The 72,089-nt window shown below is 41.0% G+C and overlaps 2 long non-coding RNA genes across 2 annotated transcripts; both read right to left on the bottom strand.

The window, feature by feature from the left end:
• Window positions 1-26,568: 26,568 nt before the first annotated feature.
• On the bottom strand, window positions 26,569-32,977 carry LOC143207975 (uncharacterized). Its single transcript, XR_013008795.1, has 3 exons — window positions 32,894-32,977; window positions 26,929-27,019; window positions 26,569-26,854 (listed from the first exon to the last, which is right to left on the bottom strand). It is a non-coding gene; the product is annotated as an uncharacterized LOC143207975 (long non-coding RNA).
• A 14,698-nt stretch (window positions 32,978-47,675) lies between these two features.
• Window positions 47,676-48,224, bottom strand: LOC143208089 (uncharacterized). The gene is made up of 2 exons (XR_013008837.1): window positions 48,034-48,224; window positions 47,676-47,978 (listed from the first exon to the last, which is right to left on the bottom strand). It is a non-coding gene; the product is annotated as an uncharacterized LOC143208089 (long non-coding RNA).
• Window positions 48,225-72,089: the final 23,865 nt, after the last annotated feature.

Below are 72,089 nucleotides of genomic sequence, written 5' to 3'. Positions count from 1 at the left end.
TGTTTGCGAATTCCGTCCCGTTATCGGTGAGGAGCACATCCGGTGTCCCCCACCGCGAAAAAATGAGGCTTTCGAGGGCCTCCGCAATTTTAGGACCGGTCGCTCTTCGGAGTGGGGCGCACTCAATCCACTTGGTAAATAGGTCCTGCATCACGAGGAGGTATGCATGACCGGACTTGCTAGGAGGGAATGGTCCCATGATATCGGCAGCGACTACTGACCAGGGCATGTCGATACGGCGCCGACCCATCAGCCCTGAAGGGAGCGACTGCTCCACCTTCGTCAGCTGGCAAGTGGTACAGCGTCTTACGTATTCCACCGTTGTTCGGTACATGCCCGGCCAGTAGTATCTGATCGCGACGCGGTGGTATGTCTTCTCGATACCTAAGTGTCCGGCTTGGGGACCATCATGTGCCTCCTGCAAGATCTCGGTCCTGCGCTCCTCGGGGACCACCAATTTCCACTCGTCCCCATCTCGACCTAAGGTCTCCGCGATCAGGGGGTCGGTTCTCCGGCAAAATAATTCCCCATTCCGAATCGACCAGTCCTTAAATTTCTGAGGGTTCCCCTCTACCTCCGCGAACTTGCTCTCGTACCACCTCGCACGCACGGCAGCCGCAATCTCTACTTCTCCCTCGATGACCTCCCTACCCTCATACGCTCGCGAGAGTGCATCCGGCACTCGGTTGAGGGCCCCCTGCCGATATACGACTTCGAAGTCGTACTCGAGGAGTTGTAAAGCCCATCGCGCCAACCTCCCCGAGGGGTTTTGTAATTTGCGCAGCCACCGTAAGCTATTGTGATCCGTGATCACCGTGAATTTATACCCCTCCAGATACGGCCTAAATTTCTGTACCGCCCAGACTATCGCTAAGCATTCCAACTCCGTGGCCGAATACTTTCTTTCCGGCAGCGTAAGAGCGCGACTCGCGAATGCAATTACTTTCTCAGTACCGTCGACCTCCTGTGTCAGCACAGCGCCTAACCCGACAGTACTCGCGTCGGTTTGTACCGTAAATGGTACTTCGAAGTCCGGACAGGATAGTGTGGGTGCGGTAGCTATCATTTCGCGGAGGGTTTCGAAGGCGGATTGCTGTCCGTCCTCCCAAACCCACTCGCAATCCTTCCGAAGCAGTTGGTTTAACGGCTCCGCAAGTGTAGCGAATCCCGGGATGAACCTCCTATACCAGGAAGCCATCCCTAAGAAACGCCGCACTTGCTTCACGTTCTTCGGGGCTGGGTATGACACAATCGGTTGGATTTTATCCGGATCGACCGTTAAGCCTTCTCTGCTGACAACAAAACCCAGATAACGTACCTCAGCGCGGCAAAACTCGCATTTTTCTGGGTTAATTATCAAACCGGCAGCTTTTATTCGGTCTAACACGCGTTTCAACCAGACTAGGTGTTCCTCGAACGTTTTTGTGACGATGATTACGTCATCTAAATAAGAAAACGCGTGGGGTTCCATTTCAGGCCCAATCAGACGGTCTAGTAATCGTTGAAATGTAGCCGGGGCTCCTGTCAGCCCATACGGCATTCTACGGAAATGAAAAAGACCTTTACCCGGCACCGTAAACGCGGTTATCTCGCGACTGTTCGATTCTAACGGGATCTGAAAGTAGGCCTGACTGAGATCGAGGGTCGAGATGTATTTTGCGGATCGCAGTTTATCCAATATCTGAGTCATGAGCGGTAAGGGGTACGCGTCTTTCCTCGAGACCTCGTTCACCTTTCTAAAGTCCAAACAGAAACGATATTTCCCGTTGGGCTTCTTAACCATGACTATTGGGCTTGACCAGCCACTCTGTGACGGCTCTATTATGCCGTCCGCCAGTAAGGTGTCAACTTCGGCGTAAATTGCCTCCTGAATCTTCGGAGAGACGGCATAATAGCGCTGTTTAATGGGTGGGTGACCGTCCACGTCTATTCGGTGGCTGATCAAGTCGGTCAATCCCTTGATCTTTTTAAACTCCGGCAGCTCGGTCTCGAGGAATTTCGTTAACTGATCTTGTTCCGCATCACTCAAGATCTGTAACCCACAACATACGGCGGCTGGCGAAGCGTCATCGAAGGGAAATTTCTCATCCGGGTGAGACGCAAAATACCAGATTGCCTTATGAAACTCTGCAACAATCCCGAAGAGTGCAATCGAATCCGTACCCAACAGGAGAGGGGTCACGAGACGTTCCAAAACGCGCGCCGAGATCTGCTGTTCCTTTTTTCCAATTTTCAATACGAAACGGGCCCGCTCGACGGCTCGATCGATTGTCCCCGTGGCCAGGAGGAAGTAACACGGCTTTTCTGTATCTTCTATGGATACTACGCCGTCGTCAACCTGCTCTAATACTTCCCTACTAACGAAAGTGATCGACGACCCCGAATCCACTAGGGCGCGAACCGGCAGCGTTCCTATCAGTGTTTCGACAGTTAATAGTGGCGGTCTCTTTTCTCCGAATGGTAATACTCGGGCCGATACTAATTCCGGCGGAGTCCCTCTGGCCCCTTCGAGTAACTCCTCCCCCCGTTTCCCGCTGACCTTTCGCATTTCCGGCAGTTCTGTCTGGTTATGCCCGGCGCTCCACACCCGTAGCAATGTATTTGCGGGGCTTCCCGGCAATCCCGCGACCTATGTCCTATCTTCCGACAGTTCCAGCACTCGAACGACGAATCCCCGGTGGCGCGTTGTCTGTCGCGCGTCGGTCCCGTTCGCCGCTCGGTGTTCGCGGTTTCTTCCGGTTTTCCGGGTGGGGATCTATACGATTGGTCCCTCGACTCTGACCGGTAGCCCGATTCCCTTCGCCCGGCAGCTGAAAAATTTTTCGCGCACGGCGCTAAAGAGTCCCGTTTACCCGGTCCGAGACGGGATTTTCCGTATTCGGGTTTGGGTGATCGGTTACTCGTTTCGCCACTTCCGGCAGCTATCGCGTTTGCGTATTCGAATTGCACGTTCCTCCCTCTCCCCGGTTGTTTATGAGAGGCGTGGCGGTTGGGGTCATACGCGAATATCGGATGGGCCATCTCTGATGGCTTCGGATTACGTTTTAATTTCTGACTATCGGATTCGCGTTCAGCCACTATTAACGCCTTCTCCAGCTGAGGGAATCTGGTGATATTGGCTAACGAAATCGCGTTTCTAATGATCGGCTTCGCTCCCCAGTATGTCCGATTCACCTTCTTATCCTCCGGCCACGGTGGTACTAATCTATCGAACATCCCTCCCATGCTCGTGAGGTAGTCGCGAACGGGTTCATGTTCCCCTTGCGAACGATCTTTAATGTTTCGCGTTAAGGTGTCCTGGTATTCCGGGTCGCCGAAATAATCCCAGAACTCGTGTACGAACTCGGTCCACGTATCTATTTCCGCGGCCCTCCTCTTGTACCAGTGTAATGCCGTACTCTCCAAACAGACGGTCAGGCAGCGGAGCAAATATCTATCCGGGATGTTGCTGTTTCTCCGGTGATCCTCGAGGCGTTCGAGGAAGGCTGCAGAGTCTTCCCCGGGCGCCCCGGAAAATTTTGTACGCCACCGCCGCATGACCTCCGTTAACGGAGTCCCCCGGCAATACATTTCCCCGCTGATACCCGGGGAGGGTTGCGTCGAGGTTCTAGGGAAAGTTTCCGGCCTCCGTTCTTCGGTATTCCGCGGAGGGGAATACGAGGGTTGTGGTGTTTTTCTATCGAAGAGCGGTACCGGTAGATTGAAGTTGCGCGGTGGCGACCTCCCCTCCTCGGCCCGCTCCAAGTCCGAGGCTATTGCGTCCGGATTATCATCCCCGTCCGCGCCATCTTCGTTCTGGGAAAAGTATTCGTATTCGTCCCCCTCCGGTCGGCCCGGTTCCAACATGGTTTCCCGGCAGCGCAAAACCCTTGACCGTTCGACTTCCTAATCTCGTCCTAATCTGCCCCGGCAATAAACACGGCGTGTTTATAGTGTCGGTCGTACTCGGGCGAGATAATCCCTCTCGAAGGTCTCGCTTCCCAACACGCGAACAAAAGGAACCCAGTCTCGACCGCGTCTCGCTAACAACACGCGCTTCAAAAAAAATTCTCGAATTCCGATAGTACTACACCGGGTGGCCTAAATGCTTTCCTATCCCGGCAGCGTGAATATATTTTCTCGACAAATCGCAACTTCTCCAGCAATTCTCACAAAATCGTACCGATGTAACTCGCAAAAGTCTCTCGTAAATCCAAAATTGGTGATCGTTCAACGATCTCGCTAATGAACGTTTCTGCCCGGCAGCTTTCCAAACCGGCAGCAAAATATCGTTCCGCAAATAATTTTATCACCCTTAGGTGATCGCAAAGGGCCGCTCCTTCCGGCAGCTAATAGCCCGTATCGCAAAAGAATTTTAATTTTGTGAGCGTAGTATTATTCTAACGATGACAACAAAACGACACGTGACGTTACTCTCTACGACGGCACAGCTCCTTAACACGCCCCGTCCATCACCACAGTTTATATCGGGTCCCTCCGTACCAGAGGAACCACACACAAGAAAAAATATACACAGGATTCAGCAATAATTTGAAAATGTTCACATAATATGGGGTCTCCCCGGTGCTATTACTGGGGCTCGAACGCGTCTGAGCCGTAGAAATTAACGAGGAATAGAATAAAAAAAAATTTTATAGTTTACCCGATCACTAAGTAAATATTACCAAAAAATTAACTAAACTACACGGAATAAATTAGATATCACAACAAATAAAACAAAGAATATTTACAATTTATCATATTTACAATTTAAACACGAACGTACGAAAAAAAATTACCGTAATAAATAGAGACAAGAACCAGAAGGAATAAATAACGAGAATAAATAGAGGACAATAAATATCAAAATTGAATAAATAATCGACTGACCGATACACGAGTAGCACGGGGAAGACCGAATTAATCAAAATGTCAGATAATAAATGAAGTCAAGATTGTTCATTTCCACACCGAACATCATGGAATCTACTAGAACTTCTCACCGAAGTCGCATGCCCAATCTCCTCTTACAGAGAACAGTTTACCATTCTCCTTGAGCAGAATTGCGCATGAGACAACTGATCGCGTTTCTAGTTATTCTCAGCTCGATGTGCGTTCCACAGCAAAATTACACAGCAAAAGAAAATATTTCAAATATCACATAATACATGGATTCAATTAAATAATCAACTGCAACAATACACAATCAAAACCGGCAGCTGTAGTTGAAATCAATTTCGGAAATTTACATCCGAAATTAAATTCAACCACCACCACAACAAATCAAATAAATTCCAGTGAGGACAAGGTAACATAAGAAATGTGCTCGCTTCGTTGGCTCTGCGAAGGTCGTAAACGTTTCACGGTCGGAACGGGTGTTTGTCTTTCGACGCCTGTACGGCCTCGCTCGCGTACCGACTTTGTTCGTTCGACGAGAAGCAAATTGAAAAAGTCGAATATTACGTGAGAGCCCCGCGTCGTTCCGCGTATCTCTTTTCGAAACAGCCCTTTTACAAGTCGCTCTTTCAGCGAGAGGTCCCTGTTCGGGCGCCAAATTTGTCACGTCGTTTCTCGTTTCTCACGAAACGATAGCGACACCGAGTATTTACAGGCGTTTCCGCCGGGCCACGTTCGGCCGCGCGAAACGTGGTCCACTCGGGACAAAAAATTGTACGCAGGCTCGTCGTCTCTCAAGATATCTTACGTGAAGCTCGGGCGCCAGGCACCGAAGGTGCCACGCGAAATCCGCTAATAATCACCGCGAGAGAGAGAGAGAGACCGACATACGAGCCTGCGACAATCGAAATTACGCGAAGATGTTCACGAATGGTCGCAGGATTCTACGCGGGTCGAACACGAGGCATTCCCCGCGGCGGGAAGGTTTCTCACGCAATAAACACTCTCGTACTATCTTGGTTAACACAATTTATTGTTTCGATGTTATAATGACGCAGCCGGCCGCGACCGGCAGCGTTTTGAGGTTAACCGGCGCGTAACAGGTGTTCGGCAACGAGAGCTCGTTGTACGCGCGCTTCGACCTTTCCTGGTCCGTTTCTGTTCGCTACGAATCCGGCAGCAACGTGATTTTATTGTCGGCGCTCACGATTTTCGCGTTCTACGCCCGAATTCGGATGGAATACGCGTTATCATTAGCTTCTCGTCGGCGGAACAAGTCGCGGAAATACGACGAGAGCACGTGGCGGCGTCGCACCGTGGGACGACTCGAGGTTCGAATTTAAACGATCAAGATACGCGGATCCTCGAAAAGAAATGGCGCCTAGCACTCGAAAACCTCCTTCACCTCGTATAGCGAGGTCAACTATACTCGGATCCTCGCTAACCGACCTCTGGCACTAGCACCCGCGAAATTCCTCGCGCTCTTGATCCCCGACGGATTCTCGCCGTTCGCGGATTACTTTGAACCCGTCTCGAACACCGGCAGCTACGAATTCCCGTCGGTGCTTCTACAACGCGATCGCGGACACGACACACTACCGAGCCAACGCGAGAAGAATCACTTTAACGAAAAGAGAACTGGCAAAAGCTTACCCAGGGTAACGGTTGATGCTCGCTTCCTCGTCCCTCGTTTCCGGCAGCTTTTCTTAGCACGATTTACAATACTAATCGATTATACAATGGTTCAGATTCTACGCACGACTACTCTATATTCGAGCCAACGAAGAAGTGATCCTTCGCGGCGTCTCTCGGGAACGCGGAAGAGAAGCGTCCCCCCCTTGCCGCTCTAATCCCCCCGCACGCAGTTCGACCTATCGCGGATAGATTTTCGGACAGGGCCTAGCCCTGCGTGACGGTCCCTGGCGCTCGGCGATTCGGTGGCTCTCCGGCAGCGACGCGTGTGTATTGGCTGCTTCCCGCAGAGGTGATCGACGGGAGCCAATCCGGCAGCGATCCGGTAGCGATCCGGTATCTTTCCGGATGAGGCGGCGGCAAGACAGCTGAGATTCCTTGCTTGGCATCGTCCGTCCTTGTCGGCGCCTCCAGGTTGATTCTCCTGTGCCACGTCGATTCCTCTTTCTTTGCGGTGTTGCAATTGTCGCCGGCGCCGGTCTCTGTGCCTTCCTCGGCGGGAGAGGTGCTTCGGGTCCCCCCTCGGGGCCCGACTACGGTCCTGCAGATACGCGTCACGCAATTGGCGCGACGCTCAAAAATATTAGAACTCGCCCATGGGTCTCGTTCGCACCCAGGGCGAGCGCTCGCCACGGCGCCTCTCGTGTATTAGGCTGCCAGAGGGTGACCCGGTCTTCCGATAAACGCATCGGGTGACGTTGGCAAAACTGCCACGTCACATGACATAGGATTATATTATATATAATATACATACATTTACATTGTCTATAATATACATACATTCATATTATATATTTGTATATAATATAAATTTTTGAATAACATACAATTGTCAGCCGTAGGCGACACAAAGTACTAAATAAATAACATACAATTGTCAGCCGTAGGCGACACGCAGTACTATATAAATAATAAAAAAAATTGTATTGTCAGCCGTAGACGACACAAAGTACTAAATAACATACAATTGTCAGCCGTAGGCGACACAAAGTACTAAATAAAATATTGTATTGTCAGCCAAGGGCGACACTCAGTTTTGAAACAAATACAATTGTCAGCCAGGGGCGACACCTTTTGAATAATAAATAGTATACAATTTTCCGACAATACGAAAATGAAGGTAAAACGTCAATCACGAAAAGCCATCAATAAAAAACGAAAATATGATTATCTCTCCCTTAATAATAATGTTGTCAATGAGAGCGAAAAAGAAGAAAAACGGAATGCACAAATAAGACAGGCCGTGCAAAAATTACGGTCTAAAAGTACATATAATAAAAATAATGAATATGAGAAAAATAGAATGCGAAACAGAAAAAAATATCGTGATAATATTGATTGGAAGAAAAAATACATTAAATCTACTCGCAAAAAAATGCAACGGAAACGACTGAATGACGATTTTCGTAAAAAAGAAAATGAAATGAGGCTAAATCGAAAGAAACGAACAAGAGAAAATGACGATTATCGTAACAAAGAGAATGAAACAAATTTAAATCGAATTAAACGTAAACGAGAAATTCCAGAATTTAAACAATTGGAAAATAGAAAAACACTAAGTAGGATGAAGATATTGAGACAAAGAATAAATTATATTGCTGAAACAGGTGTGTTTCGTCGTCGTTCGGCTTCCTCGCGTTCGGGCTCCTTGGTGTTGAACAGCTCGCCGACCCAGGGTCCTAAACGACAAGTGGAGTGACGACGCGAGGAACGGAGTCGGTACGGGTGAAATAACTGAGACAAATAAAGAAGAGAAATAAATTATACTCGCTGCCTTTCGGACGCGTAAGCTACGGTGCCTCAGGATACGGTGCCTCAGGATACAGTGCGCGATGGTGATGCTACGGTGCCCGTGACTTTAGAACGTGTGACCGTGAGAGTGCTACCTTAACCTGTATGTGGCGTAGGACGCAGGCAGGATGAACAGGAGTAGAGTTAGATCACGACTGTCGTCGTGATCTCCCTACCTAGGCCGGGTTGTCGTGGTCCTTCGATGTCCGTGACGCACGGGTCATCGAAGTTCCTCCGGACAGTCGTTCAGGGAGTTCGGTCAAGGTGACGCACCTTGTCTGGCTCGACTGGCCTCGTGGGCGACTCGCCTCACGAGGGTGACTTTCTAGGCGGTTCTTAGGCGACGTCGAAGGGTGACGCACCACTTCTAGTTCGGCCGATTTCGTGGACGACGCGTCTCACGAAATGTACCGGTGACGCACCGGGTATGTTCGAGGTGGAGTACAACTCGCACCAGCGGAGCGACAGGGTAACTGGACAGGAGGTTCTCCGACGAGGTCAGAGGGTGACGCACCGCTTCTTGTTCGTCGGCTCTCGGAGGCGACGCGCCTAACGAAAGTGACCGGTGACGCACCGGGTGTTCGAGGTGGAGCACAGCTCGCACCAGCGGAAGTACAGGATAACTGAACAGGAGGTTCTCCAACGAAGTCAAAGGGGTGACGCACCACTTCTTGTTCGCTGGCTCTCGGAGGCGACGCGCCTAACGAAAGTGACCGGTGACGCACCGGGTGTTCGAGGTGGAGCACGGCTCGCACCAGCGGACGGACAGGACAACAGGATTTCTTCGACGAAGCCGAAGGGGTGACACACCACTTCTTGTTCGTCGACTCTCGGAGGCGACGCGCCTAGCGAAAGAGACCGGTGACGCACCGGGTGTTCGAGGTAGAGCACGGCTCGTACCAGCGGAACCAGGATGCCGATAACGGCGGAGACGTGGACAACGGTTACAGGTAGAATACTCAGAGCACTGGAATATCGCACGAGGTGATTCCCGGATGGCTACTGGTAGATTCAGGTGATTCTAGTCTGTTCGCGACGGCTTTTATAGGAACGGTTCGGTGGTAAGGGATGGTGGTGCGGTGCGGTATTTTGATGGTGACGTATACCTTCTTCTGAACAGCATTTTGGAAGTTTGATTTGGATTCCCGTTGGAATACGGGCGTGGGTGCGGGGTACGTGCGGTACAGGCGGTGTTGTTGTTATGACAGGAGGCTGGTGCTACGTTACTAGATTCGCGTCGTCGTGTATAACCGGTGGAGGTGTGACAGGGGTTTGTTCGTAACAGGCCTACGTTATGTAGGTCTGTTACATTGCAAAAGAAATTGCCAAAAATTCTGCAAGAAATAAAATACTACGGCATAATGATGCATATAAGTCCCGAGAACTTGCCAAAAATTCTGCAAGAAATAAAATACTACGGGATAATGATGCATATAAGTCCCGAGAACTTGCTGAAAATATTGCACGAATTAAGATGTTGCGGAGGAATCGTGTGCATAAGAAAAATGAATTACAACAAAATATTAACCACATGAGAATAATGAGGAAACATAAAAAATACAAATATAAAGAAAGACTTAATAATATTCACAGAATACGAAAATTAAGACAAAGCTTGAGATATAAATATCAAGAATCATTAAAAAAAACAATATGTCAACAAGAAAAGAGAGACATTGATGTATTAAAGTTTCGAGATTCTTTATATAACTGTTTATTGAATCAAAAAGATGATAATACCACTGCGAAATTGAAATGGCAATTTATCAAATGTCGTATGGAAACGCCTTCGTTCATATGTTGCTGTTGTGAAGGTCTTTTTTTTAAATCTGCCGTTGTAAAATTAAATGTATTCAGAATCGATAAAGCAAATGATGAAATATTATCTCAAATAAATAATTTTCCGTCAGGTTTTATTTGTGGAACTTGTAAAAATTATGCTTATAGAGGCAAGGTATATAAGTTGTCAACAAGCAATGGTCTCAAGTTTCCCACAGTTCCAAAATCAGTGAAAGAATTGACTGATCTTGAGGAAAGAATGGTATCACCGATTCTGAATTTTATGCAAATTCGCGCACTGAAACCATATGCTTTAAATCCACAATTAGGCCTCAAAGGTAGTGTTGTTAATATTCAAATCGATGTGTATTGCCTCGAAAATTTACGGAAATGGAAACAATTCAACTGAAATTGAAACGTCATAAAGATCATAAAAGTGATTATATGTTCGAATCAGTCAGACCAGGAGTAATTTGTAAAGCATTACAACATTTAGTTAAGCACCATTGTATGTGAAATATGCTATTAAAGTAGATGAAAAGTATTTCCAAAATTATGCAAGTTATGGTAGCGAAGAAATTAATTTCATAGTTGACAATAATGATGAAGTAGATGAGAAAGAAATGATTGACAATATTGAATTGGAAAATAAAAATGCAATCATTTTAGATCAAATAAATAATGATGAAGTATTACTTGTTGATAATAATGCTGCAGTAGCAGAAGGGCATTCTTCCGTTGTGAATATTATTGCACCAGGACAGGGAAAATATCCATTACCATGGCATAAAATGGATGATTTGGATGAATTGTGTTTCCCAAGAATATTTGCTGGATATTCTTTCAATTTGCAGAAATCAGTATCCTATTCGGATCGTATAAGATCCGAGGTTAGACGGTATGATCGAAGATCATGCATTCCTTTTAGGATTTTATTTATGGTTAAAAAATGTTTAGAGATATCATGTTTATCTAGTATAAATGTCTGTTTGAGACGAATAAAAATGAATACGAATAAGAATTTACGTGCTCAAGATGTTTTGAATCAGGATTTTATGAATAATTTGATTGAATTTGATGACGGATTCAAGTTACTTAAAAATATTCGTTCATCTCCAGCATATTGGCAACAAAAAAGGAAAGAGTTACTAGCAATGATCCGTCAATTGGGTAAACCCACTTTCTTTATGACAGTGTCGGCTGCAGAAAGTTACTGGCCTGAGTTATTGCAATTGCAGACATTGATGAAATATCGCGATGATGGTAAAACGTTATCTGTACAAGACGCATTCAATTTGGATTACAATACCAAAACTGATCTAATTAGAAATGATCCCGTTACATGCGCTCGATATTTCGATCATAAAGCACATAAGCTTATGTGGTTATTAAGACAAAAACAAAGTATTTTCGGAGAATATGAGGTTGTGGATAGTTATGAACGAGTGGAAATTCAGCAACGTGGAAGTCCACATGAATATATTTTTCTGTGGTTGAAAGGAGCACCTATGTACAATAGTGTTAAAGAAAGACTCGATCATGTTGATAACAAAGAATTGATTGATTTAATTGACCGATTTATCACATGTAGATATGACAAAAATAATCCATATATTACATTTCAAATGCACAAACATAATCATAGTTGTTACAAAGGACAAAAGAATAAGCGGTGTCGATTTCATATCCCTTATCCAGTAATGAGAAGAACGATGATTCTGGAACCATTAAATAAAAATGAAATAGCACCTAAATCCTATAAACTTATTGATGAATTATTAAATGAATTTTATAAGAAAAAATAGTTATGAGCTATGATGAAATTCTAGAGAAACTGAATATGACTGATGAAGAATACCTATTAGCTATTCGAAGTGGTTTAAAACAAAAACGGGTATTCTTAAAACGATCCAGCCTTGAAGTAAATATTAATGGTTATAATGCAGATATTTTACAATTATTCGAATCGAATATGGATTTACAGTTTGTACTTGACGAATATTCGGCGGTGAGTTATGTAACTAATTACATTAGTAAAATTGAAGGAGGTTTATCAAAATTATTAAGGGAAGCTGCTATCGATTGTGATAATAACAATAAGACTGTTAGAGAAAAATTTCGAAATATTACCAATGTTTTTTTAAATAGTAAATTAATGTCTGCACAAGAAGCAGCCTATCATGTTTTATCATTACCTTTATCAAAGCAAAGTAGAAAGACAGTATACATTAATACCAATCCGATATCAGAACGTGTATTAATGTTAAATGTATTAAATTTATATGGATGATATATTTGATAATTATAGTAGAAGAGATATTGATTTACATGATATGTGCCTCGCTGATTTTGCAGCGAATTACCAAAAGATCAGGAAAAAGAAACAAGAGGAAGGTGATGCTGACAATAATGACGAAAATGACGAAGTAAATGATTTCAGATTTCGGCAGCAAACAGCTATTATTAGATACAGACGATATAACTTGAAACAAGATCCATCAAATTATTATAGAGAGAGAATATTGTTATTCATGCCTTGGCTTGATGAACCAAGTGAAGTTGAAAATATTGATCATGAAATGGTTTATAAAAATAATATAAATGTTATTGAAACAAATCAAGAAAAATTTTCAATAATTAGTGATAAAGCTATGGATGATGCTTTGGAACAAGTGGAAAATGATAATCGTGAAATAGAGAACCAGAAAGCAGAACAATATGTTGCTAAGGAAAATTCGTGTACTCAACATATTGATATATTCAAACAAGGTGGTGAACAAGATAAAGCTAAAGAAAAAAATATAAAAAAAGATTCTCATAAAAGTAGATACACATGTCCGGCAAGAGTAAACGAAAATGAACTTCATGATATGCTAAAAGAATTAAATTGTAGACAAAAAGAATTTGTAATGCATACATTGAATTGTTTTAAATTGCATAAAGTTCCATTTAAAATTTTTTTAAGTGGTTCAGCTGGTGCTGGAAAAAGTAGAGTGGTTAAAACACTATATCAATTAATAACTAATTATTTTGATAAATTGCCCGGCCGAGATATGGATAAAATAATAGTATTATTATGGGGGCGCCAGGAGGCACTAAGGGAGTAAGGACGTGTGTCAGAGTGTTAAGCGATTTTTTGGAGTTTTAAGTGGGAAAACTAACGGAGAAAAATCAGAGAGCAAAGGTAGAGGAGGCGGAAGCATCAAGGGAAGGATCCAGATGTAAGAGAAAGTAAGGAGAAACAACGTTTAGACAGAAATAGGAGGAAAAACCTCTCCATAACACGTGGCAAGTAAGAAACAGTCGGTATAGTGACGTGTGACAAGCAATTAAGCAGCGAGATAATAGGTGGAGCTAGGTGAGAGGATCAAGAGGAGTAGAAATATTGACCGATAAGGCATCGATCGGTCGATAAGGTGGGTAGCCGGAAATGATTTAGGATAACTAAAAATAGCACCTGCTAATGAGCTCCACAGATAAAAACAACAACGATAAACTAAGAAAGAAAGGAAGACCAACGTTGGCGGTACAGCTAGGACGTCAAAGAGCTGGGAGCGTGGGAAGTATAGAGGAATCTTTCAAAAGAAAAAGAGAGGGGGATAGAGAGAGAGAGAAAAGGCAGAAAAGGAAATATTAGAAAACTTCCAAAAACAAAGAAAGGTAGGAAGATAACCACCTAAGAAAGAAAAAGAGGGGGAAGGAACCAAAGAAGAGAGAGATACGTGTACCGCGGCAGAAGACAAAGACAAATATATGGAAGTATTAACTGAATTAATAAAATCAATAAAGAAAGACACAATGGAAATAAAACAAGAGAACAGTGAGATAAAACAAGAATTGAAAAACCTAAAAGAAGATTGGATCCGTAGACAAGCAGAATGGGAAAAAGAAAAAAGAGAAATAGAAGAAAGAATAAAAGGCTTGGAATCGAAGGAAAAAGAACATCAAGATCTGCTGGAAAGAATAAAAAGAATAGAAAAAGGTGAAGAGGAGAGAGAAAAAAGAGCGAGAAAAAACAACATAATAATTAAAGGGGAAGACCTGAAAATAGAGGCAACCCCAAAGCAAACAGCGGAGAAGTTAATAAAGGACGAATTACAAGAGGAGGTAGAAATAGAAGATGCATTCTGGATAAAGAAGAACCAAGGATAAAACATACTGTTAGCGAAAGCAAAGAACTGGCAACAGAAAAAGATGATAATGCTGAAGAAAAATAAACTCAAAGGTAAAAAAATCTATATAGAGAACGATCTAACTAAAAGGGAGAGAGAAATTCAGAGAGAAATCTACGAAATAGCAAGAACAGAAAAAAATAAAGGAGAGAAAGTTAAAATAGGCTACAAAAAACTGCAAATCGGAGAAAAATTTTTTCACTGGAAAGAAGACGAAACAGGAGTCGAAGAAAAAAAATTCTGGAGCAGACAGCACACGAGGAATCTCTAAACAGCGGGAGAACATCGAGCCAGGACAGACAAACATGAACACGTCCACACCCGGAATGCACGTGACAATTTACAACCAAGGTGAAGTGGCTAAGGAAATCAGATCAAATGATGTAAATAAGGAGAAAACAAAAGCCAAATACGAGTATAGTACAGTTAAAATAGGATTCTGGAATATAGCTGGTCTAACAAATACAGATAAGAATTTTTGGGATTTTGTTAAGCAATGGGATTTTATTGGACTAATAGAGACATGGATAGAAGAAAAACAATGGGAAAAAATAAAAGGAATCTTACCACACGAATTTAATTGGAATTGTAAATATGCAACCAGAGAAAACAAGAAAGGTAGAGCGAGCGGAGGAATTATTACCGGCCTAAGGAAAAGTATACAAGAAGAGGAAACAAGAAAAGAATTAAAATTTGGAGAAGAGAGAAGAATAAGGATAGAAGACGAAAGATGGAGAATAATAACAGTATATAGCAAAGATATGGGAAGCACAAAGGAAGAAATACAACAGGGGATAAGGGAAATAGAGGAAGGAAAATTGATAGTGGGAGGGGATTTCAATGCGAGGACAGGCCGGGAAGGTAATATCTACCAATTCGGAGAAAAAACCAAGAGAAGGAATTCTAAAGACAAAAAGATAAATTCGGAAGGCAAACTATTATTGGAATTAACGGAGGAGAGAGGGTGGAACATACTAAATGGTAACACGGAAGGAGATGAGGCAGGAGAATTCACGTATGTCGGCCCAAGAGGAAGCACGGTGATAGACTATGTAATAGCGAACGCAGAGACGACTGAAAATATCAAGAATCTAACAGTAGAAGAAAGAATCGAGTCAGACCATATGCCCGTTATAGTAGAACTGTACAAGAAAATGGAAAGACAAAAAGAGCAAAGCGAAAAAAGCAATAGAATAAAGAGTGTCTGGACAGAAGATAGCATACGGGAGTTCCAAAAGGAACTAGAAAAAAGAAACTTTAACAAGTCACACATTGACGACATGGTCGAAGAATTAACAGATAGTATAAATAAAGCAGTGCAGAGAAAAATAATCCAGATAAAGAAATGGAGAATAGGAAGCTTTAAATGGTGGAACGCGGAATGTACAAATAAGAAAAGGGAGGCGAGAAAAGCCCTGAGAAAATGGAAGAAAGGAAATGGTGAAAAAGAAAATTACCAGGAAAAGAAAAGGGAATTCAAGAAAGTATGCGAAGAAAGAAAAAGAGAACTACAGGAGAACATGGAGAAAGAGATAAGCCAGATCAAAGACGAGAATCAAATCTGGGATTTCATAAACAAAGAAAGAAGAAAGAGAATAGGAATCACAGAAAAAATAGGAATGGAGGAATGGAAAGAATACTTTAAAGAGTTATTAGAAGGGGAAGATGACTACAACAGAAAAGAAAAGGAGGAAGAAGAAATCGAGACTAGCAGAGAGGAGGAAATAACAGAACTAGAAGTAAGGGATCAAATAAAGAAATTGAAAAAGAAAAAGGCAGCCGGAGAGGATAGAATTGAAAACGAAGCCTGGATTTTCGGAAATGCAAAAATAATAAGAAGGCTAACAGAAATTTTCAATGAGGTATGGTAAGGTAAAGGGTTTCCAGAGAGATGGAAAGAAGGGGTGATTTCACCCATTTTTAAGAAGGCTGACAGAGAGAAAATATGTAATTATCGAGGAATATCAATTCTCAACACTGCTTACAAGATATACGCAATGGTCTTAGAGAAACGACTAAAGGACAAATTAGAAATGAAGAATATAATCCCTGACACCCAAGCAGGTTTTAGAAGCGGTAGATCAACAATAGACAATATTTTTATTCTAAATTACATAGTAAACAGAGAGATACAGACCAAAGGAGGGAAATTGTATACATGCTTTATAGATTTGAGTGCAGCCTTCGATAAAATAAATAGAGAAAAATTAAAGAAAATTATGGAAAAACAAGACATCAGTAGACGGCTAAGGATAAGAATCGGAGAAATCTATGAGGAAACAAGGAACATAGTAAGAATCAACGGACAAACGACATCAAAATTCTGGACAACAAAGGGTGTAAGACAAGGTTGCCCACTGAGTCCGACTCTATTTAACTTGTACATAGCGGATCTAGAAGAGACAATGAGAAAAAATCAAGCGGGAGGTATTGTAATACGGAGAGAAAAAATTTGGACGTTAGCGTATGCTGACGATATGGCGTTACTAGCGAAAGACCCTCAAGATCTGAAAGATATGATAAAAAGAGTCGCAAAATACTTCGATGACAAAGAACTACAGCTGAATACGGATAAAACCAAAATTATGATATTCCATAAAGGGAGGGGGAAGAAGAAAAAAGAGGAATGGGAATACCAAGGACAAAAACTAGAGGTAGTGAAGGAGTTTAAATATCTAGGATACCATTTCCAGAAAAACGGAAGCAGCGAAGCACATGTAAGAGAAACAACGAAGAAAGCAAGAATAGCTATGGCACAAGTATGGGGAATAGGTCAAAGAAAGTTTAGAAACAACTATGAGAGGCGAATGAAGATGTTTAACAGTTTAGTTAAAAGTATTTTACTGTACGCTTCAGAGATATGGGGATGGATGGAGGCTGAGAAAATGGAAAAAATACAGGAGAAGTATATACGCTGGACCTTAGGACTAGATTTTAACACACCTGCATATGTAATACTAGAAGAAACAAAAACGGACAAAATAAGAATAGAAGCAGGAAGAAGAGCATTAAGATACAAGGAGAAACCCAAAAGTCAGAGTAGCAACGCAATTCTAAGAGAAAGTTGGAAAGAGATAGACAGGAAACAAGAAAAGAGGAAGTCAAAATGGGAAAAAACAAGAGACTCATATTATTTCAACAAAGGAATAGACATGGAAACAATGGAAGCGGAAAGAAGAGAAGGTAAAAAGTACGAAGAATTTCTGATACAAACCGATAGAGCGGAGCAGTTGCAATGGCAATATGACAAAATAACAGAAAGCAGATACAACAAACAGTATAGAGAAATCAGGGAGGCTCAGATGGCTGGATACCTATGCAAAGCATACGAGGGCAGAGACCAAAGAATGATTGCCAGATTCAGATGTGGGAATGAGGAACAGAACAACAAGTACTGGACTAAGGAGAAGGATAGAGTCTGCAGACTATGTAAAGAGAAGCCAGAGACCCTAATCCACATGGTAAGAGAATGTAAGGAGCTGAAAAGAGTAAACATAGGAGTGCGAGGAATTCTGAAAGGAGACAAAGAGGGCACAGAGTGGATGAGGAGAGTTTTAGAAAAAAGGAAGAATAAGATAGAAAATATTCAAATAAACATACACTGACACAAACACACATGTACCCCCCCATTTTAAGGCCGAAAGGCAAACAAAATAAATCTATTTACTACTAATAGTATTATTATGTGCTCCTTCCGGCAAGGCTGCTTTTTTAATTAATGGAGTAACAATTCATCCTGCTTTCGCTTTACCAATTAATCAATTTGGAGTTAGTTTACCACAGTTGTCAAGCGACTTAGCCAACAATATTCGTGAAAAATTATCAAAAGTACAATTACTCATAATTGATGAAATATCGATCGTAAGTTGCACAATACTAGGCTACATTGATACACGTTTAAGGCAAATAAATGGTATAAATGAATCATTTGGTGGTCTGTCTGTATTAGCAGTTGGGGATTTAAATCAATTACCACCTGTACGAGATAAACCTGTTTATCAAGTCTCGAGACGAAACGAAATGGCTCCCTTTATTGATATTAATCCACTATGGAACGAATTTGAATTTTATGAATTGACGGAAGTTATGCGACAAAAAGATGATTTGGCGTTTATAAATGCTCTAAATAATTTAGCTCTTGGAGAAATGTCTGAAGATGACATAAGATTAATTAAATAATTAAGAAATTAAAAATCAAAATGATGTTCCAGATATAGCAATAAGATTATATGCAACTAATGCTAATGTTACCGCTTACAATAATCGAAAAATATCCCAATGCAAGAGTGAGTTAATCATCTCTACTGCCGAGAATACATTTTCGAAGAATATCGATGAAAGTACAAAAAAATTTATATTACAATCTTTAAAAACACAATCAGTTCAAAACGAATTATTAACTGAGATTAAATTGAAAATTAATATAAAATATATGATAATTAATAACATTGATGTTGAAGACGGATTGGTTAATGGAGCATGCGGAATATTAAAATTTATTACTTTTCAAGAAAATACTAAAATTCCGTCTATATTGTGGTTAGATTTTCAATTGCCCAGAGTAGGAGTGAAAGTAAGAACTCGTTATCGTAATTATATGAAAAGTGCAAATATTGATCAAAATTTAACACCAATAATAAAAGTATCGAATCAAGTAAATATGTCGAGTGAGGAAAAATATCAAATCACACGTAGTCAATTTCCAGTGGTTCCTGCTGAAGCGATTACGATTCATAAAAGTCAGGGACAAACATACGAGAAAGTATGTTTGGATTTTAAAAAATCAGAAAGGCGAACTTTACAAATGTTGTATGTAGCACTGAGCAGAGTTTCAAAATTGAGCGGTTTATATATTTTGGGACAATTTAAATTGACAGTATCGAAGAAAACCAAGATCAATACTGCAAACCCGGCTAACGATGAATTGTATCGTTTGCGTAAAACCAAACAATTAAAATTATCATTCAATAATTTGGTCAATGAGAACGGATTAATAGTTATATATCAAAATATTGGTACTTTGACAAGTAAATTAATTCATATAAATAAAGATTCATGGTTTCAGCGAGGCGATATATTAATTTTTAGTGAAACATTAACGAAAACCGATGATGAGTTGAATATTTTAAATTATGATATATTATTCCGATCCGACATTGACAACAACAGCCGCGGATTAATTTGTTATGGAAAAACAGAATTATTAATAGAAAAATTATTTGTTGAACAGGAATTTAGTTCAAATGCGCATGTAGAACTGTTTACTTTTAAAATCAGAAATTATTATATAATAAGTGATTATAAATCACCAAAAGCTACTAATTATATGTTTGGTAGCGTTGTACAACGAATAATGAATAAAATTACAATTGAAAGTGAAAAGATTTTGATAGGTGATTTCAATTACAATATATTAAATTGCAAGGATAATGGTAATAATTATTTGATTAACCTTTTGAACAAGTACAATTTAAAAACTAAATTACCATCCAATAGTATAACGACCAATTTGAATACGCAAATAGATATCATTTTCTCAAATGTTGATGATATAGATTGCGGTGTTTATGAAACATATTTCAGCTATCGTAAGCCCATTTATGCAATCCTCGATAAGAAGGTTGTCAAATATAAAAAAGAAGAGAATGTAGAGAAAACAGATGTAACAATCACAAATTAAAAAAAAATGATTCCTGAAAATTTTACAAATTTTGATGATTGTATAATGATCTCGGACCAGCATATCGAGCAAAATAATCATGAATATGCAGTGCCTGCAGAATGTTTCCTCAATGATGGTTATAACTATGCTTTAGAAACAGCCGAATGTAAAGAAGTCATAAAACCTGATTGTTATTTACAAGATAAACATATTAATTTATTTCACGAAATTATGAACAGAAATCTAAACGAGCGTGGAATATACAACTTTGCTCAAGATACTGGTTACGTTCGAGCTTTTTTGAGTAATTTACAAGAGATCCCAGAACATGAGACGAATATTCAGATAATATACACTGGTGAAATTGGAAAAAAGGTAGTAGGACATTGGATTTGCACAAGATCTGATGGTAGCGGCAATGTACACATTTATGATAGTTTTAATGCTAATCATTTGAACCATGATGTAATAGATTATTTGAATGCCCTTTACCAATATAATAAGAAATATATATTTCACAGAGTACAATATCAAAACAATGCGTTTGATTGTGGAGCATTTGCAATTTATTTTGCAACATTACTCTGCTATAACAAGGAACCAAGCGAGCAACGAGCATACGATGTTGGTTTAATGCGACGCCATATAGCAAACATTTTGATAAGTAGTGTCACGGCGTTTATTTCCCTGCGAACAGAGAGGTAAACGCCTTCGAGAAATTATGGCCTTGCGACCGGGCCACGCTCGGTCGCGCGACACGTGGTCCTCTCAAGACAAAAGATCTTCGCAGATTCGAACGGAACGACAAAATTGTACACGAAGCGAACGGGCGCCAGGTACGATACCGTACCACGCGAACTCTCGAACGATTCGATCGGTTCTCAAAGTGACATCGAATCTGCGAACATCGTTTAGGCCGGTGACGGCTGCGAACATCGTTTAGGCCGGTGACGGCCGCGAACGGGTCCAGGGAACCACGTGAGGAAAGGAACGGGGCATTCCCCGCGACGAGAACGTTTCTCACGGTAAATGAAGCTACTCGGTAGATCTCGGGCAAAATATAGTCGTTTATTAAAACGAGATGGTCATACAACCCGCCGGCCGCTGCCGGCGGTAGTCAATAGAGTTGCCGGCGCGAACACGAAAGTGACGGCGGCTGTTCGGCCGATCGCGCGGAATAACTTCTATCGCGGCGAGCTCGGTCGTCACAGAACTTCGCGTGAATTTACAAGCCACGAGGGCACGAATTCGACCGAGCTCTGGTGACGTACGCGTTCCTAGTTCGAGACCGGGCGAAACGTGCGAACGGTGAACGATACGAAACGAATACGGCGCGTTATCCTCCCGAGGAACAATCCGAGGGCAACCCGAAGAATTACCGGGCGAATATCGTGGGTCCCGAATAGCTCGTGCACGAGGATTCGGCGACATACGATCCGCGGCCTCGCGAGCCTCTCAGGAGAGCGACTCCTGGTCAACGGTAAACGCGGGGAAACACGCGGTACGCCGCGGTACGAACTTTTCGCGAACTCAAATAACGTCCCCGAACCAACACGAACTGGTCACAAAATATATCGAAATAAAGCCTGACCGGCACTTACCAATATCGCTAGATGGCGGCTGTCGCAAAGTTACTTTCTGAATTCGCGGTCTAATAGTTCGCACGTCGTTACTGTCAACAGTCCTTCGACCCAGTGGCCTAGTTCGAGATGGTTCGGAACGCGGAAGCGAGTTTCCCCCCCACTCTCGTCTTCGTCGACGCTCGGGCCAATCACGTTGTTTCTGGGCGCAGGGACGACTTGATGAAATGTCGGCCCGGGCCTTCGGTATTTTCTATTTTCCGAAGCCCGGCCGATATAAGGCGGTTAGTCGGCATCCATGGATCCGAGCCGTTCCGGTGTAGCTCTCATGGCATTTTCCGGATGAGACGTCGACGGGGGTGGACTGCTGATCGTCCTTATGTTTAACAGCCTCGTCGCTTTCTCCGGGTTGACAGATCCGGGCTCGGTCCAATCCTCGCCGTCTTCCTCGCCGGCGGCGCCCTGTGATTGGTGTTCCGAGCGTCTCCGCTTGCGGCCTACCGCCAATCGGCGGCCGGAGACAGGTATCGGGCTCCTCGCCGATTTCGGTGGTTTCTGAAAACTCTTGTCGCGCCCGGCGGCGCGACATTCAAATGCGATAATTCTATTCTTTTGGGCGTTCGGATGTCCCAGGGAGAGCGCTCGTTATAACCGTTTCGTTATTATGCCGCTTTTCAGTGACCCGGTCTTTCGCTTAAGGTTCGGAGTGACGTAGGCGGAATCTGCCACGTCACAGTAGAAAACTATTGAATTTCCCTGAAAACGTATAATCTTCTTAAAACGTACACTTAATAATGATAATAATATACTGCAACTAACGAATCGGGAAGTTCTTTGTGTGGCTCGTGGAGAGTCACACACCAAATAACATCCGTACCACTAACCCTCTCGCGAGCTCGCAAAGCGAGCGAGCTACGACACCCCTACTTGCGAAGCTCGCGAAGCGAGCGAGCAACAACACCCCTCTAGTTAATACATCAATGATGCAGCTGGACATTCGTTATAAAAGAGTACTAACCTACGTATGTCGAAAAGTTAATAGTTCAGGAGATATTTCAATTTAAATAACTCTAAAATACCATTACTGTCGTACTAAGACGTTACATAAGTGAGTAAACACTAACGTCTTAGTACACACACGACAGTAATGGTATTTTAGAGTTATTTAAATTGAAATATCCCCTGAACTGCTAATTTTTCGACATACATAGGTTACTACTTTTTTATAATGAATGTCCAGCTGCATCGATTAATGTAATAAAAAATACCTCATTCCATTTAAAACTAGAGGGTTATTGTTGCTCGCTCGCTTCGCTCGCTCGCGAGTAGGGTTGTTTTTGCTCGCTCGCTTCGCGAGCTCGCGGGTAGGATTTTTTTGATTTGGTGTGTGACTCTCCACGAGCCACACAAAGAACTTCCCGATTCGTTAGTTGCAGTATATCATTATCATTATTAAGTGTACGTTTTAATAAGATTATACGTTTTCAGGGAAATTCAATAGTTTTCTACTTATCAAAATGTTTGCTATATGGCGTCGCATTAAACGAACATGGCAGTCTCATTGCTCGCTTGGTTCCTTGTTATAGCATACTAATGTTGCAAAATAAATTGTCTTAATTAGTTTTTCGAAAACGATACAACTCCTCATTCTCCGGGTTTGCAGTATTGGTCTTGGTTTTCTTCGATACTGTTAATTTAAATTGTCCCAAAATATATAAACCGCGCTCAATTTTGAAACTCTGCTCAGTGCTACATACAACTTTTATGAATCGTAATAGCTTCAGCAGGAACCACTGGAAATTGACTACGTGTGATTTGATATTTTTCCTCACTCGACATATGAACTTGATTTGATATTTTTATTATTGGTGTTAAATTTTGATGAATATTTGCATTTTTCATATAATCACGATAACGAGTTCTTACTTTCACTCCTACTCTGGCCAATTGAAAATCTAACCACAATATAGACGGAATTTTAGTATTTTCTTGAAAAGTAATAAATTTTAATATTCCCCATGTGTGCTCCATTAACCAATCCGTTTTCAACATCAATGTTATTAATAATTATCATATAGTTTATATTAATTTTCAATTTAGTCTCAGTTAATAATTCGTTTTGAACTGATTGTTTTTTTACAGATTGTAATATAAATTTTTTTTGGTACTTTCATCGATATTCTTTGAAACTGTATTCTCGGGAGTAGAGATGATTAACTCACTCTTGCATTGGGATAATTTTCGATTATTGTAAGCGGAAACATTAGCGTAAGGAAAAAAAAAAAATTTTTTTTTTTAGTTAAAAAAATTTTTTTAAATTTAAAAGAAATGAAAAAAAAAAATTTTTGTGTAATTACGTTTGTTTCTTCGATGGAAACTTTACGTTCTCTCGTATAAATTGCATTGTAGAATCAACTCCTTTCGAAAAAAACTACTTGACCAATATGGACCTAAATCTAATCAGCTCTAAGGTACGACGGGGCACATCGATTGCATCATTCATCATTCTGATCGCGTTGTTACTTTTTTAGAAAACGTTAACGAAAAATTTGATCACATAGAAACAGACATACGCACACACACACTCACACACACACACACACACACACATACGAACATTTTGCTGAAAATAGTCTAAAATGACTGCAATGACCATGAAACGTGAAGATCTGCTAAAAAATCGATTTTCGATTTTCGGGGTCATTACAATAACTTCCCTATAAAATCGGGAAGTTAAAAAAGAAGTTGACCTTCATATGTTCTTTACGCGTCCATCTACAAAAAAGCTACTAACATCTGATTAATGCTTATTCAGGGGGCCTGTTTCTGGCGCCTCACCCTGTATACTAAAATTAAAAATATAAAAATTAAAATAAAATATAAAAGTGAAAATAAAATATTACTGATAATGTCTGTGGTTGTAAGGAAAAAGGCCGCATGTCACAATTTCAAAAATTCGAGTTCATGCATTCATTGAGCTTTAGACTTTAGCTTTAGAGTATACCCAGACAGCCAAAATCCTAGATTCTGTCCAGGCCACAAATGCGCGTGAGGGCTTGTAGTCTTCCCTGGCCACGATCTTGGCACATGATGTCGTCGCCACAATCCGGGCCGATCGTGTCTGGTTTAACGATCGGGCCGTTGTAAAAGGGCAGCACAGCCGCACTAACTGTAGGGACTACACGACGTGGAGGCCGAACTTCATACACGCGCCACAAGAGGGACAGGCACTCGAAAAGGCCTTTCCCGCAAGTACTCGTTCCTCAACAATTAGCATATATACCGTCCTCAACCGCCTTCCGACATCCCACCGCCTAAGGCAGGGCCCGCTAGTCAGCCTTACTGATGAGTCTCTAGCGGGCCTAGGACGAAACGCTCCTTCCTTTTTCCTCCTCTCTATCACAGTGGTCGAGCTCCCATTACATCATCATATATGTTATGGCAGACCCTACATAAATTTACTTTTTACTTATTTTGTACACATTCAAGGCGGGAAAATTAAATGATAGATTTTATTTATTGTAGTATTCCTAGACTGCTTGTGTGTATTAGACTTTCTAGACTTTATGCAACATAAAAATTGTCTGCATCGATTGCAAGAGATAGAAACTAAATTGAATGTTACTTCTTCCCTCTTAACGGGTCTTTATGCAAAAAAAATTCTCGTCGTATAAGGGAAAAGAAAATTTATAGTTTTTTATTTTTTAATACGCCGCAGGGGGAGTTGGTGAAGACATAGGGACTGTGATAGGGACAATGACACAAGGAATAATAAATATAATTTTTTATTATTACTATGCTTTATTATTGGAAATTACAAAAATTTACAATCTTTACATGGACCTAAATCTACAGAGTGAGTCACCTAACGTTTGCACCTCAAATATCTTTGTTGTTTCGAAAGATACGTAAAATATGGTAAAGACAAAGTTGAATGGTACAATGGGGCTGACACGATGCTAAAAAAATTTTGTTTTTATGTCATTTCTTTAGAGATATCAAGGTCATCTTGACTTTTTTAAATGGAATGAGGTATTTTTTAATACATCAATCGATGCAGCTGGACATTCGTTATAAAAGAGTACTAACCTATGTACAGTCAGCGGCAATAATAAGTGGACACCCTTAAAAATCGCACAACTTTTTAGGAATTGGTCCAAAGGACTTGAATTCTTTTAAGATGTTAGACCGGCTAGTTCGCTAGAGAATAAGTAAACAAAAATTTATTACGATTGCAATTGGTAGTAATTATACAAAATATTAAAAAATGATGTTTTGACAACTTTTTTATCTGGGCCTGTAACGATAATTTAAAAACTGCGTTTTATAGATTTCGGTAACTTATATGCATACTGAAAATTTCATCGAAATCGGTCAACATTGTAATGAGCTACATACATTTAAAGATGAGAGCTTAAGGGTGAAAGTCGCAGATTTTCAGCCAGGGCATTTCGCCCTTACGTGATCATCTTTAAACGTTTGTAGCTCATTGCAATGTTGACCGATTTCGATGAAATTTTCAGTATGCATATGTAGGGATAGAGACGGGAATGCATGTGTGATAAAGACGGGAATGTATGTGTGAGTGTGTGTGTGAATGTCCGATGTTAAACAAATGAGTGTCGCTTGAAGAAATGAACGAATGTTGTAAGAAAGACGATCGGCCGAGGCTCCGTGGGCAACGCCGAACGGAGAGCCGTCAGTCTTTTTCCGGAGCAGTTGTAGAAAAGTCGGAATAAATATTATCAAACTTCCCTCGAATATTACTATCTTACACATATAAGTTACCGAAATCTATAAAACGCATTTTTTAAATTATCGTTACATGCCCAGATAAAAAAGTTGACAAAACATCATTTTTTAATATTTTGTAAACGTTACACAAGTATGTAAACGCTAACGTCTTAGTACGACAGTAATGGTGTTTTGGAGTTATTTAAATTGAAATATCTTGTGAACTACTAACTTTTCGACATACATAGGTTAGTACTTTTTTTTTCAACAAATGTCCAGCTGGATCGATTGATGTATTAAAAAATACCTCATACCATTTAAAAAAGTCAAGATGACCTTGATATCTCTAAAAAAATGACATAAAACAAAATTTTTTTTGGCATCGTGTCAGCCCCATTGTACCATTCAACTTTGTCCTTACCATATTTTACGTATCTTTAGAAACAACAAAGATATTTGAGGTACAAACGTTAGGTGACTCACCCTGTATATATTGTGATTATTACACGTTGTTGCCTCTGCTTCCCCAAACTTGTGGCCCGTAGCACGTTCTGGCATAGGCGGGATACCTCAAAAATACATAGAAAATCAGTAATGTACAATATATGTATGTGCGTTGAATGGCATAATTAGATATACGTACCACGCGAAAAATTAGAGGTCTTCCTCTTCCCCGGTTGCCGCAGCTTCCTTCTCCTCCTTCCTTGGATAGCACATTATATTTTTCCTCCGTTCTGTAAATTAGATTTTCAATTACACAGTGAGTAAATGTGAGTATTTAATTTTCTTCGCTTATTTCTCATCTCAACGAATTTTCTAATTTCTGGTGCTACAATTACAAAAGGTCTTCTGATGTTTTTCATCAACTAATATATCTAACTGATTCAAATATTGCAATGATATTAATAAAAAATCGATTAAAGTTGAACGACAAACAAAAGAATGTACTACCAGAAATGAAAAAATTCCATGATGAGAAGCAAGTGAAGAAGATTAAATACTTGCCTTACTGAATTGGTTTTAGCCATCATTTTGCCGATTTAGAATATTGTTAAGCTAATTCTAATCTGAATGGGTCAAAGTGAATTGTGTTGGATTTGTCTAAAGTGATAAATGATAATAATGATAATGAAAAGTGATAAAGAAAAAAACAATTTACTATTTTGGACTCTACATTGAAGTGAACATATTTACTCGCCCCGTAGCACCTCATACGTGATGGCACATGGCACTGTCGCGTGGTGTGTCGACAAGCGTTCTCACGCTTTTTTACGCGAAGATTTTGGGAGACATTTGAGCAAAATGAAACCGATTAACCAATATAAATATTGTTACGGGTCTACCGGCATACTAATGTTACGCGTCTGTCGGTATACCCGTTGTATAGAATTGTTGGAAGATTCAGGTTGGTTACAGCGTCGTTAGGAAAACGACGCTGGAACGAATGAGAGTCGAAAGACAAACACGAGAGAGAGCGGACGTTGAAGACGTCAAAGGCGATAAAAGCGATTTAGCCAGAGATAAGTTGCCTTCCTCCGAAAAGTAGCGTATTACGGTTATTGAAAGTGTGTTCATTTATTTAGCGAAATAGAGACTTCGTTACATTGGTGTCAGAAGTGGGATTCTGCGGTTGAGCAAGCGACTAGCGGAACGAGATGCAGACTCGGTCTGTTCGTTTGGAGGAGCGTCTCGCGGCTTTGGAAGCTCGACTGCTGGAAAACCAGGCGAATTTTCGAGCGGAGGAGTTCACGTCCATGCAAACACAGTTAGCGAATAATCAGGCCAGTCTTTGCCAACTTACTTCTCTTTTGGAGAGATTTGTAGGGGATGGGAACCGTGAGGCCGCCGGTGACGTAGGTTCACGCGCGTTCAATCAATGTTCGCGTCCGTGCAATGCTAATCCATCTTTTTACCGCGTTAAGCCCGCAAAATTTAACGGTTCGGGTTCATGGAGACTGTACTTGACACAGTTTCTTACCCTGGCAAAGATTAATAACTGGGATGATACTACTAAGAGTCTGGCCCTCGTAGACTCTCTTGAGGGTGAGGCCCTTACGGCCCTGTCGTGTCTCGAGGAATCGAAACGTACCGACTTTGACGCGCTTGTTTCTCGATTAAATATTCAATATGGCAATGAGCACTTGGCTCAGCTAGACCGGTTTAGGTTCTTTAATTATAGACAACGTAGGGGAGAGTCTCTTCGGGCTTTGGCTAACCAAATTTGTTTTCTTTCCCATTCGGCTTTCCCTGACGCGACACCGGAATTTCGCGATAAACAAGCGCATCAGAGGTTCCTCGAGGCGATCGGGGACCACAATCTCAAGAGAGATGTTACTCTTGCTTCGATGAATTGTTCCACATTGGACGAGACACTCGCGATCGCGGTGAGGGTGGAAGCTCTAAATTTTCAGGACTCTTGGAGGTCCCAGCAGCCTATGCAGTAGAGTGCGAGGATGGACACGCGCCGTTTTCGTCCATACGGGGGACAGCCACGTGACTTTAGCAGACCTTTGACTTGCTGGAAATGCGGAAAAATTGGTCATATTTCTTCAAATTGTTCTTTGAATAAGACTAACGCTTCGGGAAACTAGAAGGGATCGTTGTAAAGAGGGTTGCAAACGATCAAATACAAGAAAATACCCTCTATCGAATTTCTTCGGTTAATAACGTCGCGGTCGAGTCTGGTGTTAGCGTCATGGGCCTTCTGGATGGTCATTCCCGAAAGTTCATTGTCGATACCGGTTCGCGAGTTTCACTCCTAAAGGGGACGTCAGTTGAGGATTGTTGCTCAATGTCAGGCGAAATACATCTTAGATCCGTTACAGGAGAGAGGGTTCAGATTTTCGGGGAGCGTAGCACTTTTGTTGAGCTTGGAAAACTACGCGTTCGGCATAGGTTTCTCGTTGTCGATATCGAGGAAGATTGCATTTTAGGGCTGGATTTTCTGTCGAGATATAGGTGTTCGGTCGATTTGAAGAATAACTGTTTGCATATTGCCGGAGTAGACAAAATTTGGTTTAATGATTGTTCTATCGATGCTTGGTCTTCGGAAAGTGGCGAAGGCATTGCAGGGGATTCTGAAGACCGGGTTTTGCCAGAGTTTTTGTTTCCGATTTTGGAAGAAAATTCCGTACTCCTATGCCAGAGTGAGAAGGAAGACTTTAGGAATTTTCTAATTTCATTTCAAGACGTCTTCGCAAAAGATAAAAAGCAGTTGGGAAAGTGCAAGGTAGTGAAGCATCGAATAGATACGGGAGGTCACGCACCTATTAAACAAGCTCCCCGTAGGGTTCCCGTTCAGCGAAAGGACGAAGTACGGCAGTTAATTGCGGACATGGAAAACCAGGGGGTGATTGAAAAATCGGTTAGCTCTTGGATGTCCCCGGTGGTTTTAGTTAAAAAGAAAGATGGTTCGACAAGGTTTTGTATAGATTATCGCCAGCTAACCAACATAACGAAGAAAGATTCATATCCCTTACCTCGGATTGATGATACTCTGGATGCGATTGCGGGATCTTCGTGGTTTACGGTTTTGGACCTGCAGAGTGGTTATTGGCAGATCGAGATGGATGAAAGGGATCGCGAAAAGACTGCGTTTTCAGTAGGCGAAGGGTTATGGCAGTTTAGGGTGATGCCGTTTGGGTTGTGTAATGCTCCAGCTACGTTTGAGAGGTTAATGGAAAATGTTTTGGGAGATTTGACTTGGCGAAAGTGTCTCGTTTATCTAGACGATATTATCATTTTTGGGAAGACGTTCGAAGAGGAACTGCAAAATTTGCATTTGGTATTTGATAAACTACGCGTAGCAGGTCTTCTTGTGGCTCCTCAAAAATGTTTTTTTTTCAAGCAGAGGTGAAATATTTAGGGCACATTGTTTCTAGGGAAGGTGTTAAAACGAATCCGGAGAAAATTTCCACGATCAGGGAGTGGCCTAGACCGAGGAATAAGTCGGAAATGAAAAGCTTTTTAGGGTTGTGTACTTATTTTTCGCGGTTTGTAAAGAATTATGCCACTGTTGCAAGGCCGCTTTTTGACTTGACGGAAAATAAAAGTTTTGTTTGGTCAGAGAAAGCGGAGAAAGCTTTTGAAGAGTTAAAAATTTGTTTAACTTCAACACCGATTTTAGCTTATCCTTCGCACAGTGATCCATTCCTGTTAGATACGGATGCTTCGAATGTCGGTATAGGGGCGGTTTTACTGCAGGTTCAGGATGGTGAAGAGAGAGTGGTTGCTTATTTTAATAAATCTCTAAACAAATCAGAAAAAAACTATTGCATTACCCGAAGGGAGTTGTTGGCGATAATTAAAGCTATAGAGCATTTTCATCATTACTTGTATGGAAGGAAATTTACAGTACGTACAGATCATGCGGCGATATCGTGGTTACTTTCGTTTAAAAACCCTGAGGGTCAGATAGCCAGATGGTTAGAAAGACTTCAACAATACGATTTCACGATTTGTTATCGGAGTGGTAAATTACATTCCAATGCTGATGCGTTATCTAGAAGGCCTTGTTGGACAGATAATTGTAGGCGTTGTTTAAATGCGGAAAGTAGGGACGAACATTGTCAGGAGGTTGAAGAAATTTCAATCCTTCGTACTCAGTGTTCTTTGTTTGAAACGCAGGATTGGGAGAGTTCTCAGAGGAATGATCCACACTTAGAATTGGTTTTTAAAAGTAAACTGTTGGGAAAAAAGCCGCCTAAAGAAGTTTTGACGGCTACGTCACCGGAGGTTAAATTTTATTTCTCATTGTGGGAATCTTTAGAGATTCGAGATGGTCTTTTATTCAAAAAGTGGGAATCTGCGGAGGGAAAAAAGATAGTTTGGCAATTAGTGGTATCGAGAGAAAAGAAAGATGCAGTTCTTCGTGAGGCTCATGATTCGACTGCTGGGGGACATTTCGGCATCAATAAAACAGTTTCTCGGATCAGGGAACGTTTTTATTGGGTTAATTGTATTAAGGATGTAGAAAAATGGTGTAATCGTTGTGAGGTTTGTATCTCCAGGAAAGGCACGGCTAATCGTGGCAAGGGATTGTTGCAAATTTACAATGTAGGTTCTCCTTTCGAGAGAATAGCTTTAGACATCTTAGGTCCTTTACCAAAATCATTTTCTGGAAACCGTTTTATGTTAGTTGTGGCAGATTACTTCACTAGATGGCCAGAAGTAATACCTTTACCAAATTTTCAGGCTAAAACCGTAGCTAATGCGTTAATTAAGGATATTGTAAGTCGTCACGGAGTTCCTCAAGAAATTCATTCTGATCAAGGCCGAACTTTTGAATCAAATATTTTTAAAGAACTAATGATTTTGTTGGGCACTAAGAAAACTAGGACGACTCCTCTACATCCACAATCGGATGGTCTTGTAGAAAGGTTAAATAGGACAATTCTTCAATATCTTTCAATGTTTGTGTCTAAGCATCAAAGGGATTGGGACGAGTTAGTCCCTCTTTTTCTTCTTGCGTATAGGTCTGCTCAGCATGAAAGTTTAAAATTAAGTCCATCAATGATGTTATACGGTCGAGAAATTTGTTTGCCATTGAATTTGTTGCGCGGAAGTCTTCCAATTAGGAATGTTTTGTATTGTGATTTCAATTTAGATTTGAGAGATAAAATGGATACTATTCACAAATTCGTTAGAAAGCAACAAGAAATTTCTTCGTTTAAAATGAAACAGCAATATGATTCTAAAGTAGTGGAGAAATCTTTTCGGGAAGGGAATTTGGTATGGTTATATCAGCCTTTCAGAGTAAAAGGGAAGTGCCCTAAACTTCAATGTCATTGGGATGGACCGTATGTTATTAACACAAAATTGAGTGATGTTGTCTATAGGATTAAGAAGAATAAACAGAAATTTAAAGTAGTGCATGTTAATAGACTTGCGAAGTTCAATGATAAGTAGTAGTAGTAGAAATTATTATTAAAAAAATCAATAATAAGCTTTAGTTTTCGAAGATGCTAACGTTATTCCAGGTTTGCTAGGAATCGCTGGTCTACTAATTTACAGGAGTACAAGAAAAGAAAAGGAAAAGCAAGTTGTGGAGGGAGAAATTGAAGACCGTATACATTAGAATTATAATATTGTTGTTATTTTGAAGTTACTAATTGTTAATTGATATTGTTGTATTTCGGCCGCTAACCACTCCAGGTTTTTAAGCCGTGGTTTTCCCTGGAGCGTCGGGCAAATGCCGGGTTAGTTGGTGATTTTGGAGGGTCCACGGTGTTTGTTTCATTATTTTTGCTCCTACAAAATCACAGGTCATTTTTTTTTTTTTTTTGAATAAAGTTCGTTTTTTTCGGAGGAGGGGGGGAAGTGTTACGGGTCTACCGGCATACTAATGTTACGCGTCTGTCGGTATACCCGTTGTATAGAATTGTTGGAAGATTCAGTTTGGTTACAGCGTCGTTAGGAAAACGACGCTGGAACGAATGAGAGTCGAAAGACAAACACGAGAGAGAGCGGACGTTGAAGACGTCAAAGGCGATAAAAGCGATTTAGCCAGAGATAAGTTGCCTTCCTCCGAAAAGTAGCGTATTACGGTTATTGAAAGTGTGTTCATTTATTTAGCGAAATAGAGACTTCGTTACAATATGTACAAATACCTTCCTTTCTTCCTTCCTTCCACGTAGTGCACGTAATCCAAGGAATCCACGTAATCACATAATCCAAGCAAGTCAATCTAATAGTCAAATAGTTAAATGGCGCAACGCAGACCGCACTCGCGAGTGTAACGTGTAACCACAAAAAATTTCAGTTTATGCATTTATTGAATTTATAGTGTAGGATTAGGTATTTACCAGAAAAAACGTGATGAAAATAAATTCAAAAGGCTCGAAAAAATAATACAATTTAACCAATGTCCTTGTCAAAGCAGTAGTGATCAAAACATTAAACGACAATATCTCGAAAGTGAAAGTGTGTGACATGAGGCGTACTCCTGACAACCACAGATATTACGACCAATTACGATCGAGCTAAGCGAACGAGAACTTGAGAGACTTGAGAACTGCTGAGAGAACAACTGAAAACTGAACGGCAGTTTCCCCCCTTCCCTGACGTATCGTCGTATCCGTGAGCGGCCGGTGAAGTGTCGACCTGTATCTGTGTCGACCGCGCTTGCCCGTGTTGGTGCCTGTTCGATTGCACGCGCGCTACATAAACAAGCGTACCTCTACTCTGTCCGTGTGAACTACCTGCTCGACTGATCTACGCCGACGCGTTCCTCCGGTTTTCACGTTACCGAAATTTCGAAAGCATGAGGCGAAAAGTCCATGATCTGGAGACGGCAAGCATTTGAATCTCGGGCACAGCACGCGGCGCGACGCACATTTTGCTATAACTTTCGATTTAAAAGAGATATCGAAGAGAAATTAGGCCTAATTTTTTTTGAAAAATCGGTTTTAACGATGTAAACAGAGAAAAATATATTTTGTATTTTTTAAATAATGTTTTCGTTGATTCTTAAGGTATAGCCGGAAAAGATGGTCAGAAGTATCCAACCAAATTTGTTTTTAGTCACGTCATGTTCAACAGAAAATTATGAAAAAATTCATGAATATTCTACCGAATAGCATACACTACTGAGATTTTTTTCAAAATTTTTGGTTGCAAAATCGATTTGCCATATGCAAAAATGCCATATTGTTACTTATTATTATTGCCATATAAACATATTATCACGTTAGTTGTGTCTCATCCTAATTACACTGTCCAACAAATTTCAACTTTTTTTATGATTTCAATATACTGTTGGTCCTTCTTATAGAGTTTTTTGCGCTGATTCCGAATCTGTCCTTATTTTTTCTCCTATACGCACAGTTTTTGAAAAACATGGCTTTGAAAAAAAAACATATTTTTCAACTTTAAACAAATATTGTGATGTTATTATAAAAGATATTGAATTGTTCTTTACAGCAACAGATTCTGTAGATTTTCCCGAATACAGTGATATCTAATATTAATACATTATGATTGTTTAAACATGTTTAAACAATGATTAAAGACGGAGAGACACTACTTTTGCAGCAATTTTTGAGGACATTTTTCAGTTTCTCTCAAAAAATTAGCAGACTTTTATCTTGAAAACCCCCGTTTGAAGTTTGCGACATCGACGTTTTTTTCGAAGCAGAACGCAAAATATCTTCGCCCGACATGAGTTTCCGCCAGTGGCGCTCGGACGGGATACGGAGCGGCGAACGACCGTTCTGGTGGTGAGCGCCACTGGTGACAACTCATGTCGGGCCAAGATATTTTGCTTTCTGGTTCGAAAAAAACGTCGACCATGCAAACTTCAAAGGGTGGTTTCTCAAGATGAAAGTCTGTTCTATCGCGTGGTATAGTTCGATTTTCTGCTGGACCCTAATTTTTTGAGATAAATTGAAAAATATCCTCAAAAATTGCTGCAAAAGTGGTGTCTCTCCGTCTTTAATCATTGTTTAAACATGTTTAAACAATCATAATGTATTAATATTGGATATCACTGTATTCGGGACAGTCTACAGAATCTATTGCTGTAAAGAACAATTCAATATCTTTTATAATAACATCATAATATTTGTTTAAAGTTGAAAAATATGTTTTTTTTCAAAGCCATGTTTTTCAAAAACTGTGCGTATAGGAGAAAAATTAAGGACAGATTCGGAATCAGCGCAAAAAACTCTATAAGAAGGACCCAACAGTATATTGAAAACAAATTTGGTGTTGGACAGTGTTATTAATGCGTATTTTTTCAGATTTTTCGGATTATGGAAACATGTTTTAAAAAATGGAAAACCTCCTAACAAACTTACAAGGAGAGGCCGCGGCCTTCGGGTCATCGATCTCGTTGAGACTTCGCACACTTATAGATTTCGTTCTCCTGTTTACGAATATATACCATTATAGGGGCAGACGCTCAATAGTTTTTAAGATATTGACGATTAAAGTTTCATTGCTCCCCTTAAATATAGTATTCTTTATAAATCACAGCAAGAGACGGCGTGGCGTGACGGTAGCGTGTCAAGTTCTCACGCGGAAGACCAGAGTTCAAATCTTGTCATGTGATTCGATTTTTTTTTAAATTTTACTTTATTTTTTATTTATGGAACATTTACCTCGATGTATGTGTATGTTATTAATTTCAATCAATTCGATTTCACGCAGAATAATTCTATAATACTAACAGAAGTAGAGAGAGAGAGAATAGTTATAATAGAATTCTTACAGTTATTGTTATGTACAGCAGTGGTATTTGTCGTAGAAGCAAACAAAACATAAAAAAGCGAAGCAACTTGCACATCGTATAAATACACTTTCACAACATGAACATTTCTTTTTCTACAGTTCCATTGGGAAGCACAGCTGATATTTTATGTTTTGTTTGCTTCTACGACAAATACCACTGCTGTACATAACAATAACTGTAAGTATCCTATTATAACTATTCTACATCTCTCTGTTAGTATTATAGAATTATTGTGCGTGAAATCGAACTGATTGAAATTAGTAACATACACATACATCGAGGTAAATGTTCCATAAATAAAAAATAAAGTAAAATTAAAAAAAAAATCGAATCACATGATAGGATTTGAACTCTGGTCTTCCGCGTGAGAACTTGACACGCTACCATCACGCCACGCTGTCTCTTGTTGTGATCTATAAAGAATACTATGTGTATTTAAGGGGAGCAATGAAACTTTAATCGTCAATATCTCAAAAACTATTGAGCGTCTGCCCCTATAATGGTATATATTCGTAAACAGGAGAACGAAATCTATAAGTGTGCGAAGTCTCAACGAGATCGGTGACCCGAAGGCCGCGGCCTCTCCTTGTTAGTCTCAGTACTTACAATTAGATACAATTCAGTACTTAGATATTATTGAAGCAATTGTTTTTAATTTTTTCATAATTTTTTAGAGATTGGGTAGTTGTTAACAAAACAACTATACGGCTGGGAATCTTCGGGCCCCGAATCGAATCCCGCTGCTAATCGTTTCTTTCAGTAAATACTTGTTGGTTCGGGTTTTAATGAAAAGTTTAATCAAAAACATTTTTTAATTGTCTGCAGTCTACATTTATTTTCAACTTAAAGGACTGATGCAGTACTTTAAGTTGAAAATAAATGTAGACAATTAAAAATGTTTTTGATTAAACTTTTCATTAAAACCCGAAGCAACAAGTATTTACTGAAAGAAACAGAAGCAGCGGGATTCGATTCGGGGCCAGAAGATTCGCAGCCGCATAGTTGTTTTGTTAACGACTACGCAATCTCTAAAAAATTAAGAACAGTTCCTTCAATAATATCCAAGTACTGAATTTTTATAAAACTGGAGTCTCTAACACTTCAATACAAAATATGCATTTTCTTCGAATGTTTGGAGGTTTTCAATTTTTATAAAACATGTTTCCATAATCAAAAAAACCTGAAAAAATACACATTAATAATCAGGATTAGACATAACTAACGTAATAATATAAAATAAATGTGGTCAACTGAAGACCGGTATAAAATCGGCAGTTTTATGTTTTCCGATTCGTTTAAAAATCGATTTTGCAACCAAAAATTTTGAAAAAATCTCAGTCGTGTATGCTATTCGGTAGAATATTCATGAAATTTTTCTTAATTTTCTGTTGAACATGACGTGACTAAAAACAAATTTGGTTGGATACTTCTGACCATCTTTTCCGGCTATACCTTAAGAATCAACGAAAACATTATTTAAAAAATGCAAAATATATTTCCGTTTACATCATTAGGCCTAATTTCTCTTCGATATCTCTTTTAGATCAAAAGTTATAGCAAAATGTGCGTCGCGCGCTGTGTCGGGATTCACATGAGCGCCGCACAGTGGGACCTTTCGTCCAAATCGGAGACAAAATCAAAGAACTTTCGATAGAAATGAGGTAGAGCGATGAAATTTTTTAAAAATTAAAGCTGAAACATTACAGAATATGGGAAAAATAGGGAGATTATGGTAAGAACGTTTTTTAACGTTGAGAAAATTCGTTAAACATGTAGAATTTCAAGAAATCGATTTTGTAATATCCTGAGGTCGTAGACAAATTTTGAGACCAGATTTGAAATCAGCGTGAGAAAATCTACGGGAAATGATATATAGCAAAAATTTAAAAAAAAATTTTCCGCGCGTGGTATTGGAAAAACCACAATTTTCTCGAAATTGTGCAAGTTTAACGAATTTTCTCAACGTTAAAAAACGTTCTTACCATAATCTCCCTATTTTTCCCATATTCTGTAATGTTTCAGCTTTAATTAAAAAAAAATTTCATCGCTCTGCCTCATTTCTATCGAAAGTTCTTCGATTTTGTCTCCGATTTGGACGAAAGGTCCCACTGTGCGCCGTCTCCAGATTCTGACTTTTCGCCTCGGCCTCATGCTTTCAGAACTTCGGTAACGTGAAAACTCAGCCCGTCTGTGTGCCTATTCGATTGCTTGCGCGCTACACACAGGCGTACCTCTACTCTGTCTGTGTGAACTACCTGCTCGACTGATCGACGCCGACGCGTTCCTTCGATTTTTACGTTGCCGAAGTTTCGGAAGCATGAGTCGGAAAGTCGGAATCTGGAGACGGCGCGTATTTGAATCCCGGCACAGCGAGCGGCGCGGCGATAACAGAACATACGGACAATACATAGAACGTCCGTATATTAGGATATTCGGATAATGGGGGTACGGATACGGGAGTCTCTACTGTATTTAAAGAACAAGTAGGCATAATTGAAATCGTAATTCTAATTGCAATTTTGTAGGACTCAATATAAATAGTACCGTATACTCATCTTTTTTTACCGATGAATATGATCACTAACTAAAATAAATTCCTAATAAGATAAAAAAATGTTAACAACCCATTCAACCCATTAAAAAGTGTTAAAAACGCGACTGAACATGTTGGTGAAAGTCCCATTTGGGGGTGAACGGAACTAAATTTAAGGGGGTAGTATAGGCTCGATTTGTAACTAGAAGACACCTAGAATCTTACTAGATTTTGGGTCCGAAACATGGGTCTGCGCCATGTAGTTGTTTGACCTTATACGAGTATGTTTTGAGCTGGGTGAGGGCTCATTCTAAAGAGGAAGGTTGATCACACCACGCTCTGGTCATCATATAAGTCAAAAAGTCTTTTGGAGACAGAAAAATGCATTGAAATCTGCTGGTTTTTTTCTAGATTTTTTCTCTACTTTGGGCCCTCATATTATTAGATATAAACATAATCTCGTTAAAATCATGACCAGAGCGTGGTGTGATCAACCTTCCTCTTTAGAATGAGCCCTCACCCAGCTCAAAACATACTCGTATAAGCCTGGGTTGGCCTCGGGGTTGATAGTCAGGGGTGAACGCCTGTTGCAGCCCAAAACAGTGGGCTACCTGCTGCATGACCCCGCTGATGAATTGAGTACCATTGTCGCTGATGATTCGCCGTGGCATACCAAAACGAAGCATAACTTCGTTGATGAGGATCTCTGCACAGGCTTCCGCCGTTGCCTGCTGCAGTGGAAACAGTTCCACCCATCGTGAGGTTGCGTCTTCCACGATGAAGATCCATCGATTCTCAATCATTGTGGTCGGCAGAGGCCCAAAGAGGTCCATGGCGAGTATTTCAAATCTTTGGTGCATGACGGGCATCTGTAACAAACCGGCTGGTTTCAAATTGTTTGCTTTATACCTTTGACACTCCACGCAAGCATGAACGTAGTCTGCGATTTCTCGGCTCATCCCTGGCCAAAAGTATCGGCTGATTATCCGATGTAGCGTACGCTGAGCTCCATAATGGCCCGCAGTGGCATCGTCGTGGTATGCTCGAAGAATTTCTTTCCTCTCGTATGAAGGTACAACCAGCTAAGCTTCTTCCATGTCCACATTTGGAGCGTGTCGGTAGAGCACTCCGTCGTTGGTCAGATATCCCCTCGGGGTCCACTTAATCATTTCGTCGTCTCGTGTAGTTGATTCAAGTGATTCGATTATGGTTTTCAGGGCCTCGTCTTTTAGTTGTTTCTCTCGGGTTACTGCTGGTCCTCGTGCTGGTATGTCGACGAAAATTTCTGCGACCTCCGTACTGCTTCCTTCGTTCCACGGTTCGCTCGTTAACCTTGACAGCATATCGGCGACGACGTTGCATCGGCCTGGAATATATTGAATATTCGGACAGTAAGGTTGTAATAACAGTGCCCATCGGGCGAGTCGTCCGCTTGGAGAGCGCAGAGACATCAGCCATTTCAAAGGTTGATGATCCGTGGCGATAGTAACAGGAGTTCCTTCGATGTATCCTCGGAACTTGTCGACAGCCCAAATCACTGCTAATGCCTCTCTTTCGGTGGTTGAGTAGTTGCGTTCCGCCGATGTCAGTAATCTGCTGGCATATTCAATAGGATGTTCCGATTCCTTCTCGCCTTGTAACAGAACTGCTGCTATGGCATAGGCACTGGCGTCGGTACGTATGATGAAAGACTGTTTCTCGTCGGCGTATTGCAGAATCGGAGGACTCATAAGGGCTCCTTTCAGGTGCTCGAATGCTGAGTGTGGTCTCAACGGTTTAGGAGTAGAGATAGCATAGCATAGGGAAAAATCTTCAGGGGTTTTTTCTTTCTTCTTTTTCGTACTTTTCTACAGATATTATTAATTATAGAATCAAAAGTCAAGTAGAACTCGGGCAGTGTTTCTCCTCCTCTCTTGGTGTCTAAATAGTGCAGTGAAAAGTCACGGACTTACAATCCGACGGGAAAAACCAGGTTCGGGCCGTTAATTCTCGGACTCGGCAACCGACGGCAAAATCTCGGGCCGTTAATTCTCGGACTCGGCATCCGACGGCAAAATCTCGGGCCATTAGTTTTCGGAACTCGTGTAGTTTAAAGAATTAAGGAGTAACCTCGAGTGAGGAAGATTAGTCAAGGACAGGGAATAAATTGAAAAGTTCGATTTCAAAATTTGTGCTTTTTGAAAAAATGTCTAGGAACTAGAAGTACTCACTGTACAGTGCGTACCGATAGATTCTGGACAAAAATTTGCCTGTTCTATAAATTCCAGGACAGGGATACTTAGGCTAGGTTTTCGGTGCATAGCGTTTAGATTAGTTAGTATTTCATGTAAACGAGAGAGAGAGAAATAGTGTGTATATTGTGCGAGTTTTTAATAATAAGAATTTCTTTGTAAGGGAACCGGCGCGTGCGGTATTTATTAGTTTTAGGAACTGTGTATAGTAGGAATAGTGGAATGTGTTAAGCCAGTGACCAAATATTAAAGAGGAAATTTGTTTAAAAAAAAAAAAGGTGCTCGAATGCTTGCTGTTGACTCGTCTTCCATTCCCAGGTTGCCTTTTTCTTTGTTAGCTGGGTCAGAGATTGGGCAACTGTAGCGAAATTTGGTACAAAACGTCTATATCATGAACAAGTTTGTAGGAAGGATATCAGCTGTTTCAGATTCGCCGGTGTAGCCATGCCTTGGATCGCCTTGACCTTTTCAGGATCGGGATGGATGCCTTCTGCTGTCGATACATGTCCAAGATATTTGATTTTCGGGCATCCCAGACGACATTTCTGCCGATTCATTCGGAGACCAAATTGGCGAAGTCTGTTAAAAACTGCTCTCAAGTCCTCGAGGTGCTCGGTGAAGTTGGCGGAGAGTACCAATATATCGTCCAGATAGACGAGAATATTGCGATCTCCTAAACCAGCTCTCATCCGGTCCATGAGGCGTTGAAATGTAGCTGGTGCATTCTTCAACCCAAACGGCATCCGCTTGAATCGAAAAATTCCGAAAGGTGTCGTGAAGGCCGTTTTGACTTGCTCTTCTTCTCGTACGCCAATTTTCCAATAGCCTGATTGTAGATCCAGCGCAGACATGAATCCCGTTCTCTTGGCCGAATGGAGCAGGTCGTCGATCCGTGGCAGAGGATACGAATCAGTAATGGTAACGGCGTTGAGTTTGCGATAGTCCACGCAAACCCGAATACTGCCGTCCTTTTTAGGCACTAAAACTACGGGTGCGGCCCATGGTGATTCGCATTCCTCGATGACTTTTGCTTCCATCATTTTTTCTATTTCGGTGCGCAGCAGTTCTCTCTTTGCAGGTGGTATGCGATATGGCGGCACAGCGATTGGAGCGTGGTCCCCGGTGTTTATTCTATGGACAGCTTCCTTGCTCGGTGATGTGTTGGCGCTTCGTCCTCCCTTATTTCCCCGATGTCGACGGTAGCGATGTCCATCCTCGTCTCAAATGTTTGGATGCATCTCTCGAAAAAATTGTCGATGTCTGGATAATTTGCGTTTGACACTGGTTCCTCCATTTCGATTTCCTCCTGTAGGTAAGCCTGGAGTGTCGTTGTATCTTCCCGAATCGGGCTCAGACATTTCGGCGGAGGTTTCGCGAAATTCTGAATCTCGCGAATCGCATCTGTCGTTAAGGATAATAGAGGGACACCGGTCTCCCCGTGCCGAAAGATGCATTCCCAAACAGAACTTCATCCTGGAAATCGTGTAGATTTTCTGGTGCCTCCACGAAATGCCATGTCCGCTGCGGAACATTTAATACAATTCCTGCGTCTTCGATCAAGTCGACGCCCAGCAGAGTTCGGTTGTCCTTTCCTTCCGGCAAAACAATGAAGGTGGTCCGGAGGCGGCGACCACGAAGCTCTATTTCAAGCTGAGCCGCTTTAACACCCTCAATGCGTGGGTTTCCGTCTGCTAGCGCGACTTCCATTTTCCGTTCTTCGAATAGGTAGCCTTTCGTCTTCAACAGAGAGTACAAGCTCTCACTCGCAACGCTGCACTTCGCTCCCGTATCGAAGAAGGCCTGGCCTTTTTCTCCGGCGATGGTGATGTCGACCGCTGGTCGCTGTCGTGGATGTATGGTTGCACTTACTGTGGAAAATGCTGCAGATGTCGGGGTTTTGGCCATCTTCGTGCAGTCCGGGCATTTGCTGCGTACGACTCCCGGTTTACCGCATCCGTAACATTGCAGCGGAGTGTGACTCGCTGGGGGCTGCGTGAATCCTGGCTGCAGCGTGGTTGAGGTGGTCGTCGGCTTCGGTACTGGCACGTTGTTTTTTCGGAAACGGCAGTCGGCGGTGGCATGTCCTGGGCGGCAGCAAATATTGCAACGGCGGTGGTCCCTGGGATACGGTTTGGCAAATATCCCCTCCGTCCGATGGTAATGCGTAAATGGTTGTCGTTGCTTACCCTGGGTCCCCTTCTCGAGATCTTATACTTCTCGGACACGCTTGATCAGGTCGGTGAATGTTTTTACCGATTCCCGGGGAATTTTCTTCCGAAGTGGAAGGCGTAAGAGACCGTAGATCATGTCTATTTGGACTGATTCCGGGTGCGGGTTTGGCAATTCTGCCAACCGTGCCCGTTTCTGGCTAATAAACATCCGTCAGAGTGTTTGCGTCCTGCGTGGTCCGGAACAGCTCCGTGTATATCTGATGTGCGGGACGTCGAGGTGCAAAAGTTGTTTTGATCGTATCCAAGGCTTCCTTCCATGTCCATACGGATACTCGCACACCTCGCCACCAGATAGCTGCGTGTTTCTCGAAGAGCAGTGGTAATCCTTTCAAAGCGTTTTCATCGCTAATATTTTCGATATCCTTAAATATCGAGATAGCGGAGATGAACGCGCTGACTTTCATGTAGTCATGACAGCCATCGAAACGTTCCTTACATCTCGTGAAACTTTTTAGACAAACAGGAGGTCTACCGTTCAGGGATCCCAGGAGCTGGGAAAATTGGCTCGGTGAAAACTGGATGGTTGGACTGGGACTCAGGTCAGAATTGGAGATGGAGTCGGAATTCAGGTCGTGAGCCTCGGCCTGTACGTTGTGCGCCAAAATTTTTGTAGGATCCGACATAATGGCAGAAACGGGTTCTCTCTCTCGTATCGCAAGGAATAGGAATTGGGATTTCTCTCTGAACTAAGAATATATTTTCCAATTAGTTTCATACATCGAAAGTTTTCGTAAAATTTACAATAAACCTTTGAAGAAGTTTAGCAACGAAAGATTAAAATAATTTTACTAATAAAAGGTTTTCCCATCAAGCGTCCGGTTTATCTCAACCGTACTCTCCTATTGGGAAAACGACGACGACTCGGATTCACCCGGTGTCCTCTATAAACTCGGCGGCCGGCCTTCATGGCCGCCCTCTCCAAGACGTACAGAGTAACCTGGTGAACCTACTTTCAGGCGGCCAGGAAGCTACCCTGTTCTTTCCTCTCGGCGGACGGCCGGCCTTCATGGCCGTCCTGTCCCATTTATCCAGAGAGGCGTCCAGGTGCAACCCCTGTTCTCTCCTGAGCTGCCGGGCGTCCGATAGCATTGCTTCGTACTCTCCCTAACCTATGAGCGGCCGTGGTCTTACCTCGTCCTCTCCCACAGGCGCAGCAAAAGTGATTTCTCCGCGATCGTCTACCGGTATTTATACTAGTCGTTGCTAACCCTTGTTTGGGCGATGTTAGGGATTTTAGAAGTTTCTCGAACATGCGGCCTTCTAGAACATTCGGTCGCGGCGCGATTCTTTTCTTCATCTCAGGGTAGTGCCGAGGCGGATTGGCGCCCTGGGGTTGTCTCGTTCCTCGTCGCGTTACAATGTTACTTTTTTATGAAAAAAAAATTCTCGTCATAAAAGCTACATTTATTTTATAATGCTCATATAAATATTCATTAGAAACGAATCAAATTTTATTTCATTTAAAAAGGAAGGCGTGACAATCTTATTTGTTAGCACAGCACAGTCGCAGCACAGTCGCACTAATGTGCCGAATTCCGTTAGTTATACAGGGCACTCTCTTGCTTTTTGTTATCTCTTCCTTATGTTACTTCTTCCCCCCTTGCCGTTCCATTTTCTTTACAGTTACATTAAGAGTAAACCGACACATAAATCAATAAACTATTATAGTAATACATTAATTATCCCCTAAACGTACAGTTACACGAATTAATATTCGGACGATCTAAAAAAGATGATAACTTATTTAATATTGTACTATACGATTCGAACTTTTTTGGGGAGCTAGAGCAATTAGTTTGCTACATCATGTGAAAAGAAATTTTTTCAAAAATTGCATTTGGTCGGAATTGCAGAGAAAATACTAAATGTTACATTTTACAACTTTTTCGTGCGGGCCTATATTGAAAATTTAAAAAGTACGTTTTCTAGGCCTGCGTAAATAATATGCACTGTGAAAGTTTCATCGAAATCGGTTGATGCGTGAAAAAGACGACAGGCAAAAAACATCCTGGAATAAGGAGATACTGGAACTGCAGTTACTCGAATTAATATTCGGACGTTCTAAAACAGACGAGAACTTTTTTAATATTGTACTAAACGATTTGAACTTTTTTGGGGAGCTAGAGCATTAGTTTACTACAGGATGTGAAAAGAAATTTTTTCAAAAATTGCAATTGATCGGAATTGTATGGAAAAATACTAAGAGTTGCATTTTACAACTTTTTTATGTGGGCCCATATTGAAAAATTGAAAAATACGCTTCGTAGATCTGTGTCGACTAAACATATTTTGAAATTTTCGTCAAAATCGGTTAACGTTGCAATAAGCTACGTTTAAAACGTTTAAAATGGTAAAAGTCGCAGATTTTCAGCCTATAACGAAGAATTCTTACATCTTTCAAGCCTGTCGTCTTTTTCACGCATCAACCGATTTCGATGAAACTTTCACAGTGCATATTATTTACGCAGGCCTAGAAAACGTACTTTTTAAATTTTCAATATAGGCCCGCACGAAAAAGTTGTAAAATGTAACATTTAGTATTTTCTCTGCAATTCCGACCAAATGCAATTTTTGAAAAAATTTCTTTTCACATGATGTAGCAAACTAATTGCTCTAGCTCCCCAAAAAAGTTCGAATCGTATAGTACAATATTAAATAAGTTATCATCTTTTTTAGATCGTCCGAATATTAATTCGTGTAACTGTACGTTTAGGGGATAATTAATGTATTACTATAATAGTTTATTGATTTATGTGTAGGTTTACTCTTAATGTAACTGTAAAGAAAATGGAACGGCAAGGGGGGAAGAAGTAACATAAGGAAGAGATAACAAAAAGCAAGAGAGTGCCCTGTATAACTAACGGAATTCGGCACATTAGTGCGACTGTGCTGCGACTGTGCTGTGCTAACAAATAAGATTGTCACGCCTTCCTTTTTAAATGAAATAAAATTTGATTCGTTTCTAATGAATATTTATATGAGCATTATAAAATAAATGTAGCTTTTATGACGAGAATTTTTTTTTTCATAAAAAAGTAACATTGTAACGCGACGAGGAACGAGACAACCCCAGGGCGCCAATCCGCCTCGGCACTACCCTGAGATGAAGAAAAGAATCGCGCCGCGACCGAATGTTCTAGAAGGCCGCATGTTCGAGAAACTTCTAAAATCCCTAACATCGCCCAAACAAGGGTTAGCAACGACTAGTATAAATACCGGTAGACGATCGCGGAGAAATCACTTTTGCTGCGCCTGTGGGAGAGGACGAGGTAAGACCACGGCCGCTCATAGGTTAGGGAGAGTACGAAGCAATGCTATCGGACGCCCGGCAGCTCAGGAGAGAACAGGGGTTGCACCTGGACGCCTCTCTGGATAAATGGGAGAGGACGGCCATGAAGGCCGGCCGTCCGCCGAGAGGAAAGAACAGGGTAGCTTCCTGGCCGCCTGAAAGTAGGTTCACCAGGTTACTCTGTACGTCGTGGAGAGGACGGCCATGAAGGCCGGCCGCCGAGCTTATAGAGGACACCGGGTGAATCCGAGTCGTCGTCGTTTTCCCAATAGGAGAGTACGGTTGAGATAAACCGGACACCTGATGGGAAAACCTTTTATTAGTAAAATTATTTTAATCTTTCGTTGCTAACCTTCTTCAAAGGTTTATTGTAAATTTTACGAATACTTTCGACGTATGAAACTAATTGGAAAATATATTCTTTGTTCAGAGAGAAATCCCAATTCCTATTCCTTGCGATACGAGAGAGAGAACCCATTCCTACCATTATTTCGGATCCTACAACATTCAATTTAGTTTCTACCTCTTGCAATCGATGCAGACAATTTTTATTTTGCATAAAGATCCGCAGTCTAGGAAAACTACTACAAATACTACAATAAATAAAATCTATCATTTAATTTTCCCGCTTTGAATGTGTACAAAATAAGTAAAAAGGAAGAGTTAGTGCGGCTGTGCTACCCTCTTACAACGGCCCGATCGTTAAACCAGACACGATCGGCCCGGATTGTGGCGACGACATCATGTGCCAAGATCGTGTTGAGGGAAGACACGAGCTCTCACGCGCATTTGTGGCGTGGCCACAATCTAGTCATCGTGTGGCTTGGACAGCTGCGAGTGGCGTTCGACCACTGTACGTGACCATTTGGTGGCGTCGACAGGCTGGGCTCGAGATATGGCTTCGGCGCGCTTGGTTGTCTGGGTAGGATTTACAGTAGCGGACAAAAGTTTAAGACCGCTCTAAAGAAGACGATAACTTTTTTAATATTGTACTATAAGATTTGAACTTTTTTGGGAAGCTAGAGCAATTAGTTTACTAAAGGATGTGAAAAGAAATTTTTTCAAAAATTGCAATTGGTCGGAATTGTTGAAAAAATACTAAAAGTTGATTTTTTATCTATTTTATGTGGGCCTATATTGAAAATTAAAAAAATAAATACATTTTGTAGATCTGTGTCAATTAAACATATCCTGAAAATTTCGTCAAAATCGGTCGACGTTGCAATGAGCTACAAACGTTTAAAGATGGTAGAAATTGCAGATTTTCACGATTTATTGCCGAAAATCTGCAATTTTTACCATCTTTAAACGTTTGTAGCTCATTGCAACGTCGACCGATTTTGACGAAATTTTCAGGATATGTATAAATAAAAAATCAACTTTTAGTATTTTTTCAACAATTCCGATCAATTGCAATTTTTGAAAAAATTTCTTTTCGCGTCCTTTAGTAAACTAATTGTTCTAGCTTCCCATAAAAGTTCAAATTGTATAGTACAATATTAAAAAAGTTATCGTCTTCTTTAGAGCGGTCTTACACTTTTGTCCGCTACTGTACATATTTACCAGAAAAAAAGTCATGGAAACACGTTTGGAAGGCTCACTCAGACAACAATGCAATTTAACCAACCTCCTATGTCAAAGTATTAGCGATCGAAAGTGAAAGTATATGTGACATGCGGCGTTCTTCCTGATAACCACAGATATATTGAAATTAAAATCACTTGGTCACACTCGCTTTGTTCATCTTTCTTGCGGCTGCCGTCTACTTTGGCTTTCTCCGCTGTACCTTGAATAAGAATATCTTTGTTTATTAATTTGCACATGAATAATCATTATAATAATAATATTAAAATAAGGGTGATAATTACATATAACAAGGCTGGCCGTTCGATAATTTGCAAACGGTTTTTTGCCCTTTCGGCCCAATCAGCTATAGCAGACCGCCATGCCAGCACGTCAGTCATAATGATACCTAGACTTTCCTGGCGAAGTTGTAGCTGTTGTGCCCCCCGTATTGTGCACTTCTACTGCCTAAAATAAAAAATTGTTATGTAGCATATCACATTCTGTTAATTTAATGAAAATGAAAGATAAATGTCAGCTATTTTAAGTGTATTTATTAAACAAGTCGCTGGTCTCTTCGGCCTCCTTTGCTTTTCTTCTAGCCTCCGTGTAGTCGTCTAGAAGCATTATATAATTATTATTTTAATTGTACATGTAACTACTTTAACTTACCAAAGGTACTGTTTTTGAAGATCTTTACAGAAAAGTGCTCCCACGAAGGTTGAGGCAGTTCACATTGTTGGATTGCGTTGCTCAATTTTGATTTGTGTACCGGTGGCCAATATCATTTGTCGCCTTCCAGCCAACTATTTGGCACCGCTTCTACCGTTCCGTCCGCCAAAAATTGGACAACGGTCCATGTATTTGTAGGCATCTCGATTTGTGTGTATATATCCTAAGAATTGAAAAGTATGGTAAAAGGGCATAGCCGGATAAGGTAGTCAAAAATGCCCTTGAGCCGAATTTTATCGACGATGTGCCATTCCATAGAGCACCAAGAAAAAACATACTGTGCAAAATTTCAACCCTGTATCTCGATCGGGAGGGTAGTTATGGGGTAAAAACGAAAAATCATTTTTTGGCCTATTTTACCTAGTTAATGACGCTTAAAAATTCTGAAAAAAATCTGACACATGTCAAAAACCCAAATACATACTTTGCAATCGGTTTCAGATTTTTAAAATGGAAATCCTGCTTGTAAAAAATCAAAAACCTCAAAAAAATCGAAAAAATGCAAATTTCACATGGAAGTTTTAGAGTGACAATATTTATATTTTTACAGTAGCAGTATATTGTTATAAGTATTGTTCATGAATTTTTTCAGATTTTTCGGTTTGGTGCGCCGTTGTTAAAAAAAATAAAAACCGATTTTCTCGACGTTTTTTCCGCGAAGAACTGAGCTAACCTTAAAATTGTTACGTTCTATTTATTCTGTAAGTCTATCTGGCTCTGATAAACCTTGAGCATTCTACAGAAGTAATTAAAAAATGAAATCAACTCAATTAATATTTCTACAGTATGAACATTACATCTAGAAATATCATCAATCACGTTTCCAACAGCTCAAATGGCTCAGCGTGTTAGGCGTTCGAATGTTGATCTGCTTATACTAGGTTCGCTCCCGGCATAGGTATACATTTTTTTTATTTGATTAATTCTTTTTTTTTATGTCTAACTATATAATAATCAATGGTGTGTTTGTAGATTTCTTTTAGAAGCAATATCTACATATTCAAAAAATATTTCAAGGTGAAATTCGCAAAAAAATTATAATACATTGTGCGGATCTTAATTATCTCAGTATCATTTTATCGTGTTTTCTGTAAAGCATATTTTATTTTATCGATGAATTGAAGGATTTATTTATGTTGAAAATTGGAGGAACTTCTGGCAGTACTCGACATTTTCAGCAGTAATTCCATTTATGTGTCTTCGAGTTTTAAATACTTTGTTATAGAGAAAAGAAAGAAATTCAAGTTGTAGAAATGGCTCTATTGTTGTTTACTTCTTTTGAGGCATTCAATTTGGAACCTCGTCTCTTATGCGGAACAGCAATTGTTGTGTATGTACCACTCAGGGTTGCTAATGAAATATTTCACAGTGAAAGCAGATGTTCCGATACTTGTAAAAGTAAACTAACGAATCTATAAAAGCATATTTAGAATGACAAACTTTTGATGTTTCATTAATTTTTACCTTTGTTTACCTTTATACGTTTACCTTTTCTTTTCTTTACTCGTCTTACGACTCTGTTAGACACAACTACTGTATTTGGTGTATTTTACCTTAAAATACTTTTTAAATATTTCAATATTGCTTTTAAAAGAATTCGACAAAAATATCCTTGACTAGTGTGAAGTTAGAAATAAAAAAAGAAGAGAATTGATGAAATAAAAAAAATAGACCTACGACGGGCGCGAACCTAGTATAGGCCGGTCCACAATCGAATGCCTAACGCACTGAGCCAACTGAACTGTTGGAAACGTGAGTGATATTTCTAGATGTAATGTTCATACTGTAGAAATATTAATTAAGTTGATTTCATTTTTTAATTACTTCTGTAGAATGCTCAAGGTTTATCAGAGCCAGATAGACTTACAGAATAAATAGAACGTAACAATTTTAAGGTTAGCTCAGTTCTTCGCGGAAAAAACGTCGAGAAAATCGGTTTTTATTTTTTTTAACAACGGCGCACCAAACCGAAAAATCTGAAAAAATTCATGAACAATACTTATAACAATATACTGCTACTGTAAAAATATAAATATTGTCACTCTAAAACTTCCATGTGAAATTTGCATTTTTTCGATTTTTTTGAGGTTTTTGATTTTTTACAAGCAGGATTTCCATTTTAAAAATCTGAAACCAATTGCAAAGTATGTATTTGGGTTTTTGACATGTGTCAGATTTTTTTCAGAATTTTTAAGCGTCATTAACTAGGGAAAATAGGCCAAAAACTGATTTTTCGTTTTTACCCCATAACTACCCTCCCGATCGAGATACAGGGTTGAAATTTTGCACAGTATGTTTTTTCTTGGTGCTCTATCGAATGGCACATCGTCGATAAAATTCGGCTCAAGGGCATTTTTGACTATCTTATCCGGCTATGCCCTTTAGAGACTAATTTAAACATATATGTAATTACGACATAAATATAATTAATTAGAGAATATATTTAGAAAAATAGCAAATAGAATGAAGGAATGGAAATATGACAAATTTTTGTTCATTTTTTGACTTCACACTTATTTACACATTAGGGCGGTTAACTCGTTTCCAGGATTGCAATCCCGCACCCTTGCAATCCTGGAAAAAGCAGTCTACCCCACCCTTACAATACCGAAAGTACTTTCTTGCCAACTCAATAGCAAACTTCGAATAGAGCGGAAGGGCATCAGCAAAAAACACTAACGGTAACAAATAACAGCAATGGAAGTACTTACTTTTGTAAATATACACTCGTCGGATAAATTATGACTATTACAATACACTAATACAATTAGACACTTCTCTAAACCACTCTAAACCGACCAGAGGGTGTCGACCATGTCGACCATGTCGACTCCTTTGTTTGGGTGCGCCGTGGCACTGATGCCAAGGCTGTGGTACTGTGGTACTAAACCATACCCCCACCATAGCCTACTATTGCCCCTACGTTGTTTTCCAACGCGCCCGCGCGCTACACTCGCCAACTCACCAGCGTACCTCTACGGATACAGTAGAGTAAAAATAAAAAAAAAAAAATTAAAAATTAAAAATTAGACAATGCCGCTGTGTATTGTAAAAATCGTACGAGACATCGTCCGATTTTGGGAGAAAGACAAGTAAACAATATTAATAACTTCTCACATATCATCGGTAAGAAAAATATTCTATTTGTGTACATAAAAATTATATTGTATTATTAAAATGAGACAAATGATATAAAGTTACACACTGAATTAATTTTGTAATAGGTTTCCAAAGGATGAAAAGCTAAAATCGTTTTGGGCAGATATAATGCAGCTAAATGTAGAGTTGATTCCAAATGGAGCAAGAATCTGTTCCGCACATTTTACAAAAAATGACTTCAAGATTGTACATGGTAGTAGGATACTTGCACCAAATGCACTACCACATATACCCAGACAACCAGGGCTGCAACGGGCAGCAATGTCGCGTTTTGGATCCCTGCTGCCGCGAAGCTGCACGGACAATGGTGGGGGATTTTGCCTCACCGTAAGAGGGCAACACAGTCGCACCAATGTTTCGAATGCCGTACGCAACGCCGTACAGGCACGTACAGGCCTTGTACTAGGGGGCAGGAGGTCTCTCGCCCCGGTAAGGTGACACAGAGCTGGTCGCGCTGATGTGGATCTTCCACATTAAGATGTTGGTAAAGTAAATGTCTATTGTACAAATGTGTAGCAGCAGCAGCAGCAGTATTTCTTTTTACTGACAAAATTAATATTTATTTAAATTACATACTACATACTATCAGGTCGTTCGGAAAGTAATTTCGTTTATCGTGTAGGGATGGCAATGCTTCCGTTTGTCATTACTAGACTGCGAATCTTTCTGCAAAGTAAAAATTGACTATATCGATTGCAAGAAATAGAAATCAAATTGAATGTTACTTTTTCAGCAAAGGAGAAAACGAAATGACTTTCCGAACGAGCTAATACATTAACATATTAAAATAGGAGACTGCATAAAGTCTAAATAAAATCAATCTTATCATTATCATACAAAGAAACATTTACCAGTTACTTTTAAGGTTCGGTAGGTGTAGAGTGTTGAAACGTCTTCGTGCAAAAAAAATGTGTCGTAGAAGGGAAAGGAAACTTAATTTATAAATTTTCTGCTCGAGCGCGTTTCAAGCTACCCGAGTGCATCGGGCTGCCAAGGGGTTTCGAGTTGCCCGGGAGTGTCTCGATCTCGTCGGGCGGGTTCGGAAAGAATCGGACAAGTTCGGGCTAGCGAGTTTTCGCGATACTCGAGATTCAATTCTGCGTTCGCACGAACTTGTCCGCTTCTGTCTGAGGTCTGAACGCGCTCGACGAGGTCGAGCCACTCTCGGGCCACCGGTCACCCGATGATGTGTCACGGATAGACTGCGGATCTTTATGCAAAATAAAAAATGTCAGCGTCGATTACAGGAAATAAAAACTAAATTGAATGTCATCTCTTCCCTTAATGGTTTTAATAGAGGAGAAATCATATATTGACATCTTCAATTTAAAAAATTTTCCAACAACTTGTTGTAGTGGGTAATCGAATCCCTACGTTACCGACTGTGTGATGGAGAAGTAAGAGCGCTGTGGTGGCGAATGTTCTAGAGTGTGTAGAGTATATGATTGAAAATGTCTTAAGAGTGTGCGTGATACTGCTGTGTGCAATATGTTTAGATGTACATATATTGTCGTTATTAATAGAGTTATATATTAAATATGGTGTTGAGAAAACGCAATTCCCTGGAGTCTTTATTTATATAGAGAAGTTGAATAGCCAACAGGTTATGGGCCCAGAGCAGATTCCGGGTGAATAGCACGTGTTGGAAAGTAGGGTTATGTTTGATGGTAATCTAACTTACTGAAAAAGAAAAATAAAGAGTTGTTGTAATAAAAATAAAGCAAAGAGGTATTAGAGAAGAATAATGGCAACAAAGAACAACTTAGAGGATGTTGGAAGCATTGGAAAATTGAAGGATGCGGAAGGATTCCAGATTTGGAAATTTCGTCTAACCATGGCGTTAAAATCGAGAGGTCTGTATCAGCATTTATTTTGTAATCCACCGAAGGTTCAAGAAGATCTGCAAGAATGGTTAAAAGCTGATGCGAAAGCACAAAATTTAATAGTGGCGACTATAGAAGATCAGCCATTAATACACATTATACAATGTACCAGAAGTAAGGTCATATGGGATAGATTAAATATGAGATATGAGAGGGATACAGAACAACGAAAATGCTCGCTGATGGAAGAATTGTTTACATACAAATTCAAGGTTAATGGTGACATAGCATCACATGTCGCGCATCTGAAAAATGTTGTTTCAAAGTTACAGACTTTGGGCTGTGAGATAGAGGAAAAGATGCTGATGATGAAAATTTTGACCACGTTACCAGAAAAGTACAGATTTTTTGCCAGTGCATGGGATTCGACACCGAAGGAGGAGAAAACACTGGATAATCTCACGGCTAGATTACTCATGGAGGAGGAAAAACACAAGAATGAACAGACAGAAGCGGTAGCCTTTAGAGCGTTGGAAAGAAAATGCTTTAAGTGTAACTCCTCGGGACACTTAGCGAATGTGTGCAGAAATAGCTCACATCGAGAAGACAGAAAAGGTAAAGATGTCAAATGCTTTAATTGTGGAAAAATGGGGCATTTTGCTAAAGATTGTAGGAACAAGAGGGAGGAACAACGAAATGTATACCCTCCGTGTAGAATATGTAACAGGAGGAATCATTTGGAGAAGGAATGTTTTCACAAGCATCAAAACCAAAGGGGGGCGAAGCAAGACTCTGAGAAAGTAAGTTTTTTAACAGCGGGGACTGATACGAGGATGTGGGTTCTGGACTCTGGTACGACGAGTCATATGGTAAACGATAAGAGCTGCCTGGAAGAGTGGGAAGAAATGGAGACTGTAGTGGGCTCTGCGAAGAAGAATGTATCAATGAAGGGCGAACTGAAAAATGTGAAGAGAAAGTTGTATTCAGGAAGAATGATGTGATAGTATACAAGAATGGAAAGGAAATCATAAAAGGACAAAAGAGCGAGAGTGGACTGTATTATGTACAAAGTTCAGGGAAGCGCAGAGGACATGAAGCATTTCTAACGAAAGACCAAGGAAAATTTCAGGAATGGCATAGAAGGTTAGGCCATTTGAGCTATGGAAATATGAAGGAACTATTAGGAAAAGTGACTGGAATACCTCTATTAAAGGAAGATCTAAATGTAAATATTGAGACGTGCAAAATATGCTTAGAAGCGAAGCAATCGAGAACATCTTTTGGGGAATCAAGAGTGCGTGCAAAAAGACCTCTTGAATTGATACACACAGATGTGTGTGGCCCAGTGGATGAGATGACTTGGAATGGAAAGAGGTACTTTATGACTGTTGTTGATGATCATACGAACTTTATAATGGTATACCTTCTTGATTCGAAGAGCGATGTGTTAGAAAATTTGAAGGAGTATGTCATGGCGGCTGAGGCAAAATGGAACCTCAAACTACATAATAAACTGAGGTGTGACAATGGAGGAGAATACACAAGCAGAGAGGTGAAGAATTGGTGCAGATCCAAAGGAATAGTATTGGATTATACAACTCCTTACACACCCCAACTAAATGGAAAAGCAGAACGCCTAAATCGAACCCTTATGGATAAAGCAAGAGCATTACTGTTTGACAGCAAACTGAAAAAAGAGATGTTGGGAGAAGCAGTACTGGTTGCTGCGTACCTACAAAATAGGAGTCCCAGTAAAGCAGTAGAAAGCACAAGCTACGAGCTGTGGGATGGCAGGAAGCCGGATCTAAGAAATTTGCAAAGGTTTGGCAATACTGCGTATGCAAAGAGACTAGGAAATCTCAAGAAATTAGAAAGGCGATGTGACACGTACAGATTTGTGGGATATGGACAAAACTCTTACAGACTGTGGGATGAGAATAGGAGAAGAATAATCTTATCGAGAGATGTGATTTTTGAAAAAAATCAAACTGTTGAAGTAGAAGCTAGGAAACCGAATATCTTTGATGTTATTGCTGATCAAGAAGAGAGTGACACGAAAAACGAGATAAAGGAAGTAGAAAGAGAAGAACAACAGGAAGAAGAGGAAGCGTATAAAGACGCTGTAGACGACTTGGAATCAAGGAATAAGCTATCCGATTATGAAGATGCTATAGACGATTTGAAATTAGGGAAGGAGCTATCCGAAGATGGAAACACGAAAAAGGAAAATGAGCTTGAAAATGAGCAAGAGAAAAATTCAGGGAGGCCCAAGAGGAATAGGAGACTTCCAGAGAGATATCGCGAGTATGGTTTGTTAACTTATGAAGAAGTGACAAATTGTCAAGAAAAAGAAAAATGGCTAAGAGCCATACGAGAAGAAAAGAGGTCGCTGCAAGAAAATAAGACTTGGATTATGGTAGATAAACAAGAGGCTCAAGGAAAAAGGAATCTAACGAGTAAGTGGGTGTTTTCAATCAAAGAAGATGGACGACACAAGGCTCGATTAGTTGTGAGAGGATGTCAACAAGGAAAGGACAGTTTTGACTATGAAAATATATATAGTCCGATAGTCAATAAAAACTCTTTGAGGATTTTAATAGCAATTGCAGCGTCAAGAAATTATCATATGGTAAAATTTGATGTGAAGACTACATTCTTGCATGGGGATCTTCAAGAGGATATCTATATGTACTTACCTAAGGGTTATGAAGAGAAGTCAGGTAAAATCTGCAAGTTGAGGAAAACGTTGTATGGCTTGAAACAAGCACCGGTACAATGGAACAAGAAGTTCACTGAGGTACTCGTGAAGAAAGGTTTAAAGCATTTGAGTGGAGAGAGATGTTTGTTTAAAAAAGAAAAGAGCTCAATAATACTGGCTCTTTACGTAGACGATGGAATAATAGTGGGAGAAAATTTAGAAGAAATTAGAGCGTTACTGAAAGAATTGTCTCAGGTTTTTGAGTTGAAGATAGAAGAAGAACCTACAAGCTTTCTAGGGATAGAGATGCAGAGAGTAAAGGAAGGAATAAGAATCACACAGAAGGGGTATTCAGAAAAGATTCTTGAGACGTATGGAATGAAGGATGCAAAACCTGTAAGTACACCGATGCTGAGAAATGAACGAGAAGGTACATCGGAAAGTAAGGTAAGACCTTTCAATTTTCGGGAGGCAATAGGAAGTCTATTGTATTTGGCCAACAAGACAAGGCCTGATCTGAGTTATGCGGTAAACTATAGCAGTAGACGTACTGAAAAACCATCGAATACAGATATAGTTAATGTAAAGAGAACGCTTAGGTATTTGCAGGGTACAAAGAATTTGGGGATAACGTATTTAAATGATGAGGGAACAAATAAGATAACAGGTTTTTGTGACGCAGATTACGCAGGTGATCCGGAGACAAGGAAAAGTACATCCGGATACATGATAAAATTCTGTGGGGTACCTATAAGTTGGTGTTCGAAGAAACAGCCTGTAGTAGCGTTATCTAGCACTGAGGCTGAATTCATAGCAGTAGCAGACTGTTGCAAGGAAGTAGTCTACATAAAAAATGTAATTGAAGAACTTTTAAATACTAGGTTGCAGATTGAATTACAGGTGGATAATCAGAGTGCAATACAGATTGCGAAAAATGGAATATTCAATAAAAGATCGAAGCATATAGACGTGAGGTATCATTTTGTAAAAGAAAAAATTGCGGAGAACAAAATTGAAATTGAATATTGTGAAACTGCGAAATAACCTGCGGATATTTTTACGAAAGCGTTAGGCAATAACAAGTTTGTGCAACATAGAGATGTATTAGTATCCTAAGAAGTGTGTGTATGATTGTGAAGAAGAGTGTACACGGGATGCTATAGAATAGGGATGCGATTAAGGGAGTGTGTTGTAGTGGGTAATCGAATCCCTACGTTACCGACTATGTGATGGAGAAGTAAGAGCGCTGTGGTGGCGAATGTTCTAGATTGTGTAGAGTACATGATTGAAAATGTCTTAAGAGTGTGCGTGATACTGCTGTGTGCAATATGTTTAGATGTACATATATTGTCGTTATTAATAGAGTTATATATTAAATATGGTGTTGAGAAAACGCAATTCCCTGGAGTCTTTATTTATGTAGAGAAGTTGAATAGCCAACACAACTATCAATTTCATCTACTCAAGTATGCTATAAATGCATAAAGATCCGCAGTCTATCCGTGACATATCAAGCGGCCCGAGAGTGGCTCGACTTCGTCGAGTGATTTGAAAATTGCAGTCAACACGTGTTGGTCGAGGAAGTGTCGACTTCCAGCTCAATAGTAATGACCTGTCATAAATCTCTCTATAGAGAACAGCCCCGGGAACGGCACTGAAAGAAATCGAGCCTACCGGGTTGGGTCTGCCTGGGTCTGCCTAGCCCGACCACAGCCGCGCGCCCGTAGTCTCAATGTGTTGACTTCGATGGCGCACGCTGCGTACTATGTGTGACCGCTGTAATAAGTATTTCAATACAGCCGAAAATGCGTGTGAAACGAGTCCTGCCTCCTCCACTCTGATCCAATCGTCCGCGCATTCGCACCTAGACACGTCACCGTAATCCTGCATGGGAACCTTCTTCTAAGGCTTACACCAAGTACAATGTCACCAGTTCGAATCCATGCGTGTTGGCGCCTTGCCGCCACCCCCTACAATTGCGTAATAGTGGGCGGTAACGGTATCGTATCCTAACCCACTGCTGTTCCGCTATCGCTCGTACTTACGAGGCAGTGTATTGGATTACTTGTTGGACATAGACAAATCTAAAATGTTTTTTTGACTACGTTAATGAAAGGTGTAATTTCAGGACAGACGCTGTCGATCCTTACGTCAGAATGTCTGTTCCAGGGTTGTTACCTTTCACTTAAAAATCGTTGGTCAAGACTGGTTGCTAATATTATTCTCGAGGTGTAAATGGGGTTATTTAGTCGTATACAGCGTCCTTTGCCAGCTCCTTGTGACGCCAATTTTTATATCTCCATTTCTTTTCAAGGGCTCATTTTACAGTGGGAACTCCAAGGAATATAAACATATTTTTTTCAAAATTTAAATCACTCTGACGGCTCATCGAAAAAGACGTAAAAAAAGAATTAGCTTAAATTTTTCGACTCCATACAGTTGATGGTCGAGATTAAAAAAATAATTTTGCAATAGCCCAATCCTTTCCTAATAAAACCACCAAAAAAAAAGTGTAGCTCAATCGGATTTCAACGAAAATATGATTTCATTTGTTTCGTTGACAAAAAATTCGATTTTTTGCAAAATCCTGAGGTGGTAGACATATTCTGAGACCAGATTTGAAATAAGCGTGCAAGAATCTACGGGAAATGATGTACAGCATGTTGCAAAAAAGTTTTATTGAAATTGTGCAGGTTTAACGAATTTTGTCAAGGTTAAAAAACATTCGTACCATCATTTCCCTACTTTTCCCATATTCTGCAAAGTTTGAGCTTTAATTTTTTAAAAATTCATCGTTCTATCTCTTTTCTATCGAAAGTTGTTTGATTTTAACACAGAATTCATCGGGTTGTCGCGCTGTGGCGACCCGGCGGTGACGATCCTTGCAGCGACCCGTGCAGCGACCCTTGCAGCGACCCAATAGCTGCACGGGTCGCTGCAAGGATCGCTCCCTGGATCGCGACGGAATGGCCAAAAAAGGTCTTTCAGCTCTGACCGACCAGTCCTGAACCGCTAGAGGACTCATCAGTAAGGCGGGCCCTGCCCGAGACGCTGCGATATCGAAAGGCGGTTTAAGACTGTATATATAGAGATCGGTGACGGATCAGGTAGCAGCGAGAAAGGTCTTTCTTTGACTATCTGTCCATCTTGTGGCAAATGTAGGAAATTAGTCGCCACAAAAGGTTACACCTCGCCGAATTTCAATGAGGCTAGACCTGGTTATGGTGGTGAAATTCGCCCGCGGCGTGATTTTAATCGAGCTTGAACCATTCGATAGTCTACCCAAAAAAGAACCCTCTCTGCCAAGTCCCAGCCCCACATGTCATCCGTAAGAGTGGATATTGAGAAAAATCGATAAACCAGTTTCTGGCCCATTTTCCCTTATCATTTTCAGATTATTCCATTGCAAACTCTGGTTGTGAAAAAATGAACAACACGAAAAAAATCGAAAAAACGCAGATTTCACATTGAAATGGGGAGAGCACTATCGCAGATTTAATTTAGCAATAAGATATTACCGCAAGTATTATGCTCAATTTTTTTCAAACTCCTGAGAGTGGTGCGTCACAGTTAAAAAAAAGAAAACCACTTTTTTCGGCGTTTTTCCAAAGTTATACTTATCTTTTCTGAATCTTCTCGAATACCAATTTAAAGAAGAAGTTTCGTGTTATACAGGGCCAACGTCTAGTACTTATCGTTCGTGTTGCAATTCTTATATATTTGTACACCTTACCAATCATAAGAATATACACTTTTTGTTGTGTATGCACATTTGTTTAAAACATTGATGTTTCATTTTGATGTTTAAACAAATATTCATAGATAGAGAAACGTTTATATTCATTGTATACATTGTGACGTTGCAAGCGTGCGACGTCACTTTGCCGTTTGAAATCGGTCAAACAGCCGAATTACGTGTGGACCGGACCGACCTTTTTCGGTTACGAAAGCCACCCGCAGGACATAAGAGCACTCCGAGAGGAAAATCTTCCGATTTCGTACACCGTACTAATGCCTTCGGTTGTGCGTACGGAGTACGACGTTTCAGGCGACTATCGACAATAAAGAAAGCGTACGAGTCCGAAAAGGTGCCGAAGGATTAACTACCGAATAAAAGGATGGCCAACGATCAAATCCTGCGCCGGAAGCAGCAAACGAGTCATCACACACGGGCGAACAAACCCGGAGGCGCCGTCGTGGGACGAAGAGATCCTATAGCGAACAACAGCATTCACGAGTCCCGCCGCCGTCTCATCCCGCTCAACTAGGATCTCAGCGTGGGTGGTGTGTCGAATTGGCTGCCGAGGATTATGCGAACCGCTCGCCAAGGGCGAGCTGGAATTCAAATGTCGCGGTAAACTAGGTAGTCGCGTAAAGTCTGGGGCCCTAGGACTTTTTCGTAGTTGCGATCCTGCGACAACCTAATTGCGTTGCGCACGGCACCTATCGGAAAATTCGGCAATACGCTCGGAGTGGGGGGAACCAGGATCGATGCGTTCCGTCGATGCGGATCGAGGAACCACTGTCGCACAGAGGCTCGTAGAGACTAGTCGCGTTTTTCGCTTTCGACAATTCCGCTCATCTCGAAGTACCGAATCTCGATTCAGTTTCGCGTCGCGGGTGGCTTTCCGGCTCAACGCGGAATTTCGATCGAGGGGCAACCTCCAGCGAGGCGTTAGAGGTCCGTTGTGAGCGTCAGAAAAGAATTTCGTCAATGGTAAGTCGGTATTGTGATCTCTCGATTCGTTAATCGTGGTGGCTCGTAGCATTCGCGCGAGGACGACACGTGTTCGTCTCGTCCTCGGAGATTTCGTAGGAGCCGACGCGCAGGCCGCCTCGAGCCTTCGCTCGCGTCCTCTTCAAGGACGCTGTGAGCATTCGCGACGAGAGTTCCCTTAATCTCGAAGATCGGAAGTCTTCCTCGGGAGTGGTGTCGGTATCGAATAGTCTTCGGTTCGGATAGTCGGCGACGGTAGAAGCGTAGGCGGAATTACGCGCCTCGAATCCCGCGTACGGCCGTGGATTATCCATCGCATGTCGGCAATTTCGTTTCGTCTCGGACTCTCGCGACAGTCCTAGGAATTGTGCCGTTCATCCGCGCCTCGCGGAATCTTGTATCGACGAAGAAATCGTATATTGTACCGTAGTATCGTACGTCCGCGATAAAATCAAGATCGACTAACGCGCTCAGCGAACGACCATCTTCCGCTAAAGTGTACAAGGAGCGCGGGCTCCCGGTTCGCGGCCTCGTGGCCGCTCGCCTGTATATTTTATTTGATGACGAGTAAATGAATAGAGCCCATTCCGCGTAGTTGTTTCTTGACCTGCGAGATCCGTCCTGCCGTGAGGGCTGTCCCCGTTATCCCTTGTGTCCGAACCATCTAGCCGTTCGCGTCATTATTTCACACCGCGTTTCGTGGAGGCTTGACTCTCGGACTCGGCTTCACCGAGCCCGAAGTCACCATCGTGTTTCGCGTGGTATTTTCTAATACCTGGCGCCCGAACTATCATCGCGTTGTTCGTTCAAGCCTCCACCGAGTTCCGCCTTTGCACCGAGAGGGCCGTGTCCGCACGGCCGCGCACGGCCTGGTCTCAGAGCCTATAAAATCTCGGGGTTGACCGTTTTTCGTCGGCCATAAAACCGCTCGAAAAAGGGCCAACGTCGCAAACTATTATATTTATTAAATTGTACTATTTTTTTCACTTCCGAGGTCTGTGGACATTTGGGAAGCAATGTTCATATATTAGATATCGATACGAAAATTTTCGTTTTTGGGCAGAAAGGCACACGATTTTCCAATCCAGACCACTGTGCGGCGGCGGCTACTGTTTGCGTCTCTTTCTTTCCAATACGCTGTTCTTCGTTGCGTTCGAAACTTTCATCGTCGATTAAACCACTAAATATTGGCCAAATTATATCGTGTTTGGTATCATTTTAATCAGAGAAATGCCACGAATATGTTGGTGAAAGTTCCATAATGATATCATAGAAAATAAGAAAGCTGAGGTCTTGGTGTTTCATTGTGATGACGCACGGGCCATTAAACTGTGCCGGCGACGGCGACACGCGATCCTATTTCATTCTGTCCTTCTCTATGTTCGGCTCGTCGTTTGAAGTCTCGGCGCGGTAGACGCAATCATAAAAATATAGCCTCCGTACTCTACCCAAGTCCGTCCAACTCCCGGGTGTTGGGTCTCCGATCGAAAAACTAGAGGGTTATTGTTGCTCGCTCGCTTCGCTCGCTCGCGAGTAGGGTTGTTCTTGCTCGCTCGTTTCGCTCGCTCGCGGATAGGACTGCTCTTGCGAAAGGGTTAGTGGCACGCATGGCTAGTAGTACCTATAGCTATTAATGTTTTTTTGATTTGGTGTGTGACTCTCCACGAGCCACACAAAGAACTTCCCGATTCGTTAGTTGCAGTATATTATTATCATTATTAAGTGTACGTTTTAAGAAGATTATACGTTTTCAGGGAAATTCAATAGTTTTCTACTTATCAAAATGTTTGCTATATGGCGTCGCATTAAACCAACATCGTATGCTCGTTGCTCGCTTGGTTCCTTGTTATAGCAGAGTAATGTTGCAAAATAAATTTTAAATGCTCCACAATCAAACGCATTGTTTTGATATTGTACTCTGTGAAATATATATTTCTTATTATATTTGTAAAGGGCATTCAAATAATCTATTACATCATGGTTCAAATGATTAGCATTGAAACTATCATAAATGTGTACATTCCCGTTACCATCAGATCTTGTGCAAATCCAATGTCCTACTACCTTTTTTCCAATTTCACCAGTGTATATTATCTGAATATTCGTCTCATGTTCTGGGATCTCTTGTAAATTACTCAAAAAAGCTCGGACGTAACCAGTATCTTTAGCAAAGTTGTATATTCCACGCTCGTTTAGATTTCTGTCTTTAATTTCGTGAAATAAATTAATATGTTTATCTTGTAAATAACAATCAGGTTTTATGACTTCTTTACATTCGGCTGTTTCTAAAGCATAGTTATAACCATCATTGAGGAAACATTCTGCAGGCACTGCATATTCATGATTATTTTGCTCGATATGCTGGTCCGAGATCATTATACATTCATCAAAATTTGTAAAATTTTCAGGATTCATTTTTTGATTTGTGATTGTTACATCTGTTTTCTCTACATTCTCTTCTTTTTTATATTTGACAACCTTCTTATCGAGGATTGCATAAATGGGCTTATGATAGCTGAAATATGTTTCATAAACACCGCAATCTATATCATCAACATTTGAGAAAATGATATCTATTTGCGTATTCAAATTGGTCGTTATACTATTGGATGGTAATTTAGTTTTTAAATTGTACTTGTTCAAAAGGTTAATCAAATAATTATTACCATTATCCTTGCAATTTAATATATTGTAATTGAAATCACCTATCAAAATCTTTTCACTTTTAATTGTAATTTTATTCATTATTCGTTGTACAACGCTACCAAACATAGAATTAGTAGCTTTTGGTGATTTATAACCACTTATTATGTAATAATTTCTGATTTTAAAAGTAAACAGTTCTACATGCGCATTTGAACTAAATTCCTGTTCAACAAATAATTGTTCTATTAATAATTCTGTTTTTCCATAACAAATTAATCCGCGGCTGTTGTTGTCAATGTCGGATCGGAATAATATGTCATAATTTAAAATATTCAACTCATCATCGGTTTTTGTTAATGTTTCACTAAAAATTAATATATCGCCTCGCTGAAACCATGAATCTTTATTTATATGAATTAATTTACTTGCCAAAGTACCAATATTTTGATATATAACTATTAATCCGTTCTCATTGACCAAATTATTGAATGATAATTTTAATTGTTTAGTTTTTCGCAAACGATACAATTCATCGTTAGCCGGGTTTGCGGTATTGATCTTGGATTTCTTCGATACTGTCAATTTAAATTGTCCCAAAATATATAAACCGCTCAATTTTGAAACTCTGCTCAGTGCTACATACAACATTTGTAAAGTTCGCCTTTCTGATTTTTTAAAATCCAAACATACTTTCTCGTATGTTTGTCCCTGACTTTTATGAATCGTAATCGCTTCTGCAGGAACCACTGGAAATTGACTACGTGTGATTTGATATTTTTCCTCATTCGACATATTTACTTGATTCGATACTTTTATTATTGATGTTAAATTTTGATCAATATTTGCATTTTTCATATAATTACGATAACGAGTTCTTACTTTCACTCCTACTCTGGGCAATTGAAAATCTAACCACAATATAGACGGAATTTTAGTATTTTCTTGAAAAGTAATAAATTTTAATATTCCGCATGCTCCATTAACCAATCCGTCTTCAACATCAATGTTATTAATTATCATATATTTTATATTAATTTTCAATTTAATCTCAGTTAATAATTCGTTTTGAACTGATTGTGTTTTTAAAGATTGTAATATAAATTTTTTTGTACTTTCATCGATATACTTCGAAAATGTATTCTCGGCAGTAGAGATGATTAACTCACTCTTGCATTGGGATATTTTTCGATTATTGTAAGCGGTAACATTAGCATTAGTTGCATATAATCTTATTGCTATATCTGGAACATCATTTTGATTTTTAATTTCTCTCGATTTAATTAATTTTATGTCATCTTCAGACATTTCTCCAAGAGCTAAATTATTTAGAGCATTTATAAACGCCAAATCATCTTTTTGTCGCATAACTTCCGTCAATTCATAAAATTCAAATTCGTTCCATAGTGGATTAATATCAATAAAGGGAGCCATTTCGTTTCGTCTCGAGACTTGATAAACAGGTTTATCTCGTACAGGTGGTAATTGATTTAAATCCCCAACTGCTAATACAGAAAGACCACCAAATGATTCATTTACACCATTTATTTGCCTTAAACGTGTATCAATGTAGCCTAGTATTGTGCAACTTACCATCGATATTTCATCAATTATGAGTAATTGTACTTTTGATAATTTTTCACGAATATTGTTGGCTAAGTCGCTTGACAATTGTGGTAAACTAACTCCAAATTGATTAATTGGTAAAGCGAAAGCAGAATGAATTGTTACTCTATTAATTAAAAAAGCAGCCTTGCCGGAAGGAGCACATAATAATACTATTATTTTATCCATATCTCCGCCGGGCAATTTATCAAAATAATTAGTTATTAATTGATATAGTGTTTTAATCACTCTACTTTTTCCAACACCAGCTGAACCACTTAAAAAAATTTTAAATGGAACTTTATGCAATTTAAAACAATTCAATGTATGCATTACAAATTCTTTTTGTTTACAATTTAATTCTTTTACCATATCATGAAGTTCATTTTCGTTTACTCTTGCCGGACATGTGTATCTACTTTTATGAGAATCTTTTTTTATATTATTTTCTTTAGCATTGTCTTGTTCACCACCTTGTTTGAATATATCAATATGTTGAGTACACGAATTTTCCTTAGCAACATATTGTTCTGCTTTCTGGTTCTCTATTTCACGATTATCATTTTCCACTTGTTCCAAAGCATCATCCATAGCTTTATCACTAATTATTGAAAATTTTTCTTGATTTGTTCCAATAACATTTATGTTATTTTTATAAACCATTTCATGATCAATATTTTCAACTTCACTTGGTTCATCAAGCCAAGGCATGAATAACAATATTCTCTATCTATAATAATTTGATGGATCTTGTTTCAAGTTATATCGTCTGTATCTAATAATAGCTGTTTGCTGCCGAAATCTGAAATCATTTACTTCGTCATTTTCATCATTATTGTCAGCATCACCTTCCTCTTGTTTCTTTTTCCTGATCTTTTGGTAATTCGCTGCAAAATCAGCGAGGCACATATCATGTAAATCAATATCTCTTCTACTATAATTATCAAATATATCATCCATATAAATTTCGGTGGATTCTTCATTTAATTTTTTTAAAGCATTCTCAGATTTTAACATTAATACACGTTCTGATATCGGATTGGTATTAATGTATACTGTCTTTCTACTTTGCTTTGATAAAGGTAATGATAAAACATGATAGGCTGCTTCTTGTGCAGACATTAAATTACTATTTAAAAAAACATTGGTAATATTTCGAAATTTTTCTCGAACAGTCTTATTGTTATTATCACAATCGATAGCAGCTTCCCTTAATAATTTTGATAAACCTCCTTCAATTTTACTAATCTAATTAGTTACATAACTCACCGCCGAATATTCGTCAAGTACAAACTGTAAATCCATATTCGATTCGAATAATTGTAAAATATCTGCATTATAACCATTAATATTTACTTCAAGGCTGGATCGTTTTAAGAATACCCGTTTTTGTTTTAAACCACTTCGAATAGCTAATAGGTATTCTTCATCAGTCATATTCAGTTTCTCTAGAATTTCATCACAGCTCATAACTATTTTTTTCTTATAAAATTCATTTAATAATTCATCAATAAGTTGTGACGTGGCAGATTCCGCCTACGTCACTCCGAACCTTAAGCGAAAGACCGGGTCACTGGAAAGCGGCATAATAACGAAACGGTTATAACGAGCGCTCTCCCTGGGACATCCGAACGCCCAAAGGAATAGAATTATCGCATTTGAAAGTCGCGCCGCCGGGCGCGACAAGAGTTTTCAGAAACCACCGAAATCGGCGAGGAGCCCGATACCTGTCTCCGGCCGCCGATTGGCGGAAGGCCGCAAGCGGAGACGCTCGGAACACCAATCACAGGGCGCCGCTGGCGAGGAAGACGGCGAGGATTGGACCGAGCCCGGATCTGTCAACCCGGAGAAAGCGACGAGGCTGTTAAACATAAGGACGATCAGCAGTCCACCCTCGTCGACGTCTCATCCGGAAAATGCCATGAGAGCTACACCGGAACGGCTCGGATCCATGGATGCCGACTTACCGCCTTATATCGGCCGGGCTTCGGAAAATAGAAAATGCCGAAGGCCCGGGCCGACATGTCATCGAGTCGTCCCTGCGCCCAGAAACAACGTGATTGGCCCGAGCGTCGCCGAAGACGAGAGTGGGGGGAAAACTCACTTCCGCGTTCCGAACCATCTCGAACTGGGCCACTGGGTCGAAGGACTGTTAACGAGTAACACGTGCGACATTGAGACCGCGATATTATCGAAGTACTTTGCGACCGCCGCCATAGCAGCGTATTTGGGTAAGTGCCAGTCAGGCTTCTCTACGATATATTTTGTGACCAGTTCGTGTTGGTTCGGGGACGTTATTCGAGTTCGCGAAGGTTCATACCGCGGTGTACCGTGTGTTCCCCGCGTTTATCGTTGTCAAGGAGTCGCTCTCCTAAGCGGTTCGCGCGGCCACGGACCGTGTGGCGCCGGATTCTCGTGCACGAGTTATTCGGGGCCCACGACAAACGTCCGGTAATTCTTTGGGTGGCCCTCGGATTGTTCCTCGGGAGGATAACGCGTCGTATTCGTTTCGTGTCATTCACCGTTCGCACGTTTCGCCCAGTCTCGAATTAGGAACGCGTACGTCACCGGAGCTCGGTCGAATTCGTGCCCTCGTGGCTTGTAAATTCACGCGAAGTCCTGTGACGACCGAGCTCGACGCGATAGAAGTTATTCCGCGCGATCGGCCGAACAGCCGCCGTTACTTTCGTGTTCGCGCCGGCAAAGGTATTGACTACCGCCGGCAACGGCCGGCGGATTGTATGACCATCTCGTTTTAATAAACGACTATATTTTGCCCGAGATCTACCGAGTAGCTTCATTTACCGTGAGAAACGTTCTCGTCGCGGGGAATGCCCCGTTCCTTTCCTCACGTGGTCCCCTGGACCCATTCGCGGCCGTCACCGGCCTAAACGATGTTCGCAGATTCGACGTCGTTTTGAGAACCGATCGAATCGTTCGAGAGTTTCGCGTGGTACGGTATAGTACCTGGCGCCCGTTCACTTCGTGTCCAAATTTGTCGTTCCGTTCGAATCTGCGAAGATCTTTTGTCTCGAGAGGACCACGTGTCGCGCGACCGAGCGTGGCCCGGTCGCAAGGCCATAATTTCTCGAAGGCGGTTATCTCTCGGTTCGCCGGGAAATAAACGCCGTGACAAATTGGCGCCCGAACATAGCGGAAATCTCGCCGTAAAAAGCGATTTGATATAGGCTTTTTAAAGAAGAGACGCGTGAGGAAGCTCGAGGCTCTCACGGGAAAATTCTAATTTCGAAAGCAAAACGTGTGAATTTGAATCGGGCGAGCGAAACGGTCGCGTAGTAGAGAAGCACGACCCGTCCTTGAGCGGTACTTTCTTTGTCTCGCTCGAACTAACGAACCAGCACCTCGTAAACACAGCAACGGGCTGTTGAAAAGATATTACGGTGCCACGTCGTATTTACAACAGCCTGTTCTCTGTTCAAGGTCTTCTACGAGGGTCTTTGTTCAGTATATTTTCGAATTTCGTGTGCCATTCCGCCGTTACAATATACCGGGTGTACATAAAATTTATTTTCAGGATTCATGATCAGAAAAGGAAACGTGATCGCGCGTATTCTCGGCGCAATAGCACACAGCGTGCTAATAATAATAGTAATAATTTCGGTAATTTTATTTGGCTTCATCTGGATAACATTGTTTATTCCATCATTAATTCATTATTTAATAAACATTAACGGACCTTCGGGTAATCTGGTACTAGTAATAATAGTGTAACTTGACGTTGATAAATTAACTAGATTACAGATAAAATAATTAAAATTCAAATAAGATTAAACAAAGTTAAAAACGAATATAAAATTCAACCTAATCAAGTAATATCAATCACGCTTCCTTCGCAGTCTGATTATTATTTTTTTTGTTACATTGCAATATTTGCTGATTATACTCTGCATATTTACTGTGTTTATTTAATTGTGTTTGGACCTCGTTATTGGCGGAGGGGTAACACTTGATTTCGCGGGAGAGGGACACACCACCGAGTGTGACCCGCCCGAGAATCGAGAGTTTCGCCCCGTAATCCCCAATACGAGGGACAATTTATAAATTGTTTATTGTGGGTAATACCGCTACGGGATTAGGATTGCCCCTAGAGGTGGTCCACCCGTAGAGGGCCACAATACCATAATACATTTTTTTTATATATTGTTCCCCTATTGTATACCATTCCGCCTTCCTCAATATTCACCCACTTCTGATATTTATATATTGAATTTACTGTCATAATTTGTGCAAACTTGTTTTTCGGAATGGCACACGTTTGTTTAATTACAAATATTTGAAATTTACAATAGTGAGAAGTTCTCGGTCGCGGGGAAGGTATCGCATACAGCGTAATCCACCCGCGGCTGCGATATTCTCGGATAAAGTGGTTTCGTAATTATATTTTGATTGTGGTAATATTGACCCCCAAAGATTGAACCCACATGAAAACTGTTTTTTTATATGAATTTTTTTTTGTGTTATACATGTGGTGGAGGAAGTTGGTTTGTTGTCCGGTATATCGTCCGTAGTCTAGACGAATATAATCCCCTTGGCGGTTGAACTCAAAGTAGTTCAACAAACCCCTTGGCGGTTGAATTATAAAAATTCAACAATTAAATTTGCGGGACCCTTTTATAAAATTTAGTGAACAATTTGCGAAAGCTACCGGTAGCGTCTTGGTGAGCACGCAGTAATACTGTCGACGGGCAGGTGCGTGTGAAATTGGTGAAAAGGGTCCACTTTAGGGTTTAGATTGGGTTGCTGTTTTCCCCTTTTGGCGCAAAATAAATCGAGAAAGAGCTGGGAAGAGGCAATAGGTAGAAGTAAATTCGGAATTCGCGACGGTAACGAAAAGGTCGAACGTAGTAAATAACACGGGAAATTAGCGAAACGAAAACGAGTAAACGTCCTCTCTGCCTAAAGCGTGATATATCAAGAATATTTTGTTTCGGATTAAACGGCCGCGGGTACGGGAGCTCTGTTCCGAATTTGGTATCGAGATTCCCGAATCAAAATGAGAAGTATGTTGAATTTACCGAAACTGGAACACGGGAACGACGGCGGAGAATCGGACTACGGAGACGCGTTGGATCATATAGCGGCCCTGCGCATTAACCCGCAAGAGGAAAATGAAGGCGGCGGCAGATCACCGCCCCGCGAATTTAGTTTAAGGGTGCCGCAGGATCAAAGGTGGAGACCGTGGTCTCCCGAACGACACCGTAGTCCGGTATCAAATATGCCGAGAACGAATACCGAACCCCATAGCGACTCCAACGCGGAAGTGCCAAGCGGAGCAAGACCCCGAGAACTAAATTATAGAGGAACGCCCATCGCCGAAATAATCAGGCGATGGAGATTAAAGTTCTCCGGTATTCAGGGAGAGGACCCAGAAGAATTTCTGGAAGACCTCGAATATCACAAACAATATCATGGCATCGAAGATATGGAATTAATCGACTGCGTAGCAGTTTGTCTCGGGGACACAGCAAAGCGTTGGCACAAACGCAAGGGAAGTCGTTGCAGGAATTGGGGAGAGTTCGCGGCCGCGTTCCGAGAATTTTTCGGAGATCCCGAGTATCAATTTAACCTGGAGCGTAACATTAGAGAACGGTTCCAGGATGAAGCAGAGCCCGTCCGCGAATACATAATGGCCATGACAACAATGTTCGATAAATTACAGCCGCGGTGGTCAGAGGAGAGAATGGCAAGAATCTTGTATGAAGGCGCGAAATTATCATTACGACAAATGATACCAATAGGGTCCGTAATCACGGTCGATGACGCGTCGGATAGGTTAGTGGAGGCGGACCGCATAGAAGAACGTAGGAAACGGGGGAATCCCAAACCATCGGAAATGGTACACCCCAGCTTGGCATTTGATCCTAGTAGATATTCACGCGTAAAGGCACCCGTAAGAGGGAGATCGGTCACTTTTGGGTACGCGAACGCAGTATCCTCCGCCAGCGGTGGAGAAAGTGACGAGTCGGGCGATCGACTTCCCCGATCCTTCCGTAGGGAATCTCGATCCGGATCGGCACTTCGCACACCTCGGGGGCCGGAGGCGGGTAAACAACCGTCGCCGACACCGGGGAGACGCGACAGAAACCGATCCGGGAACAGATCACGTAGTACATCCCGCGACCCCTCAAATCGTACAACAAAAGAGACTGCAGCCGTGGCAGTGCAACAATGGCCGCGACGCGATACACCGCGTGCTACCGAGAAGTACCAGCACCAATGTTGGAATTGTCGTAAGACTGGCCACCTGTCCCGAGACTGCCGAGATGAACCGAGGTTGCACTGCTACAGGTGCGGAGCGGAGGGGGTTACACTAAATCGCTGCCGAAGGTGCAACAAACGGTCGGGAAACGAGGGGGGAAGTCGATCAAGGGGTCGGGAGAGACTTCACCCGAACTAATATCGGCCCGCGTAATGGTAAATGGGGATGTATACCGACCGCCTCTACTAACCGTCGACGCGTACATCGGCAATTTCGCGACCCGCGCTTTAATAGACTCGGGCTCGTCGCTGACCTTTGTGAGCCGAGAAACCCTCGAGAACGTCGAGGATAGAATTATCGAAATTAGAACAACAGATAAACCTTGCTATTTCCTCCTCGCCACCGGCGCAGTAGATCGAGCAATCGAGGAGGCACGTTTTTCGTTAAGAATAGGCAGAGAGAAACGCGAAACGTTTGCGCGAGTCCTAGACAATCTGGTGACACCCCTGGGAACCGATTAGGAACCGATTCAATCGCGAAGTTCGGCATAGTAGCCGAATACCACAATTCAGTGTGGTATTTTGCGAAACGGCCAAATGAGAAATTCCCTTTCGAGAAGACTAACCCCGACACCGTATGTTGTGGTCTGCAAACGATTGAGGAAGCCGAAAAACGGCAATTAAAAGAGTTTCTCGAGACCACGTTACCGGAATTTAACGATATGACCGGAATGACGAACTTGACTAGCCACAGAATCGATGTGGGCGACCATCCTCCGATTAAACAGCGATACTATGCCGTCTCCCCGAAAGTACAGGAGGCCATATATAAGGAAGTAGATAAGCTACTGGCCGACGGCATAATAGAGCCATCGCAAAGTGGTTGGTCAAGTCCGATCGTGATGGTTAAGAAACCCAACGGTAAATACCGTTTTTGTCTCGATTTCCGAAAAGTTAACGAGGTCTCGAAGAAGGATGCGTATCCGTTACCGCTCATGACGCAAATCCTAGACAAGTTACGGGCCGCGAAATATATCTCGACCATCGACCTCAGTCAAGCGTACTTCCAAATTCCGTTAGAGGAAGGAAGCCGCGAAATAACAGCTTTTACGGTACCGGGAAAAGGTCTTTT

This window comes from Lasioglossum baleicum, chromosome 4 (genome assembly GCF_051020765.1).
Source record: "Lasioglossum baleicum chromosome 4, iyLasBale1, whole genome shotgun sequence".
NCBI classification, from domain to species: domain Eukaryota; kingdom Metazoa; phylum Arthropoda; class Insecta; order Hymenoptera; family Halictidae; genus Lasioglossum; species Lasioglossum baleicum.
The sequence above is the reverse complement of the archived record's forward strand: the minus strand, read 5'-3'. Positions and strand labels throughout refer to the sequence as shown.